The sequence below is a fragment of the Sorex fumeus genome, unplaced genomic scaffold (assembly GCF_029834395.1).
Source record: "Sorex fumeus unplaced genomic scaffold, SorFum_2.1 ptg000095l, whole genome shotgun sequence".
NCBI lineage: Eukaryota > Metazoa > Chordata > Mammalia > Eulipotyphla > Soricidae > Sorex > Sorex fumeus.
In genome coordinates, this window is record NW_026606152.1 from 14,570,104 (window position 1) to 14,624,175 (window position 54,072).

A 54,072-nucleotide genomic window follows, 5' to 3' on the forward strand; every position below is an offset into this window, starting at 1 on the left:
AGTAGAGAAGTGTAACTGAGGGGAGCCTGTGAACTTGAAAGCAGTCCTGCGAGCAGAGAGAGCCTCCAAGCCCTGCTAGCTCACCTCGTCTCCCTGGGAAGTGCTCAGGGCCGATTCTGCCAGTCCCCTGAGGCAGCCTTTGGGTTTTGGGCCCGGGGGGACCCAGGTTTCATAGACTGGAGCAAAGATCTTCTCTCCGATGGGCAAGGAAAATCAGTTTTGATCTCCAGCCAGGTTTCTCAGATCATCTGTCTACTATGATAGAAAATAATTTTAGATTAATGGCAAAGTAAATATTATTAAAAGTGGAAGCAGAGGGGCGAAGAGATACCCCAGGGATTAAGAAGCTCCCTTGCATGTGGCTGACCCCGGCTTCAACCCAGGCACCACATTTGGTCGATTTGGTATTTTTTTTTTTTGGCTTTTTTTGGGTCACACCTGACGATGCACAGGGATTACTCCTGGCTCTGCACTCAGGAATTACCTACCCCTGGTGGTGCTCAGGGAACCATATGGGATGCTGGGAATCGAACCTGGGTCGGCCGCATGCAAGGCAAACACCCTACCCACTGTGCTATTGCTCCAGCCCCACATTTGGTCAATTTGAATCCCTAGCACAGCCAAGAGTTAAGTCTTCAGCACTTAACTCGGTGTGACCCCAAAACCAAACTAAAATAAAACAAATTAAAAAGTGGAGAGTGAAAAGAAAACGTGTTCCAGAGAATGTGAGCTTCTCCAGACAAAGGAGGAAGCTTTGGGGAAGGCGGCATGGGTTTCCTCTAGATGGTGCTGACCTGGAGTTCTCTGTATTGTTGAAGGGGACGGACTGTCCCTGGTGCTGACCTTCACTCCCTTTCTTACTTTGGTTCTTTGCTCCTGCTGCAGTTTCTCCTGTGCATGGTGGTGATTGGCAGGGGCAAGGTGCAGAGTGTCCAGTGTTCTCTGGGCTGGTACTGGCACGTCATTCAGAGTCTTCTCACAACTTTTCATGCCTCTCCAGAAGGTGTCTTTCTGTGCCTGGCAAATGAGGCTGGCAACAGGGTTAAGATCTATTTTTAGATCATGGTTTTATTACTTGTAGAAACTCATTGCCAAGGACACCTACGGGCCTACCGCAGATGTGTGTGTAATGATTTTTAGGGCATGAAAGCCTTCCCTAAGAGAAGACTGCCAACCGCTGCCACCCGCTGCCCCAACTCTTCTCCAACTGTTACCGTTTAAATGAAGCTGGGCTCTCTTTTGGAATCCAGTCTAGAGCCAGTCTGAAAGAGTAGGATGCAGATGGTGATCATAATGGAGCAAGCACAGCTGTTGCACTATGATGCTTTCTTCTCAAACCTGTCACTGTCACTGCCACTGTCCCTCTCGTCTTGTTCATCAATTTGCTTGAGCGGGCACCTGTAACGTCTCCATTGTGAGACTTCTTATTACTGTTTTTGGCATATCGAATATGCCAAAATACTACTATTACTATACTACCTATACTATTACTATACTACCAAAATACTACTATTACTTCTCCTCCTCCTCTTCCTTCTTCCTTTTTTTTTTTTTTGGTTTAACCCTTACACTACTCTTGGCACTCTCCAGACCCAACTTCTTCTGAAATGAAGATGGTGGATGCCACGACTGGCAAAAGGGTGGGGGTGGGTAGGGCCCAAGTTTGATCTCCAGCAGCCGAGATGGTCTCCTGAGTACCATTGGGAATGATCCCTGAGCACAGTCAGCTGTGCCCCCAAACTAAACCAAAATACCCCCCTGAATCCAAAGCCACACTTTCTGTAACCTGCTGCACATCATCTTCTTTGCAGCCCCTCACCTGGGGCTTCTCCTCTGCCACACCCTGGTCCGAAGCACTGTCATCATCAGCTGGTGTCTCTCCTGTGCGCACTGAGAGAGTTCCTCTTATGGAGTCTCCTCAGCTGAGACAGGAATGGAGAATAAGCCAGGAGACAGGGAACAAAGTGCCACACTCAATTCCATTTCTTTCTGAAATTCTATAGCTACACATTCACCACAGGACTCAGTTTTTATCTTCTTTTTTTGTGGGGGCCACACTTAGCGGTGCTCAGGGCCTACTCCTGGCTCTGTGGTGTTTGAGAACTATAGGCAGTGTCAGGGGTGGAAGTGAAGTCGGGGTGGGGGGAATCAATTGTTTAAAAGATGTCCCTAGGGGCTGGAGCAATAGCACAGCAGGTAGGGCGTTTGCCTTGCACATGGCTGACCCGGGTTCGATTCCCAGCATCCCCTATGGTCCCCCGAGCACCACCAGGAGTAATTCCTGAGTGCAGAGCCAGGACAAACCCCTGTGCATCGCCGGGTGTGATCCAAAAAGCAAATAAATAAATAATAATAAAAAATAAAAGCTGTCCCTAAAAGAAGGCAGCAGCAATAAGTTGGCACTCTAACGTGAATGCGTTCTCAGACCCTTTCAGGGGAGACTGTGCTTGGGAGATGCAGTCGGGAGTTGAGAGAGCTGAAGAAGGCGCAGGTTGCTGCCGGAAGGGAAACGCCCGAATGTCACAGCTGTGCTAAGGCCATGCTGGAGGTGTAGCACATAAACACTATTTTCTTTAAGTAATTATTTAGTTATTAAATTTAGCCAGTATGATTTACAATAGGGTTACTTTTGTTGTTGTAGTACAACGGTTTTGTTCGAATGGTATCACGTGTTCAACAATTCTTTTTGTTTTGTTTTGTTTTGGGGTCACACCCGGTGATGCTCAAGAGTGACTCCTGGCTTTGCACTAAGAAATTACTTCTGGCAGTACTTGGGGAACAGATGTGGTATCGGGGATTAAACCCAGGTGAGCCACATGCAAGGTAAGCACTCTACCTATACCATCACTCCAGCCCCCAAACTTCCTTCCTTCCTTCCTTCCTTCCTTCCTTCCTTCCTTCCTTCCTTCCTTCCTTCCTTCCCTTCCTCCCTCCCTGCCTCCCTCCCTCCCTGCCTCCCTCCCTCCCTGCCTCCCTCCCTCCCTGCTTCCTTCCTTCCTTCCTTCCTTCCTTCCTTCCTTCCTTCCTTCCTTCCTTCCCTTCCTCCCTCCCTGCCTCCCTCCCTCCCTGCCTCCCTCCCTCCCTGCTTCCTTCCTTCCTTCCTTCCTTCCTTCCTTCCTTCCTTCCTTCCTTCCTCCCTGCCTCCCTCCCTCCTTCCCTCCTTCCCTCCTTCCTTCCTTCCTTCCTTCCTTCCTTCCTTCCTCCCTCCCTCCCTGCCTCCCTCCCTCCTTCCCTCCTTCCCTCCTTCCTTTCTTCCTTCCTTCCTTCCCTCTCTCCCTCCCTCCCTCTTTTCTTCCTTCCTTCCTTCCTTCCCTTCCTCCCTCCCTCCCTGCCTCCCTCCCTCCTTCCCTCCTTCCTTCCTTCCTTCCTTCCTTCCTTCCTTCCTTCCTTCCTTCCCTCTCTCCCTCCTTCCCTCTTTTCTTCCTTCCTTCCTTCCTTCCTTCCTTCCTTCCTTCCTTCCTTCCCTTCCTCCCTCCCTCCCTGCCTCCCTCCCTCCTTCCCTCCTTCCTACCTTCCTTCCTTCCTTCCTTCCTTTCTTCCTTCCTTCCTTCCCTCTCTCCCTCCCTCCCTCTTTCCTTCCTTCCTTCCTTCCTTCCTTCCTTCCCTTCCTCCCTCCCTCCCTGCCTCCCTCCCTCCTTCCCTCCTTCCTTCCTTCCTTCCTTCCTTCCTTCCTTCCTTCCTTCCTTCCTTTCCTCCCTCCCTCCCTCTTTCCTTCCTTCCTTCCTTCCTTCCTTCCTTCCTTCCTTCCTTCCTTCCCTTCCTCCCTCCCCCCCTGCCTCCCTTCCCCTCTCTGCCTCCCTCCCCTCCCTCCCTTGCTCCCTTCCTTCCTGCTGCACTTAGGTTTGGGGCCATACTCATCGAGTTCCCCCAGATCAGGTGTGTGCAAGCTCCTTATCCCCTGTACTATCTCTGGCCCCTGTTTGTTTCTTTACTGTGCAGCCTGGCAGAGGACTAGAGTCTGGCAGCCAGGTGGGTTGCTCTTTCTAAAACCACTCTGCAGTGCTTGGGGAGACACTGAGTGACCTCTGAAGCTTTCTGTGCATCTGCCCATCCGCAGCACCTCCGGGTCACTGATACTGTGACCCAGGAACTTCTGGAAGGTTCACACAGCACATGCTTTTTTTACTTGTCGCTCCTGTAACTAGTACTGGGCATCAAGCCTGGCCCTGAGTCCTCTGAGTTCTCTCCTGTTGCTGTCTCTGAGTGTCCGCCAGTTACACTGGTTCTTGGCCTAGTGGTCTGACTGGTGCCTGATGAATGACTTGGGCCTCTTTTAGACAATCTTAGGCTTCATGAGAGGTCCGGGGGCTGCCAGGTTGTTGGGAAGGAGATAGAACAACCTCTGTAGGCAGCACAGAGGGAGAGGGTGGAGGGCATGACACAGCCAATATCAGCGTTTCAAGAACAGTGTTACAGCATTGACCCCACCAACAGTGCTCTGCATGGCTCCACCAGTGTTTCCAGGTCAGCGCTCACCTTTCGACTATTTCCTTCTCAACAAAGACCTGCCACACTCAGAAACGAGGTCTGAGGGGGAAGATCTGGGTGTATGTGACCGATAAAACCTCAAAGTTCTTAAGAAAGAGGGCCTGGGCTGGAGCGTACAGACCAGCTGACTGGTCCAGGAGCATCCTGAGGTTGGGGAGTCATTTCTACAAATAGGAATGGTTGGAAATAATTACCCTCCACTTGCCCCTTCTGCAGACATGTTGGAAATCACACTCCCAGCGGGTGCAGAATGGCACTAGGCAAACAAGCAAACCCTGCTCCTTACTTAGCATTCAGGAGCAAGTGCTGAAGTTTTAAGTAATGAGCAGCTAGAAGGTGCTTCAACTTTTCATGGAAAAAGTCACTTTTTGGTCAACTGTAGCCTATGCTTTGAGTGGAATTTCTGCAAGGGTAGAAAGATCAGTTCGTGACCCAAGAAAAACAAATCAAGAATGGAAGATGACAAGTTTGCATCATCTTATCTGGGAAGGGAATTTATTCTTAGACACCAGCATTCCACACTCAAGCAAGTCACTGGCAAAGGTCTCTCCTTGAACAGTTCCAAGAGAAGATCAAGTTCTCTAAGGGGATCAATTGATCCCTAGGGATCAGAGGTCTCTGTGGGGAGCAAGATGCCAGCTTGTGGCTCTGTCTAACACAGACATGGTCACAGGGTTCTTGGCCCAGCTGGGGCCTCACCACCATTCTTTCTTACCAAGGCTGAGGAAGATGACTCAGGAGATTCCAGACAGGAGTTAAGTGGAATTCTCCACCAATAGGTTACCCCAGGATACTAGTTGGGAACTTTCTAGACACATGAGGAGCTGATCCAGACCTAACCAAGAAGCCCTGGAAATGCATCGCCTAGGCTCTCAAAGCTGCATTCCCTCAGTTCACAATGTAAGGGGGTCTTCAAGAAAGACAAAGAAAGATGCAGATATGTGCTTTAATATTGTAACATGTGATATACTTTCAATTCTTATTATCTACTCAAACCTTGCAAAAGACCTCTTGGGTCTCTTTTCTGAAAAAGCAAAGAACGGGGCCAGAGAGATAGTACAGGGGGAATAGGTTCTTGCCTCACACAAAGTCAGGCTGATTCAATTCTCAGCACTGCATCTGGTCCCCCAAGCACTTCAAGGAGTGACCCCTGAGCACACAGCCAGGAGTAAGCTCTGTGAGCAGCTCTGGGTAGGACTCCAAAACAAAAACCAAACCCTACAAAGATCAAGAAAGCAGAAGAGTATCAGGCATGATCTAGAAATAAAACTATGGAAGATGAAAACAACTCAGAGACCAAGAAAGTAGAAACCTAAATCTGATGAGTGTGTATGAGAGAGAGAGAGAGAGAGAGAGAGAGAGAGAGAGAGAGAGTGTCCGTGAGGGACCTGGTGTGAAGTGCTGAGGGTGAACTAACTCTAGCAGCGGCACCCTAACAATGCTTGTGTGTGTGGTTGAGAACAAGGTCAGGACTCCCCAGCTGCAAAGGGTGGGGGGGGGGGGGCGGGGAGGAAGAGCTTGGGGAAGACAAAGAAACACTAAGGAATCGTTCCCGGTTGGAGGAGACTATGATGATTCAACAAGTAAATCTAATATAGGATCCTGGAAAAACAATAACAGCTAAAGGACATTACATAAGTGGTGGAAGCCAATGTCTGTAATTTAGTTAATAGTACGTAGCAGTTAAGTTTCTGTTTTTCTTTGGTTGGGGGGGCACACCTGGTGATGCTCAGGGTTTACTCCTGGTTCTACACTCAGGAATCACTCCTGGTAGGCTCCAGGGACCATATGGAATGCCAGGGATCGAACCCGGATCGGCTGCATGTAAGGCAAGTGCCCTACCTGCTGTCTTATCTCTCCAGCCCCTAAGTTTCTAACTTTGATCATTGAACTATGACAATATAAGATAAGCATTAGGAAGGCTACAAAAAGGCATTGCATGGAACTCTGAAATGTTTTTGCAAGGTTTTCTGGAAGCCTAAATAAAATTATTCCAGAATAAAAAAGAAATTCCAGGAGAGAAATGATTGTCCACTAAGAATTTGATACCTGAACAATGATTGGTAAAGACAGAATATTGATGTCTTCAGACACACCAGGACTCATGCACTCTTTATCAGGAAGCCATTGGTACTCATACTCCCTCGAGAGAATAAAGCAAGGTCCTGGGGAGATAGTTATGGGATCAGGAGTGCATGCCTTGCCTGCATAAGATCTTGAGTTCAGTCCCTGACACTGCATGATCCCCAGTCCCTCCATCCCCATTGGGTGTGGTCTTGGTTACTTCTTCACCACAACGCCTGGACAATAGCATGAACCCTAACCAGACCTGAGTCTTGAGCTGCCCAACTTGACTGTTCAAGTCTCCCTGGAGCCACAGCTTTGAACATTTTACCCTGCTTTCTCTCAACTGGGCCTGCACAGAAACTCCAGGTTTCTGTATTGTTCTGCTCAGGGTCTGGTCACTTTGGGATGTTTGCTAGCTGGTTTTCTAGCTTGATGATTCCTCGCCTAAAAGCAAATATATATGCTGTGTATTTAACAGACCAAGTCAAAGTGAAATAAATGTGTGAACTTGTATTTGGGTAAGAGCAGCCTATTAATTCATGTGCATTCTAGCAATGGTTTGTACCCAGAACCACAATCTATTCCTATATAAAGAAACATGAGTTAAACATCTTGTCCTGCATCCCATCCCCTGGGAGGGAAGAAGTAGGTTCCAACTCAGTCCTGCTTGGTGGCAAAGCAGGGTCTGGCCAGGCCTCCCCACCTTGCTCCTGTTGGCCCTGGGAAGAGGTTAGTCATGTTTCTCTGACTTAGGAGGAAGGTGATGAGGCCTGTCCGCAGAGTCACAGGATGATTGCGAGGACCAGACAATACAACGCATAGAAAAGTGCTTTGAAGGGGGGAATACTCATGCCTGTGTGGTTTCATATCCTGTTCTTTTGCTAAGATGCATCCCCACAGGACCACTTTCTTCAGCTCATGCCACCCAATGACCAGGAAAAGAAACAGACAGGCTGAAATGAGGAGAGATGCCTGGTCTCCTGGGCTGGAGAGGGAGGATGGTGGCAGAGCACTGCCTTGCATGCAACCCACCTGGGTTCAATCCCTGAGCACCACCAAGAGTGATCCCTGAGCACCATCTGGTGAGGCTCCCTCCCCAAACAAAACAAAATAAAGCGGGGCCCCTGTACTGAGAGCCTGGAGACCTGCAGAAAGCTAGGAATGAGATCCCACAATCAAGATACTTTGGAAGAAAGGATCTCATCAACCAGGAAAAGCCTTATCCAAAAGCAGATTTTGTATCAACCTCATTATTGTACCTAAAAAATATGATTTGTATTATCTCTGTTAAAACATACTTGTGCCTTGAGGGTGTTTAAAAAAAAACACATTTATAGCTCCAGGAACTAAACACACGATCTAATACTGTTGTAAAACTGCTTTTGTTTGGGACCAGCAATAAATGATTTCTTAAGGATCTGTACATAGGGGAAAATGAATGATTTGGTTTTATAAAATGAGTAGCTTGTTTTGTTAACTAAGGCTTTTTACTTTTGTACATAGTTTGCAAAACTTTTGCCTCTTGCTATTAATATTTGCTATGTAAAAAAACCCTGATATTTATTTAACATTTACAAACAAAAAAAGAAGAAAAGAACTTATCACTGGCCTACATTCCTCCACACTCAATCTTTCTTCCATAGGCTCCATATATTAATGACTCTGGGCACCTGCTTGGGGGGTGGGGTGGGGGTGGGGGCAGTAAATCACCCTGGGCCCAGAATCCAGGTGGGTCGAATTCACTTCATTCGTCCAGGCACTAGCTGACAAAGGCTGCCCTGGAGGCGGGACTAATACTGCAGTGCTCTTAGCCACAGAGGTTAACCTGGCTTGGGGTGCTTGGACGAGAGAGAGGGGAGTAGGGTCCCAGGGAAGGATAGAGCTCTCAAATGCACCCTCCGACACAGCTGTCCTACTACTCCAGGGCCACTAGATGCCGCTGTTACAGAACATGGCGCTCTGTGGTCCGCCCGCAGGCACTGAATTTTTCTGCTAGTCAAAATAGAAAAAATGAAGTCATGAAATTTACATACAAGTGGTACTACATGGAAAGTATCATGTTGAGTGAAATGAGTCAGAAAGAGAGGGATAGACACAGAAAGATTGCATTCATCTGGGGAACATAAAGTAACAAAATAGGAGACTAACACCCAAGAGTGGCTGAGATTAGTACCAAAAGGTTTGCTCCATGGCTTGGAGGCCAGTTACACATGCTAGGGGAAAAGGCAGCTCAGATAGAGAAGGGAGCACCAAATAAAGGGTGTTGGGAGGATCCTTCCAGGATGGCAGAAGCATGCTGAAAGTAGACTATAGACCAAACACGATTGCCACTCAACGCCTCTTTTGCAAACCACAGCACCCAGAAGGGGAAGAGAACACAGAGGCAGGGTGGGATGGGGGAAGATGGGGGGTGGGAGGGATACTGCGACCCATGGTGGTGGGAAATGGGCACTGGTGGAGGGATGGGTACTTGATCATTGTATAACTGAAACCCAAGCACAAAAGTTTGTAAGTTTACAACTGTACCTCATAGTGTTTCACTAATAAAAATTAAATTAGAAAATAATCACAAAAAAGAGGTGGGGAGGAGTGCCCTTGGAGCTTCCAGCTCAGTTAATTCAATCCCATCCTGAGTTACTGAAATCAGTCCAGTTTAGAAAAGGTTACCCAGAAATGACAAAAATCTGTTCACCTATACTCAACCTATTCTACCTTGAATTAGAAAGCTGTGCCTCCTCACCACTCCCCACCCCTCACTCACCTCCCCCCCACCCGACCCAGATCCTTTGGTGGGAATAAGAAGGCAGTGGGATTTACGACAATAATTCTCAAAGTTGAAAAAATAAGGAGTCCTGGGTCTGGAGAGATAGTACAGCAGGTAGGGCATTTGCCTTGCACACGTCCGACCCGGGTTCGATTCCCAGCATCCCATATGGTCCCCTGTGCACTGTCAGGAGTAACTCCTGAGTGCAGAGCCAGGAGTAACCCTGTGCATCACCAGGTGTGACCCCCCCCCAAAAAAAGGAGTCCTGAGAAGGTATCTTTCATCTTGTCTCCCCCTGCCTAGAGAAAGCACTGCATTCCGAATTAACTACTGTCACCAGACTACTTGTCTGACCAGTGAAAAATACCAACACCCCCAATTTCAAGCTGTACTAGAAAGCACTAGTTATTAAAACAACATGGTATTGGAATAGAAACAGACTCACAGATCAATGGAGCAGAGTTGAATATTCTGATACAGCCTTTCAAGCATATGATCACTTAATCTTTGATACAAGAAATGTGAAGTGGAGCAAGGAAAGTCTCTTTAACACGTGGTGCTGGGAAAACTGAACAACTACATGTTCAAGAAGGGAGACATCCATGACATTGGCAACTATCGCCCGATCTGCCTATTGTCTGTCATCTACAAGTTGTTCACTCGAGTCATCCTGAATAGGATTGGCAGAACACTAGATGAAGGACAACCATGTGAGCAAGCAGGGTTCCGCAAAGGATTCAGCACCATCGACCATATCCACACGATAACCAAACTCATTGAGGTTTCTCGGGAGTTCAAGATGCCGCTCTGCTTAACGTTCATTGATTTAAAGAAGGCCTTTGATTCTGTTGAGACGGAAGCGGTCATTGAAGCCCTAGCCAATCAGGGCATTCAAGCCCAATACATCAGGATCCTCCGTGAGCTGTATTGCGGATTCACTACCAGGATCTCACCATTCTACAAAGAAGTGATCGTTGATGTCAAGAGAGGGGTGCAGCAGGGTGATACCATTTCACCAAAACTCTTCAGTGCCACCCTCGAGAACATCATGCGACGACTGGAATGGGAAGGAATGGGAGTGAAGATAGATGGTCGGCAACTACACCACCTCCGCTTTGCTGATGACATTGTTTTAATAACACCAAACATCAGCCAAGCGGCACAAATGCTGGCCGACTTTGACCGTGAGTGTGGAAAGGTAGGACTACAGCTGAATCTTACGAAGACAATGTTTATGAGAAACAGCCTTGTTCCTGACACCCCATTCGCTCTCAATGGAACGACCATCTCTGAATGCAACAGCTATGTGTACCTAGGTCGAGAGGTCAACATGACAAATGACCTGGCACCCGAGCTGCGCAGGAGGAAGAGAGCGGCTTGGAACGCCTTCAAGAACATCGAAGAAATAGCTAAGAGGACGAAGAACCTCCGGCTCCGGGCACATCTCTTTGATTCCACTGTTCTTCCTGCATTAACATATGCCTCAGAGACCTGGGCCCTACGCAAACAAGATGAGAACGCCATTCAGGTCTCCCAAAGAAGAATAGAAAGAGCTATGCTTGGAATATCACGTTTCACTCAAATGAGAGAACGAATCCGGAGTTCTGACATCCGTCGACGATCAAGGATCAGGGACGCTGTCTCATTTGCCAAGGTGTCGAAAATCAGATGGGCTGGTCACGTAATGAGATTTAAAGACGACCGTTGGACTAGAGCTGTTACTGATTGGATTCCACGGGATGTCAAGAGACCGCGTGGCCGCCCACCTACCAGATGGTCAGACTTCTTTGTCAAGGTCATGAACGATCGGTTTGAGGCCCTCCATGTTCCCGGAGCGAAGAGATGCCATTGGGCTACACTAGCACGCGACAGGGACAAATGGAGACGTTACTGGCGCCCGCTCGAGCAAATCGACGACTAACGGGAAGTTAAGTGATTAAGTGACATGCAAAAAATAATGAACTCAGACCTCTGTCTAAAGCCAGGCACAAAAGTCAGATCCAAATGGATTGAAGACCTCAATATCAGACCCGAGTCCATAAGGCACATGGAGGGAAAAGTAGGCAGAACCCTCCATGATATTGAAGCCAAATGCATCTTCAAGGATGAAACACCACTGATCAAGCAAGTGGAAACAAATATAAACAAATGGGATTACATTAAACTAAGAAGCTTCTGAGCCTCAAAAGAAACAGTGACCAAAATACAGAAAGAGCCCATGGAATGGGAAAAATTATTTACCCAATATCCATCAGGTAGGGGCTTAATATCCAGGATATACAACACATGGGTAGAACTTTACAAGAAATAAACCTCCAACTCCATCAAAAAATATGGAGAACAAATGAACAGAAATTTCCTCCAAAAAGAAATTCAAATGGCCAAAAGGCACATGAAAAAAAGCTCTACATAATTAATTATCAGGGAGATGCAAATAAAAACAACAATATATCATCTTACACCACAGAAAGTGGCACACATCAAAAAGAACAAGAAAAATCAGTGCTGGGGCAGATGAGGGGAGAAAGGGACTCTCATTCATTGTTGGTGGGAATGCTGACTGGTCCAGCCTTTTTGGAAAACAATATGGACATTCCTCAAAAAACTAGAAATTGAGCTCCCATTTGACCCAGCAATACCACCCCTGGGAATATATCCTGGAGATGCAAAAAAGTACAGTAGAAATGACATCTGCACTTGTATGTTTATTGCAGCACTATTTACAATAGCCAGAATGTGGAAAAAACCCGAGTGCCCGAGAATAGACGACTGGTTAAAGAAACGTTGGCACATCTACACAACAGAATACTATGCAGCTGTTAGAAGAGATAGAAAAGGAACCACCAAGTAAATGATGGTTGGCAGGCTCGCTTGGGATGGGAGATGTGTGCTGAAAGTAGACTATGGACCAAACAGGATGGCCTTTTAGTACCCGTTTTGCAAACCATAACACTCAAAAGGAGAGAGAGAGAGAGAGAGAGAGAGAGAGAGAGAGAGAGAGAGAGAGAGAGAGAGAGAGAGAGAAGGTGACTGCCACAGAGGCAGGGGATGGGGAAGGGTGTGGGCCTGGCAGGAGGGATACTGGGAACATTGGTGGAGAATGGGCATTGGTAGAGGGATGGGTGCTCGATCATTGTATGACCGAAATGTAATTGTGAAAGTTTGTAAGTCTGTAACTGTATCTCACAGTGATTCAAGTAAAAAAAAAAAAAAAGGAAGAAAAAAGAAAGAAAAGAAAAATACCAACCAGAGTGGGCGCTTGCCTTGCACATGGCTCACCTGGCTCTGGTTCCTGGCACCACAGAGGGTTTGCAGAGCCCCTCCAGGAGTGATCTCTGAGTGCAAAGCCAGGAGTAAGCCCGTGAGCACCACTGGGTGTGGTCCATAAATGGAAAGAAAGAAGAATACATACAGGACACAAATTCAAACAATGAAACTGAGAGGTGATGGAAGGAAGGCATTCTTAGATGGTCAGAAATGTGTTAGAGTTAGTGTTTAAATTTAAAAAAAAAAAGCACAGACTGGAGAGATCGCACTTCAGGCAGGGCTTGCCCTGTAGGTGATAGCCCGGATTCCATCCCTGACACTGCATGTTTTCCAAAACCAGTCACGACAGAGCCAGGAGTAACTCCTGAGCACTGAGCATCACCAGCTGTGGTCACCCCCACTCTGCCCCACAAAAAAAAAATAGTTAAAAAGAAATCATGTGGGGCTGGAGCAATAGCACAGTGGGTAGGGCGTTTGCCTTGCAGGCAGCCGACCCGAGTTTGATTCCCAGCATCCCATATGGTCCCCTGAGCACCGCCAGGGGTAATTCCTGAGTGCAGAACCAGGAGTAACCCCTGTGCATCGCTGGGTGTGACCCAAAAAGCAAAAATAAATAATAAATAAATAAATAAAAAGAAATCATGTAAAAAGCTCACAAAAATTAAATGACTTTCATAACATGTAAGGTCCAGGGGAAATGTCTAGCATTTCTGGATCAGTAAGCACACTCTTACGTAAATGGGGTCCTAAAAAGTTATGTGGCTTTGAGTGAGTGACCGACTCCTCTGTGACACAGTCCCTTATGCACTAGATCTCCCCAAGAGCTCCTAGAAGTATCTGGAAAAATAAAAAAGATTCAAGAATTCTGTGGCCTCAAGACACCTCTCAGCATTGTGCAGATAGGGGACAAAAATAACAATCCAAAGTCATCCAGAGTCTCTTGCATAACACAGATGGGGATCCAGGGGTCTAGATTCCTTCCCTGCCAACCCCATAAGACAGAGAGAAGGTTCTGGAAGGGAAAAGTTTCGGTATCTAGGACAGAATATAGGGGCATGCTTAGCACACTTGATCCCTCTCTTGAAGAGTTGGGCTGTGGCCAATCAGAGACTCTGAGATGTCATTTTGATCTATGTCACAATAAGCTTCTCAGGAACTAGTTTCCAAAAATAAATGAAGACTGCTACCCTACTAGTACATTAATTTCTCAAGAATGGCAGCACGTTCTGAAATGCTATCCACAGTTGTTTTCTCAACGTACACGTGGGGCTACTTCTCAGAAGATAAACTGACCCCAGATATAAACCAACAGCTTGAGAAGCGGCAACTAAATTTGTAATAGTGGTTCTCACTGATGATTCTTGAGTAATTATTTATTTTCCCTTCTCTTGTTTTAAATGCTAATTTTTTTCAGTCATATGATACTTTTAACATAGACATTTAAGGAGGGTAATACAATATAACCATTATTAGTTATTAACACTTTAATGTGAATTAGTGAATGTTGAAGTGGAAAGGTTTGGGTTCCTTCAGGGGCCCGAGGAAGTGGATAGAGGAGCAGGTATAGAGATTCTAGAAGGACCCTGGGAACAAAAGACTGCCCTATGAATATCTAAGATAGCAACAAGCAACCTTTTTTTTTAAAAAAAAAAAATCATGCACAGCTTCAACAAATTATTCTCTTTATAAGTTATTCTTAGATCCCAATTAATGTACAAACAGGAGCTTCAAAAACTTTAATAATAATGATAAAAAATAGGCTTGCAAAAAAAAAATAGGCTCGCTCTTCTAGCCTGTATTCTCCCTTAAACACGTGTCTTTTTTGCTTATCTCTTTGTCTTTTTGCTTTTTGTGCTCTGGAGAAGTTCTCTCTTGAACATGTATTTCCTGTCTTTCTCTACCCTCCCATCTTTCTAAGGAAGTTTCAGTAAAATCAATCTTGCTTCACACACACACATCAACCCAAGATCCAGAAAGATAGTACAGTGGGTAGGATGCTTGTCTTGCATGCAGTGAAACCTGGTTGGATCCTTAACACCCCATGCAACCCCCAGAGGTGATCCCTAAGTACAGAGCCAGGAGTAAGCCCTGAGCACTGCCAGGTGTGCCCTCCCCCCAATCATGAAATAAAAGGAAAAAAACAAAGAATTTTTCAAATATTTTGCATACTAATCTCCATCAAGCCTTTCTCTGGCTGAGTTTGGTTGCTCAGTTTTGTACTGCAATCCATATACCTACCCTGGACCTCAGAGCTAGGGCTTCAGGAGCTGCAGTGCTGAAATACAGAGAAATATCATCCTTACGTTTGATATTTGGTTGGTTGTGTTGATATTTGTCTCAGCTTTATCTGGAAACCAGGAGCTTGCAATTCACATACTATGTACTAGCGAGTTTGTATATCTTTTAGTATAAATAACACTGGAGGGAGGAAGCTGTTTTCAGGATCTACTTACCTACAATAGAGAGAATTTATAATCCAGTGCAAAACATTTTATATATTTTGTATATTCATCCAAATATGGCTCTTAGGGCTGGCTCCCAGGCAATAAACATCGGAGGAGGCAGGGGAGGGGGGAAACGAACATCAGTGACCTCTAATATCCCAGCTAAAGACAGACTTCTAAAGTAAATTCAAACTTTTACCTCCAAGTAGTTACAGATATTGAAACTTCAAGGAAACACTGAAGACACTGACAGCATCCCACTGGTCAAAATGGTTGGGTAAATAGATTAGGTGGAAATAAGTTGATTAAATAAGTTACTTATCTTTATTGTAGAACTCCTAAAGCCTTTAATGTGCTAATTTAATATCCCTCAAACTCATTTGGCCATGTTTATTAATTGCTGAATAGATTTTGTAGTCAGATATTATTCAGGTTTTGTTGTTGGTTTGTTATTTTTGTTTGGGTGTGACACTGGCTGGGATGATGGTTCACCTAGTCTGGAGATTTTTTTTTTTTGTAAGTTATACATTATTTTATTGGGTTGTATCTTTCTTTTTTTTTGTTTTTTTTATTTTTTATTTATTTTTATTAGTGAAACACCATGAGGTACAGTTGTAGATTTACAATTTTTTGTGCTTGGGTTTGATTATACAATGATCAGATACCCATCCCTCCACCAGTGCCCATTTTCCACCACCATGGATAATATCCCCCCACCCCCATCACCCCATCCCCCCCTGCCTCTGTGGCAGGGCAATCCCCTGTGTTCTCTCTCTCCTTTTGGGTGTTGTGGTCTGCAAAAGAGGCATTGAGTGGCAAACATGTTCAGTCCATAGTCCACTTTCGACATGCATCTCCCCTCCTGGGAGGGTCCTCCAAACACCCTTTATTTGGTGTTCCCTTCTCTGTCTGAGCTGCCCTTTCCTCTAGAATGCCCGACTGGCCACTAAGCTATGGAGTAATCCTCCTGGTGCTGATCTCAGCTATTCTTGGGTATTAATCTCATATTTTGTTACTTTATATCCCCCAGATGAATGCAATCTTTCTATGTCTATCCCTCTCTTTCTGACTCATTTCGCTTAGCATGATACTTTCCATGTTGTACCACTTGTATGTAAATTTCATGACTTCATCTTTTCTAAGAGCTACATAGTACTCCATTGTGTAGATGTACCAAAGTTTCTTTAACCAGTCATCTGTTCTTGGGCATTCAGGTTTCTTCCAGTTTCTGGCTATTGCAAAGAGTGCTGCAATGAACAAACAAGTGCAGATGTCACTTCGACTATACATTTTTGCCTCTCTGGGATATATTCCCAGGAGTGGTATTGCTGGGTCAAATGGGAGCTCAATTTCTAATTTTTTGAGAATCGTCCATACTGTTTTCCAGAAGGGCTGAACCAGTCGACATTCCCACCAACAGTGAAGGAGTGTCCCTTTCTCGCCACATCCGCGCCAGCATCGGTTGCTTTTGTTCTTTTGAATGTGGGCCAGTCTCTGAGGTGTGAGATGGTATCTCATTGTGGTTTTGATCTGCATCTCCCTGATGATTAATGATGTAGAGCATTTTCTCATGTGCTTTTTTGCCATTCGGATTTCTTCTTTGAGAAAGTTTCTGTTCATTTCATTGCCCCATTTTTGGATGGGGTTGGATGTTTTCTTCTTGTGGAGTTTAACCAGTATTTTGTATATCCTGGATATCAACCCCTTGTCAGATGTGTATTCGGCGAATATCCTTTCCCATTCTGTAGACTGTCTTTGTATTTTGGTCATTGTTTCTTTGGAGGTGCAGAAGCTTCTTAGTTTAAGATAGTCCCATTTATCTATCTCTGTTTTCACTTGCTCGGCCAGTGGCGTGGCATCTTTGAAGATACCATTAGCTTCAATGTCATGGAGGGTTTTGCCAACTTTGTCTTCAATGTACCTTATGGTTTCTGGTCTGATGTTGAGGTCTTTAATCCATTTTGATCTTACTTTTGTACACGGTGTTAGGCAGAGTTCTGAGCCCATTTTTTGGCATGTAGCCGTCCAGTGATGCCAGCACAATTTGTTAAAGAGACTTTCCTTACTCCACTTCACATTACTTGCACCTTTATCAAAGATTAGATGATCATATGATTGAGGGGAGATGTCAGTGTATTCAACCCTGTTCCATTGGTCTGCAGTTCTGCCTTTGTTCCAGTACCATGCTGTTTTAATTATTACTGCTTTGTAGTACAGTTTGAAGTTCGGGAGGTTGATTCCTCCCATTTTCTTTTTCCCAAGAATTGCTTTAGCTATTCGTGGGGTCTTATTGTTCCATATAAATTTCAGGAGTGTTTGCTTCATTTCTTTGAAGAATGTCGTGGGTATCCTTATAGGGATTGCATTGAATTTATACAATGCTTTCAGTAGTATTGCCATTTTGACAATGTTAAGTCTCCCGACCCATGAGCAGGGGATATCTTTCCATTTCCTCATGTCCTCTTTTATTTCCTGAAGTAGCGTTTTGTAGTTTTCTTTGTACAGGTCCTTTACTTCCTTAGTTAAGCTGATTCCTAAGTACTTGATTTTCTGGGGCACAATTGTGAACGGGATTGTTTTTTTCATGTTGCTTTCTTCTCTCTCACTGTTTGCATATAGGAATGCCATGGACTTTTGGGTATTGATTTTATAGCCTGCAACTTTACTATATGAGTCTATTGTTTCTAGGAGTTTTTTGGTGGAGGTTATTGGGTTCTCTAAGTATAGTATCATATCATCTGCGAATAGTGAGAGCTTGATTTCTTCCTTTCCTACCTGAATGCCCTTAATATCTTTTTCTTGCCTAATCGCTATTGCAAGTACTTCCAGTACTATATTGAACAGCAGTGGAAAGAGTGGGCATCCTTGTCTCGTCCCTGATCTTAGAGGGAAGGCTCTCAGTTTTTCCCCATTGAGGATGATGCTTGCTGTAGGCTTGTGGTAGATGGCTTTAATTATGTTGAGGAAGGTCCCCTCTATACCCATTTTGGCTAAGGTTTTCATCATAAAGGGGTGCTGGATCTTGTCAAATGCTTTCTCTGCATCTATTGATATAATCATATGCTTTTTATCTTTTCTTTTGTTGATATGATGGATTATGTTGATTGATTTCCGAATGTTGAACCATCCTTGCATCCCTGGGATGAATCCTACTTGGTCATGGTGTATGATCTTTTTGATGAGTAGTTGGATTCTATTTGCTAGTAGTTTGTTGAGGATCTTTGCATCTGTGTTCATCAGGGATATCGGTCTGTAATTCTCTTTCTTTGTGGTATCTCTGTCTGCTTTTGGTATCAGTGTGATATTTGCTTCGTAGAAACTGTTTGGAAGTGTTTTTGATATTTCAATTTCGTGGAAAAGCTTAAAGAGGATTGGGAGTAAGTCCTCTTTAAAGATTTGGAAGAATTCACTAGTGAATCCATCCGGACCAGGACTTTTGTGCTTGGGGAGACTTTTTATTACCATTTCAATTTCCTTGATGGTGATAGGTCTGTTCAGGTATTCCAGGTCTTCTTGGTTCAGCCTTGGGAGTCTGTAGGAGTCTAGGAATTTATCCATTTCCTTGAGGTTTTGATGTTCCGTGGCATAGTTTCTCAGAGTACTCCCTGAGGATCCTTTGAATTTCTGTAGTTTCTGTTGTAATGACCCCCTTTTCATTTCTGATTCGGTTTATTAGGGTTTTCTCTCTCCCTTTCTTTGTGAGTTTTGCTAGAGGCTTATCAATCTTGTTAATTTTCTCAAAGAACCAGCTCTTGGTTTCATTGATCTTTCGGATTGTTTTTTGGGTTTCCATCTCGTTAATCTCTGCTCTGAGTTTTATTATTTCCTTTCTCCTGTTCGGGTTGTGCTCCTTTTTTTGGTCCTTCTCCAAGCTCTTAAGCTGTGAGGTTAGGTTACTTATGTGTGCTCGCTCCTCCTTCCTGAGGAATGCTTGTAGAGCTATAAACTTTCCTCTTAACACAGCTTTTGCTGTGTCCCATAAGTTTTGGTAACTCGTGTCCTCATTTTCATTCGTTTCTAGGAATCTTTTGATTTCCTCTTTGATTTCCTGTCTAAGCCACTCGTTGTTCAGTAGAGCACTGTTTAATTTCCAGGTGTTTGATTTAGTTTTCTGTTTTTGTATGTGATTTACTTCTAATTTCAGTGCATTATGGTCTGAGAAGATTGTCGATACAATCTCTATCTTCTTAATTTTTTGGAGGCATGTTTTGTGGCTCAGCATGTGGTCTATCTTGGAGAATGTTCCATGTACGGTTGAGAAGAATGTATATTCAGCTTTTTGTGGATGAAGTGTCCTGTATATATCTACTAAGTCCCTTTCTTCCATTGTTTCCCTCAGATGAAGTATGTCCTTACTAAGCTTGAGTCTGGTTGATCTATCAAGAGGTGACAAAGCAGTGTTGAAGTCTCCCACTAGTATTGTGTTGCTGTTGATGTCTTTTTCCAAATCTATGAGTAGTTGTTTTAAGTACTTTGCTGGTCTCTCATTAGGTGCATATACATTTATTATTGTAAGTTCTTCCTGTTGTACAGATCCTTTGATCAGTAAGAAATGACCTTCACTGTCTCTTATGACCTTCCTCACTCTGAAATCGATGTGGTCTGATATTAGGATGGCTACCCCAGCTTTTTTATGGGAGCTGTTTGCCTGTAGGATTGTTTTCCAGCCTTTGACTCTGAGTCTGTGTTTGCTTTGACTATTGAGATGTGTTTCTTGCAGGCAGCAGAATGTTGGGTTCAGTTTTCTAATCCATCCTGCCACTCTATGTCTTTTAATTGGTGCGTTTAGCCCATTGACATTGAGAGAGATTATTGTTATGGGATTTTGTCCCATTGTTCTGTTGAAATTTGGTGTATTTGAGGGGCCTTTCTTGCCTTAAAGTAGCCCATTTAGTTGTTCTTGTAACCACGGTTTTGAGTCTATGAAGTTCCTGAGCTGTTGTTTGTCTGTGAAACTGTGTGTTGTTCCTTCTATTATGAATGAGAGTCTCGCGGGTAAAGTATTTTTGGGGAGGCATTTATTTCATTGAGTTTTTTCACTATGTCCCACCACTGTTTTCGGGCCATAAGGGTTTCATCAGAAAAATCAGCTGTGAATTTTAATGATGCTCCTTTGTAAGAGATTTCTTTCTTCGATCTTGCTGCTTTCAGAATTTTGTCTCTGTCTAAGGTTTTGGTCATTTTGATCAGAATGTGTCTTGGGGTATTTTTATTCGGATTTCTTCTAGCTGGTACCCTTCGGGCCTCCTGAATATGGTCACAAGTTTTCTTCAGCTCTGGAAACGTTGTAGCAATGATGTCTTTGACAGTTTCTTCTTCATCAAGGTTTTCTTCCTGTCCCTCTGGAACTCCAATAATTCTTATGTTACCCCTCTTGGCTTCATCACGATCTTCTCTTGCCATCTGTTCCCGAATTGTGAGTCTCTTTTCCATTTTCTGCTCTTTTCTGGAGAGTCTCTGAACTTCATCTTCGAGCTCACTGATTCTGTTCTCAGCAGCTGTTACTCTGCTGCTGAGGCCTTCCACTGAGTTTTTCAATTCGCCTACGAGATTTTTCAGGTCTGACATTTCTGATTGCATTTTCCTCGTTTCTGCCTTCAAATCCTCTTGTCTTCTATTGGCATTGCTTTCCATTGTTTCTTTTAGTTCCCTAAGCATCCTAAGTAGCTCCCTCCTGAATTCCTTGTCAGAGAGGTTGTCTAACACTGCAGTACTGTTGGTGTCATCTGGGCTAGACTCTTCAGTAAGAAAGTTTGGTGGGCTTTTGCGTTGCTTTACCATTGTGATAACTGTGGTTTAGTCCTTAACATTCACTGTTACTATTCTGCTTGATATGCAGTGTGAGTTAAGATAGGCTTATGAGTTATTGGCTACTGTGTTTCTAGTGACTGAGTTAAACTAGAGAAGTTTCCATCGAAGAAGGTAGCTTATGGTTCCTATGGCATATGTAGTGGGAAAATATTTCGCGGCCGCTAATGCGGCCGCGGCTCCGGAAAGAGTCCCTGGCACTGAGCGAGGAGTTGGGAACGTCGATGGAGCTAGCTGTGCATGCGCAGAGAGGGTCCCAGGCCCTTGGGGGCAGGCTGTAACTGGTTGGAATAGGAGCTGTTCGCTTGGTGGCCCAGAGCTGGGCCTCTGTGCCCGTCCCGCGCAGACCAGGGGTGAAACCGGCTTTCTAGGAGGTGGAGCTAGCTGGGCATGTGCACAGAGGGTCCCAGGCCCTTGGGGGCGGGCTGGTTGGAATATGAGCCATTCGCTTGGTTGCCCAGAGCTGGGCCTCCGTGCCCGTCCCGCGCAGACCAGGGGTGAAACTGGCTTCTAGTCTGGAGATTTGATCCAGGGTCAGTCACACGCAAAAGCCAGTGTCTTACCAACCCCCTGACACACCTGACAGCCATGCTATCACTCTGTCCAACCTTCTGGGTGTTTTAAGCAGTAGGAGAAACACCGGGAATTCGGTCTTGCAAAAATCATGGGGGCTTTTAAGAGCAAGCGTTGACTAAACCAGGAATGACCCAATAACTGACTGGACCCTCCCACAGGTCCACCACTGTCAGTCCAAAAGTTCTGTCCCTTCTGCCCCAACTGAAAACACCTCTTGTACTCATGTTGTTGAAAAGTCACTGTTTTAATGTCCAAACCCTTCACATTTTCATGATCTTACTTGTGATCATAAAACAGCAAAGAAAGTCAAGAACGGAAGGGAGAGAAAAATGGTAGTCTCCACATTTTCACCCTAAATCCCCCAACACCCCGCTCTGCCTCCACCTCCAAAAAGTGAAAACAATTTTGCATCCAGGCCCATGGATACTGTCCTGAGCAAGAAGCCTGGGGCTGGGGGGGTACAGACTGTGTTGTCTGAGTGGTGACCTTGACCACAACGGATTCTGGCCTAGTGGGGGAGGTGCGCACTGCACAGAGAATGTCCCTGAGCTTTGAACTGAGTGAAAAAGGCAGGTGCTGCTTACGTGAGTGGAACTGCTCACAACTCAGTCTTCTTTCCAAGCTAGCATTTCGAAAAACATAGTGTGCTCATGTTTCCTTCCTGCCTGGAAGATAAGGGCTATGTGTGTGCTTCACTTTTGTCCACTGTATATGTTGGTGGCACGTACTTTGCATACATTTCTTCTTATTTATTTTTGGCCACACCCAGTGGTGTCCAGTGCTTACTCCTGGCTCTGCACTCAGGGATCACTCCTGGTAAGACTTGGTGGATCACATGTGATGCCAGGATAGAATCCAGGTCAGCTGCATACAGGGAAAGTACCCTATCGCTGTACTATCACTCTACCCACCCCATCCTTTTTGGATAATGTTGTATGTATTTCTCTGTCACTGTCACTGTCCTCCCGTTGTTCATCGATCGATTTGCTCGAGCGGGCCCAGTAACATTGTGAGACTTGTTGTTACTGTGTTTGGCATATCAAATACGTCACGGGGAGCTTGCCAGGCTTTGCCGGGCTCTCCAAGAGGGGCGGAGGAATTGAACTCGGGTTGGCCATGTTGGCTGCGTGCAAGGCAAACGCCCTCCCCGCTGTGCTATTCTCTAAAGTAACTAAAAATCTCCCTCTTTGAAAAAGAACATTATAAATCAATCATCTTTTTGGACGAGACCCCAATACCCAACAATGAGGTGTTAGCTCACTCACAAATTTCTGTTACTATTGCTTTTCTTTCTTTCTTTCTTTCTTTCTTTCTTTCTTTCTTTCTTTCTTCCTTCCTTTTCTTCCTTCCTCTCTTTCTTTCCTTCTTTTTCTTTCTTTCTATTGTTGTTGGCTTCACAAATTTTATTAAGAACAATGTAAAACAGAAGTATTCACTTCATTTCTGGTTTCACTTTGGCAACTGAAAGACTCATGAAGGCATTAAAGTTGAAGCAGAATCAGATTCTTTGGAATTAAAAAAAAACACGCTTAATTGTAGTTTATAATAATTAGCCTTACTTGCGGGACAATAAATGCTTGTCCCCAAATGTAAAATTAAATGTGTTATCAGTCTAGGTTAAATTTTTTTGTTTCTGGGGCTGGAGTGATAGCACAGTAGATAAGGCATTTACCACACTCCGATGTGGGTTCCACCCTGGCAACCCACATCGTTCCCTGCGCACTGCCTGGAGTAAGTCCTGTGTACAGTCAGGTGTGGCTTCTAAACAAACAACATTTTATTTTCCTGATATTGCCATTTAATTGAATAAGCAACAATGAAAACTTGTTACCTATAAGCTACGTGAAATAGGTGGTCAAGGAATAATCATATAAAAAAGTGTAGGATAGGGCACAATGGGGATGTATGTTGAGAATTACTTTGTCAAGTGACCTTGTTTATTGTGTGAACGTCCATGTTCTTGTACAAATCCATATGGCAATGCCAACCACATGCCAAGGCCATATGGGACAGTTTATTGGAACAAGAGGCACATACATGTTCTGGGGTTGACCAGAGTGTCATACATGTCATGGCTGTGTTTATTTGGTCAAACATAACTGAGTGTAGAGCCAAGTCCTGAGCACTGTCAGTTGTGACCCCTCTCAAAAACCAAAACAGCACCAACAGAAACCACAGAGTTTTAGTTCATTCCTACTGAAAGAGTATGAAACAGTGCTTATGTTCGGGGACTCACTGAGACTTCTTCCCTGAGCCAGTCCCTTTGGGATGCATTTTTCTGAGTTCGACCCACGACTGCCACAGTAATAGTCCTGGGACCAGGACCCAAATACTATTGAAAAATATCAGGTAGACCCATAAGTAGAGCCAGTTGTTGGTTTTGAGGTTGGGGCTTCCCATGAGCCAGTCTGGAGAAAAGGTCATCCAGCAGCCGTACAATTCACACACGCACAAGGTGATCTGCACGAAATGCCTGTCAGAGAGAAAAAAACAAAAGAGGAGTGAATGTCAGCCCTGCAGCCTGGTACACTGAATCCAGACAACTCTTCTTCAGGGTTGGCACTGACTGTTCCATTTTGGCATGAAACCTCTGGGTAGTAGGATTCCAGGTTCCTATAGTATTCTTGATGGGACAAGTCAATCTAACATACATATATATATGTATATATATATATATATATATAATTTTTAGGAAAGAAGTAATCATCCTTTCTAGAATATCATTCAGAGCTAAATACAATTTCTTGAGTATACTGGCCTGTCTTGGAAGAGTTAGTGAAGGTACACCCGAACCAGCAGAGCCATAATTTTACCCACCGTAGATGGGGATGATAATTAGAGTCTTCCCCCCAATACTACTGCAGAGATTTAAGGAAATACTTAGATAAAGGGCTGAGCACTGTACCTGGAACATAGTAAATACTCAACAATAGAAGCATGACCCATTTTTTTTTTCTTTTTGGGTTACACCCGGCAATGCACAGGGGTTACTCCTGGCTCTGTACTCAGGAGTTACTCCTGGCGGTGCTCAGGGGATGATATGGGATGCTGGAAATCAAACCCGTGTCAGCCGCGTGCAAGGCTAACGCCCCACCCGCTGTGCTATCTCTCCAGCCCAGTATGGCCCATATTTGACATAACAACCAACTGGGGACATGCAGTAAACCACCATGGTCATGGAATCAAAGACACCAAGGACAAGCTGAATTTTTCCTGCCAATCATTGGTGTAAAATTGGGTGAGAAAGGTGTATTAAATGACCATTGAGGTCCCTTTCAAATCTAAAAATTTATGATGGAGCTTTAAATAAAAAAAGGCTTCTTTTCTACAAGATGGCAGGATACTGAATGCAACTGGGCTTACTTCACATTATTTTAGGGACTTGTCCCCAGGGGAGCAGTTTATTTGTCCAGAGCATGCTGTCTGTCCATAAGAAGGAAGAGGGAGGGAGGATGTCTCAGAGTCTAGGGCCAGACAGATAGAATAAGGGGTAAGGTGCTTGCCTTGCAGGTAGCCAACCCTAGCTTGTTCCCTAGCACTGCATACAGAGGAGTAATCTCTAAGCACTGCTGGGTTTGGCCTCCAAAACCAAAACCAAAACCAAAACCAAAACCAAAACAAATAAACAAAAATGTTTATCAAGTCTCAGAGTCTGGCTTATTTTCTGTAAATAAGATTTGACTAATTTTCCACATTTCTCCTTCCTCTCTCCAACCTTCTGCCTTCCTCATACAACCCACAACTTGCTGTTGAAAAGATTTTATTTATATTGCATGTCTCACTCAGCATTATATGAAAGAATTTACTTTCTGTCAAGTGGAAGAAGAGTTTTCAAGAGTGATCAGTGGGTGTAGTAGGTGGAAATATGACTTACTAGTCTCCAGAATTACGGAGTCTTAATCATTCAATACTGTGAAGCCTGTGGCTGGTTTGCATGGTGAGTAGGTTGTTACCACAATAATATTTCCTTTTCTGTTTGCCTGAGCAATCTGAAATTATCCTGGTGCCACCACAATCCTTCTCTAATCTCAAACAACTTTCACTTCTACTCTATTTTACATCTAACATGTGGTCATAACTGATTTCAAATGCCACTTGGTAGAGCTAATATTTCGCCTTTTTTCAGTAGAGCAGAATTATTACAAACCGATAATATTTCTTTTTGATGATGGCATAAATGAGGATCAAAGCCAGAGACCCATCCAGTACTACAGTTGGGATTTCCACAGACAGAATGACTGGGTCAGAATGAAGCCACCGCACATCAGCTTTGCCATATTCTTTCCCTAAAACAAAACAAAACAAAACATTGTTAGTCATTTGGCAATTTTTGTTCATTGGCGGGGTTGTATCTGGTGGTGCTTGGTGCTCACTCCTGACTCTGCACTTGACAGGAAACCAGGGATCAAACCTAGGTCAGTTGCATGCAAGGGAAGTGTTGAATCCCTGCACTATCTCTCTGGCTCTGGACAATAATTTTGATAGCAGTTGATAAAAGTGGCCTCTCTCCACTTGTGGAGGAGATCAAAAGCATCACTATGTCCTTCTCTCTCTCTCCTTCTTCCACTGCTCTTCATAATGTCTTCAAGACAAGTGCACTGACACCTGACACAAATGATGTCACCTTATATTTATAAAATATTTCATTTCCAGGGAGCTTTCACATTTGCACTCTCTTTAATTCCATGCCTTTTCACGACAAGTGGCAGGATTCTAAATGAATATTACACATTCTGAATTTACGGAGGTGATCTTTTACCTTATTAAAGGCATTGTAATTCCTTACTTCCAATTTTTTAATACGAAGTGTGTAAGATATGGGGAAATAATAAATAAAAGTTTCTTTAAAAACATATTTATTGGGGCTGGAGTGATACCACAGTGGGTAGGGCGTTTGCCTTGCACGTGGTCAACCCAGGTTCGATTCCCACCATCCCATATGGTCCCCTGAGCACTGCCAGGGTAATTCCTGAGTGCAGAGCCAGGAGTAACCCCTGTGCATTGCTGGGTGTGACCCAAAAAGCCAAAAAAAAAAACCCACCAAAATAAACCCATGTTTATTAATAATTGGAGAGAAACAGAATACTGAGGGCTGGGAACGACAGGGTGAGGATCATAGAGAGGCCCCAAGATGGGCAACAAAGTCTTTCAATGTCACCGGGTCAGATTCACTAATAACAGTCCCCACAAAAGGCTCCACTGTGCTGACACCAAGCAGGTATGTCCTAAGAAATCTGTCAAGATGGTTTCTTTTAGTGGAGCAGGGGACAGGTACAAGGGGAGCAGATAGTCGGGTGATAGGTGTGGTGTTTGAAACTATCAGTCACCATAGCATAAATCATGGTCCTTTAATTTTTTAAAAAATAATATTTTTACTTCTTTGATTTGTGTAAAATTATATGTTAAAACATTTCTAGCATTCATTAAAATAAAAATCAAAGCTGGGAAGATTTTTCATCACACACACACACACACACACACACACACACACACACACACACACACAAAGATGGTTTCTTCAAGAAAAATCCATGAGGGCAGAAATCTGTTTTCAGAACTGAACCAAGAATCTTGAACTGGTGGGGCTGGAGAGATAGCACAGCGGGTAGGGCGTTTGCCTTGCATGCAGCCGACCTGGGTTCGATTCCCAGCATCCCATATGGTCCCCTGAGCACCGCCAGGAGTAATTCCTGAGTGCAGAGCCAGGAGTAACCCCTTGCATTGCCAGGTGTGACCCAAAAAGCAAAAAAAATAAATAAATAAATAAATCTTGGACTGGCTAGTCTTTCACTCCCTTCTCCCTCCTTCTCTCTTCTCTCTCCTTCTCCTTCCCTTTCTCCCACTCCTCTGTGTATTTTCTCTGACCCTGTTTTCTCCTTCTCTTCCTTATTCTCTCCTTCCCTCTCCATCTTTCTTCCTCCTCTTTCTCTTTCTCTTATCACATTAATACATGCTAGATCTAAACCTCAAATGATGAGTTTTAAAAGAAAGGGAGAGAAACAAGGAATGAAGGAAAGGGGAAAAAGTAAGAAAAAAGAAAGGAAGGAAGCAAGCCAGCAAGTGCCAAGCAAGCACACAATCCTCCTTTTGATACTGTTTTACATTTCCCAGTAAATGTAGGAATAAGTAAAAATTAACCAATTTATCTGGCCACTCTGCGCAGCACCAAGTTCCCATCTCATAGAGGCCGTTGTTGGGCCTCTCAGGGCCGGGGACAAAGGGATGTGTCCTGAGAAAACACAGGGACTCAGGCTGAAGGAAGATTGCAGGAAAGGACATCAGCAGGCCAGGCAGAGCTCTGCACCCTTTCCTGAGTTGGCAGCCCATGGGGCATGCAGTTACAGCTGGGAGCTCCCCCTCTAAACGCAAACACACTGACACGACACAAAGCGCCATCACTGTAGCCAAAGGCTAAGAAATGACCAGAAGTGACATGACAATGCTTTAGGGACCAAATGTCCCTTTCACCATTCACAGAAACGCTGTCCCCTAGTCACTTCGCCTTAATTCAACACTCTGATCTTGGAACAAGTGGATGGTACCCTGAATCTTATGCAAAACAGAAAACCACTCAGCATACACACAGAGTCGCCTGCTGGGGGCTCACTACATCTTGGTGGGGCCAAACCATGCCACTGGAATGACGTGGTCCAATATACCTGCCCCATGCAGACAGGAGGGACAGTGGCTTGTCAGCTGGACTAGTCAGGCAGGACTGTGAGAAGCCAGTTTTGCACCATACATGACGCTAGGGATCGAACCTGGGTTGGCTGCATGCAAGGGAAGTGCCTTAATCCCTATACTATCTCCTGGGTTTTCCTTCAACTTCTTAAAAATGTAAATGTGGAGGAGATTGATAACAGTCATATTATTCATTTGCATGTCACGGTGATGAATAAAATCTAGGCCGTTCACTTTCTCTGATACCCAGTCAGTCAATCAAGTGAGAGAACAGTGACAGGGCAGGGCAACTTCCATCTCTGACTGCTTGAGCCCGTCTTAACCAAAAAAGCGCATGGCACACATCCAAAAGAATAGGAATATCAGTGCCTGTGCGGATGTGAGGAGAAAGGGACTCTCATTCACTGCAGGTGGGAATGCGACTGGACCAGCTATTCTGGAAAACAAACAATATGGACATTCCCCCAAAAAACTATGAATTGAGCTTCCATTTGATTCAGCTACTCCACTTCTTGAAATATACCCCAAAGGCCCCAAAACAAAGGCATCACCAGGTGTGACCCTGGAGAAAAGACATTGGCACCCCTACATTATTTACAGCACTGTCACAAGAGCCAAAACCTGGAAACAACCGAAGTGTCCAAGAACAGATGACTGGGTAAAAAAGTAAAAATGGTACATGTACACAGTGGAATATTTATCGGCTGTAAGAAAAGATTAAGACATGCAGCGTTCTGCTATCTGGAGGGACATGAAGAGTATCATGCTGAGTGAAGTCAGCCAGAGGGAAAGAGACTGACCACACAATGATCTTTCTCATATGTGTGATATAAAAAAAAAAAAAAGAAACCTACTGGTGGAACAACAAATACCCAAAGAAAACAGAAACAAAGAACATGGGAGCTGCTATTTAGAAGGAAACATGTCCCTTGTGGGGGCTGGGAGCATAGGCACAGGGTGTGTGGGGGAAACATCATGGCAGAGGGAAGCATTCAACTGGGAAAGGGAGGGGGTGCTGAAAGGTGGTGAAGTGTTAGGTATGAAACCTTATCAGTAACCCCAACAGTACTGTAAACCACAGTGAAGACACACGCACACACACACATGCACACAAACACACAGCTCCCCTTTATTTATTTATTTTTATTTTTGGGTCACACCCGGTGATGCTCAGGGGTTACTCCTGGCTCTGCACTCAGGAATTACCCCTGGCGGTGCTCAGAGGACCATATGGGATGCTGGGAATCGAACTCGGGTCGGCCGTGTGTAAGGCAAACGCCCTACCCACTATACTATCACTCCAGCCCCTTACAGCTCCCCTTTAGAAGCAAACTGCTGGGTGAGAGGCACATGTGGGTGTGGGGCATTGGTGGAGGGGAGCAGACACTGGTGAGGAGACGGGTGTTGAAATATTCTTGGTGCTGAAACACTGTTTGCCTGAAGCCCAAATCATGAATAACTTTGTAACTTCACCTTAAAAAAAAATTGTAAAAAAAAACAAAAAACAAAAAAAAGGTGCCCAGTGGAGTGGAAAAAGCTGGCGTCTCAGAGTGAGGGTCTCAGGCTCCCGGAGCAGCCTCTGGCCAGGACCTCAAGGCCACTGCGGATTCTGGTGGGCAGCAGTAACTGCAGTTGTTTCAGCCCTCAAGTCTCCCAACACTCAGGTGAATAGGAGACCAACCACATCCTGGCCAGAGGGGACAATTTCAGACTCATGGAAGCATGGCCAAAAGCAACTGCAGCAACACAGAATCAAGACCTGGGATATTTTCCCAGATTCTATAGTGACATCTTATTGTCTCATTCCTACCTTGGACAAACTTGCAGGCTATCGAATGTAGCCTGCCCACAGGGCAGAGTCTGGCAAACTCCCCGTGGCGTACCAAATATGCCAAATACCAGTAACAATGATGGGTCTCATTCTCCTAAAGAGCCTTGAATATAATCTCAGGGCTAGGATGAAAGAGACGTTACTGGGGCCTGCTCGAGGCAATCGACGAATAACAGGATGATGAAATGAAAAATGAAAAATCTATAGTGGAGGCAAAAAAACTTTCTGGGTGTAGAGCCCCTGTCAAAACTGATAGAAGGCATGGGTGGTTGATCATAGCCAATCCATCCAAAGCTGACAGATCTATGGTAGGGGGTATGAAGAACATGGGGAAAAACAGGTAATCTTGCTGCAGAGCAGGAAGGTTGTTCTTATTTATTTTTATTTATTTTTATGTAGGAGTACTGCTATTTATTCAGCCACTGATTAGGCTGAGGAAGGTTGTTTTTAGAATTATAAGATCACAGAGATATAAAGATGATGGGCTGGGACTGTATCTCTGTGGCACAGGGCACGATACAAATGTATGAGATCAATGGACTGGTAAGGTGTTTACCCTGAGCAAGACAGACTCCGGGTCAATCCCGGCCACCATATCTGGTCCCCTGGACACCAACCCAGAGTGGTACCTGAGCACAGTAGAAAGTCAGTAGAAAGTCAGTAGAAAGTCAGTAGAAAGTCAGTAGAAAGTCAGTAGAAAGTCAGTAGAAAGCACTGAGCACTCAGATATGGCCCCAAACCCGAAACAAAAGCAACAACAACAACAAAATGCATGTATGAGGTTCATTTCTGGCAAAACACACATACACATCTGTAAAACTGATACTAAAAGTATGAAAAACACCCAGTTTAAATACCTCACACTGGGTTGGAGCAGTAGCACAGCAGCTAAGGCATTTGTCTTGCACGCAGTTGACCTGCATCTCATATGGTTCCCTGAGCCCACAAGGAATAATTCTTGAGTGCAGAGCCAGGAGTAAGCCCTTTGGTTGGGTGTGACCCAAAAAACAAAGAAACTAACAAAAATAAGTATCCCACACTCTTCAATCTGTATGCACTACATTAAAAGACAAAAACAAAAAAACAGCCACATTAACACATAATGCACATGCATCCAAATGTTCAAATCATGTTTTGATGGGTTTCAGTTTATTTGCATATTTGGATTAAAACAGCCTAATGTTAGAACACTTCACAAATTCAGATAAAAACCTGTACCTGCTACCAGTCACTCCTTGTTCCTCCCAACACAATATGGCCTGTAATCTATAATGAGTTTCAGTAGATTTGTCTATTTTGGACATTATGTATTAATGAAATTATCTAGTAAGTGATACGGGCATAATTTAATTGACAGTCACACTTTCAAATCATTTCCTCGAACATTTCAATTAAGCGTTTAAAGTTACTTACACAATGAAGCAATCAATCCATGCGAATCTGCAATATTTCCCATAAGAGACAAATAGACAAAAGGGCCTTCCTAGAGAGGAGAAAGGAAAATGAACTTTAATTTAGTGTCAAACCACAAGGCGGCCCTACAGACACACAGCTCTTCTCTGGGATACCGGAGTGACAACCCAGTGGTACTGGTTGATGTATGCATGAAAAGTGTGATTAACAGTCTCTCAGTTTTGGTGCTTCTTGGATGCACTGAAAGTAAGTGTGTGGGACATAAAGTCATTGTAACAACAAAGGGAAGGCAAGGAGGGCAAAATGAAGACAAGTGCTTCAGGCCAGAACCTTGGATTTGAAAAATGCAGAAGCAAAGGAGCTTCTTCAAAAGGCAGGACAGGCTGCCCAGCGCGTAACACTGAGCAGGGCACTCACCCAGGGCGCTAATGTTTGCCCTCTGCTAGATTAAAAAGAGTCTGGTTGCTCCTAACTCACTAAGGGATTATATACATGTTCAATAATGAATTAATGTTTTATTTATATGGCATGTTCTTTTATATGATGTTGTGTGGCTGCAGCAGTGGCTGCGTGATTTTGAAATTCCGAAATTTTAACAATTTTAACAATCTGGAGGGATTTCTGCCAAAACCTGCTGGGTTCTGCGATTTGTTCCTGAGTCTCTTGGATCATGGCCTTAAAAAAACAGCTTGATCAGGAGCCAGAAAGGCCGTTCATGGGCGGCGACTAGAGGTCTCGTTGGGATGGGGAGGAAAGGGCCGGCTCTACTCCCATTCCGTGAGGCCCCACGTGTCTTGTCACTGCAGGCCCAAACCTGACTGTCCAATGGCCTCTGGAAGATAGTGCCCACTGAGCCGCCAAGGGGGAGCAGGCGGAGGGACAGCACCCTTTCCCCCCTGGAGTGGCCTGGTGACAGTAACCTACTGTGAGGTCTAGACACACTTCTGCCAAAAGCCGCTGGGTTTCGAGATTTGATTCTGAGTCTCTGGGATCATGGCCGTTAAGTAGCTTGATCAGGAGCCAGAGAGGCTGTTAGTGGGCGACAACTTGGGGGTCTCGTTGGGATGGGGAGGAAAGAACCAGCTCCACCCCCATCCCACGAGGCCCCACGCGTCTCATCACTGTGGGCCCAAACCTGACTGTCCAGTGGCTTCAGGAGGATGATGGCCACCGGGCCACCAGGGGAAACAGGTCAAGGCACAAAACCTATTCCCACCTTGGGTGGCCTGGCGCCAGTATCCTACTGCAGGGACTGGACTAGATGCATTTCTGTCAAAAGCCATTGGGTTTCAAGATTTATTTCTGAGTCTCTGGGATCATGGCCATTAAGGAGTTCGATCAGAGAGGCCATGCCTCCAACTATCTAGCTGAGCTGGAGGTGGTTTGTGGATATGTCTCCCACATACCTAACTTTTGGCCATTTACTTTCTTGGTAAACTATGCCCCAAGATTTTGGGGTCTGGCCAAAGGTACAGCAGCAATTTTAGCGTATCTGGAAGCCTGAAAGCGCCATCAGGCTGCTGATGCACTTGCCTCACAGGTACAGATTGACCTGCTGGTGGCACCATAGCCCCACATTTTTATACTTTTATAAGTCTATTCAGATTTTCTTCTTACAAGTTTAATTCTCCACTCTTACTAAATTTTTTACCTGTAGGATCTATGATTTCATGTAAACTTTAAACTGTATTAGCATAGAATTATCCATAATATTAGGTTTTTTTTTCGCTTTTTGGGTCACACCCGGCAATGCACAGGGGTTACTCCTGGCTTATGCACTCAGGAATTACTCCTGGCGGTGCTCAGGGGACCATATGGAATGCTGGGAATTGAACCCAGGTTGGCCGCGTGCAAGGCAAACGCCCTACCCGCTGTGCTATTGCTCCAGCCCCCCAAAAATATTAGTTTTTAAAATGTATATACCTCTAAAAAAGAAAGATGCAGTTTTTGAAAAACTTCTTAATCAATTTATTTCCAATTCTGTGGAATTTCAGAAGATTAGTTCTGTTCATCTATATGTGTGTGGGTATTATCATCTCCACAATAAAAAAAAAATAGAGAGCAATCTTTCCTATTTGTGGGATGCACAGAAACACAGGGGAGAAGAAGAAACGGCCATAAGGACTGGAGATTTGCCCAGAACTGGGCTTACGTGGAGGGAGTGTATGGGAGTGACACATGGAGGGAACTGGACTCTCTGATGGGTGTGGGTTTGGGTGATGTATGCAGGAAATAGTATTGTAAATCTAGTACCTGGATCTATATGGTTTCTTTAAAAAGAAACCTAGAAGAACATAATAGATGCCCTACAACTAGATGGAACGAGAGCCAGCAAAAACTGCTGGAAAGCTAAACTGTATCATGCCAAAGAAAATTAAGTTATGGTTGCCGCCCCCTCCCCCCCAATAAGTCTGTACCTGCTTCTGCATGCCCCGTACCTCCTCAGACCTGCGCCCCTGATCACCAGCAGAGGGGACCCGGGTCTGGGGCACTTGCCTCACTTCTGCAGTGAGCACCAGGCCAACCAGTCGCTGCCCCCCGCCCCAACAGGTCTGTGGAATAGCATCCGGACTGGCTGGAGGTGTGGCCTCCACTTTAGGGGACGTGGCCTCATCACAAGTAGACGTGGCTTTCTGTGAGGCTGGCAGCCGCTCATGCTTAGCACTCTCGACTCACATCCCAACCTATATCACCTAATTTTGTGGAAAACGTCCTGGCTGCCTCAAACACAATATGACAATAATCCACTGGCCTATTCCCATTCCAACAAAAGACCAGTGTACCCAAGAAGCTGTAGAAGCCCAATATAAAAGAGCACCTCCTCCAACACTTCACTCAATGCCATCATAAACCACAGAATAATGTCTGAGAGGAAGGACATATTCTAGAAGGGGAGAAAGGTGACCACCATCAACCGACCTTATTCAGAATCCTTTCTCGCAAGAAGAGGGAACAGTCCTAGTGAACTTGAAGGTTTTACCTCTATACAACCAAAACAGCATGAAGAAACAGTGCAAATCTCCACTACGAGGAGAGGATGAAGAAAAGAGTCCCAAATCCTCAACGGGGTTACCCACAAATACGACCTCTCCAATAAAGAATTCCGAGATGAAATGCTGAGGATGTTCAAAGGATTCAAAGAATCAATGGAACAGACATTCAGAAAATTAAAGGAAGAAATGAAAGAAACAGTGGAACAGATAGCCGAGAAAATACAGGAAGAAATGAGAGCAGAAATAATAAAGCCACAAAAAGAAATGTCACAAATAAAGGATTTGGTAGATGAAATTAAAAACTCACTGGGTGCCCTCAGCAGCAGAATGACTACAGCTGAAGACAGAATTAGTGAGTTTGAAGATTAGCAGCAGAATTAATACAGGCAACAACAAACAATGGGAAAAGACTTCAAAATAGCTCTAAGGTGAATAAGAGAATTAGGGGATGACTTCAAGAGGAACGACATTAGAATCATCGGAGAACCAGAAGGACAGGGAAGCAATTCCAATGAGAAAGCCACAGCTAAAGGAATCATTGCTGAAAAGTTCCCAGAGTTAGAGAATGCAGACATGCAGATCCAAGGAGTCAGAAGGGTGCCAGCTAAAAGAGACCCTAATAAAAATGCTCCAAGGCATATTATAGTCAGATTGATGGATGCTGTGGATAGAGACACAATACTGCAAGCAGCAAGGTCAAAGAAGGAAATCACATACAAAGAAGCACCCCTTAGATTCACAGAAGACCTATCAGAGGAAACCCTCCAAGCCCGAAGACAATGGTGGGATATAGTGAAAATAACCAATGAAATGAACACCTCACTAAGAATACTTTATCCAACTAAACTCTCACTCAACTCGATGGAACGATAGACCATTTTACAGATTAACAACAGCTCAGGAACTTCACAGACTCAAAACCAAACCTAAAAGAAGGACTAAAAGGGCTCCTGTAAATCAAGAAGGAAAACACCAATAAGCAAAACAAATCCTACAGAAAGATGGCACAAAACCACATGACAATAATCTCTCTGAGTGTCAATGGTCTAAATGTATCAATCAAGAGACAAAGAGTGGCAAAATGGATCCAGAAACTGAAACCAACATTCTGCTGCCTATAAGAAACTCATCTGAACAGACAGAGCAAACACAGACTCAAAGTTAAAGGATGGAAAAAAGTCCTGCAAGCAAACAGCTCCCTCAAAAAAGCTGGGGTGGCCATACTAGTATCCGACAACATAGATTTCAGGTTGAAAAAGACAAGAAGGGACAGCGAAGGCCATTTTCTATTTCTCAAGGGATATGTACTACAAGAAGAAATCACACTCTTAAATGTATATGCACATAATGAGGAACCATTTAAATACTTAAAACAACTGCTAACAGATTTTAAGGAGGACATTGCTAACAATACAATAGTAGTCAGAGACTTCAACATCACCTTATCACCTCTGGGTAGATCAACAAGAACAAAACTCTGCAAGGAAAGATGGGCTCTGAAGGAAGAAATAGAAGAGAGAGGGCTAACAGACCTATACGGGGCTTTGCACCACAGAAAGAAAGAATACACATTCTTTTCCAGTGCACATGGAACATTTTCTAAAATAGACCATGTGCTGGGTCACAAAATATACCTCAAAAGAATTAGGAAGATATAAATTGTATCAATTATCTTTTCAGACCACGTTGCACTGAAGATAGAAGTAAATCACACACAGACATGGAGAACCAAATCAAACACCTGGAAAGTAAACAACTCAATGTTGAACAATGAGTGGGTCAGAAAGGAAGTCAAGGAAGAAATCAAAAGATACTTGGAAAAAAATGAGAATGAAGACACGAGCTACCAAAGCCGTGTCTTTGGGACGCAGCTAAAGCCGTGTTAAGAGGAAAATTTATAGCTTTGCAAGCATTCTTCAGGAAGGAAGAAAGGGCCTACATAGATAACTTGACTTCACAGCTGAAGATCTTAGAAAAAGACCAACAAAAGGAAACCCAGCCGAAGGAAAAAATAATAAAACTTAGAGCAGAAATTAACGACATAGAAACCCAAAAAGCAATCCAGAAGGTCAATGTAACCAAGAGCTGGTTCTTTGAGAAAATAAACAAGATTGATAAACCACTAGCAAGAGTCACAAAGAAAGGGAGAGAGAGAACCCTAATACACCAAATCAGAAATGAAAAAGGGGACATCACAACAGAAACCGTTGAAATTCAAAAGATCATCAGAGACACTTTGAGAATCTGTATGTCATGAAACAAGAGAACCTAGAAGAAATGGATAAATTCCTATAATCTCCCAAGATTGAACCAAGAAGAGTTGGGATACCTGAATAGACCCATTAATATCAGGAAACTGAAACCGTAATCAAAAGTCTTCCCAAAAAAACAAAAGCCCAGGCCTAGATGGATTCACTAGCAAATTCTTCCAGACATTTAAAGAAGACCTGTTGCCAGTTCTCCTCAAGCTTTTCCAAGAAATTGAAAAAACAGGAACTCTTCCATGAGGCACATATCTCCCTAATACCAAAAGCAAACAAAGACACCACTAACAAAGAAAATTACAGGCCAATATCTCTGTTGAACATGGATACGAAGATCCTCAACAAAATATTAGCAAATAGAATTCAACAACTCATCAAAAAGATCATACACTATGACCAGGTATGATCATCGATTTGCTCGAGCGGGCCCAGTAACGTCTCCATTGGAGACTTTGTTGTTACTGTGTCTGGCATATCGAATACTCTCGGTAGCTTGCCGGGCTCTCCGAGAGGGGCGGAGGAATCAAACTCGGGTCGGCCATGTTGGCTGCGTGCAAGGCAAACGCCCTACCCGCTGTGCTATCGCTCCAGCCCAGGGAATCAAGTACCTTGGAATCAGCTTAACTAAGGAGGTAAAGGATCTCTACAAAGAAAACTACAAAACAGGAGTCAACGAAATAAAAGAGGACATGAGGAAATGAAAATATATCCCCTGCTCATGGAAAGGAAGAGTTAACATTGTCAAAATGGCAATACTCCCCAAGGCACTATATAGATTCAATGCGATCCCTATAAGGATACCCATGAAATTCTTAAAAGAAATCACTCCTAAAATTCACTTGGAACAACAAATGCTCATGAATAGCTAAAGCAATTCTTGGGGAAAAGATGATGGGAGGTATCACCCTCTCCAACCTCAAACTCTACTACAAAGTGGTAACAATTAAAAGAGCATGGTACTGGAACAAAGGCAGACCCACAGACCAATGGAACAGGGTGGAATATCCCTACACACAACCCAAATGCATGAACATCTAATCTTTGATAAGGGAGCAAGAAAGGTGAAGTGGAACAAGGAAAGACTCTTTAACAAATGGTACTGGCATAACTGGACAACCACTTATAAAAAAATGGGCTTAGACCTCAACTTACAACCATGCACAAAAGTCAGATCAAAATGGATTAAAGACCTCAACATCAGACCAGAATCCATAAGGTACACTAAAGACAAGGACGGCAAAACCCTCCAGAATATTGAGGCTAACGGTATCTTCAAGATGACACACCACTGACCAACCAAATGGAAACAGAGATAAACAAATGGGACTATCTTAAACTAAGAAGCTTCTGCACTGCAAAAGATAGAGTGACCAAAATACAAAGACTGTCTATAAATGGTAAAGGATATCCACCCAATATCCATTCGATAAGGGGTTGATATCAAGGATATACAAAGTACTGGTTGAACTCCACAGAAGAAAACATCCAACCCCATAAAAAAATGGGGTGATGAAATGAACAGAAACTTTGTCAGAGAAGAAATCCGAATGGCTAATAGGCACATGAGAAAAGGCTGTACATCACCAAACATCAGGGAGATGCAGATCAAAACAACAATGAGATATCATCTCACACCACAGAGACTGGCCCACATCCAAAAGAACAAAAGAAACGGGTGTTGGCGCGGATGTGGGGAGAAAGGGACTCTCCTTCTCTGCTGGTGGGAATACCGACTGGTTCAGCCCTTTTGGAAAACAGTATGGACGATTCTGAAAAAATTAGATTGAGCTCCCATTTGATCCAGCAATACCACTCTTGGAAATATACCCCAGAGAAGAAAAAAAGTATAGTCAGAATGACATCTGCACTTGTATGTTCATTGTTGCACTGTTCACAATAGTCAAAATCTGGGATAAATCTGAGTGCCTGAGAATAGATGACTGGTTAAAGAAAGTTTGGTACATACACAAGGGAATACTATGCAGCAGTTAGAAAAGATGAAGTCATGAAATTTGCATACAAGTGGTTCTACATGGAAGGTATCAAGCTAAGTGAAATGAGTTAGAAAGAGAGGGACAGACGTAGAAAGTCTGCACTCATCTGGGATTATAAAGTAACAGAAGGGAAGATGAACATCCAAGAATAGTTGACATAAGTACCAGCAGGTCTGGTGCACAGCTTAGAAGCTGGCAGCAGATGCTGGGGGAAAAGACAGCTCAGAGAGAGAAGGGAACACCAAGTAAAGGGTGTTTGGAGGACTTGCTTGGGATGCGAGATGCGTGCTGAAAGTAAACTATAGACCGAACATGATGGCCACTCAATACCTCTATTGCAAACCACAAAACCCTAAAGAAAAGAGAGAGCAAAAGGAAATGTCCAGCCACAGAGGTGGGGAGAGGGATGGGGTGGGGTTAAGGAGGTCTCCTGGGTTCAGTGGTGGTGGAGACTGGGCACTGGTGAAGGGATGGGTACTTGATCATTGTATAACTGAAACCCAAGCACAAAAGTTTGTCAGTCTACAACTACCTCATGGTATTTCACTAATAAAAAAAATTTTTAAAAAAAGAAAGAAAATTAAGTTATAAGAGCCAGTCTCATTTTCCAGTCTCATTTTTTTAGACTTGATATGTTATAATGTATTAGTGTATGACAGAAGTTAAGACAGCTACAAGTCAAAGCTCAGATATTTTTGTTTGTTGTTTGTTTTTGGACAACACCAGGCTGTGCTCAGGACTTACTCCTGGCTATGTGCTCAAGGATCACTCCTGATGGTGTTCTGGGAGACCAGACATGATGCTTGAAATGGCACCTGGCCCAACCATGCACAGGGCAAGCACACTGTCCTCTGCACTACCTTTCTGTCCTCAAAGCTCAGATTATTTTCAAAAGGTTACCGCTCTCTGCAATTCAAGCATTATTTTGTCGAGAATGCTCAGCTTCCTCTTTTCAACCCTGATATTCCTTCTTTTCAACACTTACCAAAATATTTAGCAGAAAAGATTTTACAGAAAAAAAAGAGAAAAGAACACGTTTCTTTTTTTCTGCAATCTCTGTGTGTATTTTTAATGGGTGAGCTTGTATTTGAATATACATTTATATTTTATTATGTATGAACTAAGAGTCAGAGAAAACAGAGCAACATTTGTTATTAAGCGTGGGATAATAGAGTAAGAATAGAATCAGCACCCAAATCTTGTGGAAATGTATTAGCATTCTCCAGTCTGACTCATAAGGTCTCAGCAAAGTCAGACTTGATTTCTGTCATGTCAAGGCAACAGCCCCCATTACTGCATTGAAAGAGCAGCTGCTGCAACCACCTCCAGCTCTTCCATGCCAAGGCTGTGGTGACATCATGAGCAAGCGCTGCCCAGCTGTCTTCTTGATGAGATGACAACTTCCTTTTGAGGGAACATGCCCCAGCAGATGGGCCGTGGTCTGAACTAACAGTGGATCATGCTGTCCTTTTCAGGACTTTGGGATCAACCCAACCACACAGGTTCTTTAATTCTTCCAACATGGTAGCCCAGAGTTTGATGGAATATATCCTGATTCCAGATCACGGCAGTGGTGGCAGAGCTGGACCACAGCTCTGAGGATGAGGAGGATGAGGAAGAAGAGAAAGAGCAGTTGGTTCTTGTGGAATTGTCAGGAATTACTGATTTGTATTTTCTTTCAAAATGTAAAAACAAATGCACAAGCCTGGTGAGTCTTCTATTTGAAGATGGGTGCAAAATTTAATGTAAGACTGGATGGGGCACCTTTGACACTATGTAAGCTCTTTCACTGGTCATGATCTAGAGACTCAGAAATAAATCTTGAAAGAGATCTACAAGTAGCAGAATTCTCTGAATCCTGCACAAGGCTTAGTCATCCAGGGGAACCCAGACCGGGGTGCATGAGCCCCCGCAGCTGAAAACCTTCACACTCCACAGTTGCTGTGATGCTCCTTTCTGCACCCCAATGATTGGACAAGCCTCATCCAGATATTAATTTATTGAAAATCTCAGGTATGCAGTTTTGTGATTGAAGCCTCCAGCTTCCATGGAGTTGGGGATGGGCTACCTCCCCCCATCTCCCTGTACTTCCAGAAGCTTGGCAGTCATGCACCCATCCCAAAGCCATCAATCTGTTAAGAACTAACTCCAGCTATATTATCTCATTAGAAATTTTGGATGTCCTGGAGTGTGCAACCATGATTTCGGCCATGCAACACCTCAAACTCTATAACACCGATAAACAAGGAGCAGCACACCAGATTGGATGGGATGCAATGTAGAAGATGACCAATTTCAATTAACAAAATATAAACACAGAAGGCTTAACTTGTAACAACTATTTAGTAATTTCTTATATAAGTGTTTAAGGGCTCCATGGTCAGATAAAACAATCTTCACTAACTTTCTTCTAAGGAAACATTTTTTGATCATCCCTTTAGCAAATTATTTATAACAAGCAGTGTAAAATAAATTACCGAGGGCCTGCTATAGGGTGGTGGGGATAAATGGAAATAATGGTGGTGGGACTGGTGTGGGAATATTGAATGTCTGTAACTAAACTGATGATTTAATAAAGTTATTAAAAAAATAAATTAAAAAAATAATATACCCAAAAAGAGGGGGGAGAGAAAGTGGGAGGAGAGAGAGAAAGAGGGAGGGAGAGAGAGAGGGTGGGGGAGAAAAAGGGAGACAGAGAGAGAGATGGAGAGAGAGGGGAGAGAGGAAGGGTGGGAGGGAGGGAGAGAGAGAGAGAGAGAGAGAGAAGGAAAGAGTCTGCCATAGAGACAGGCTGGGTGGGGATGAAGTGGCTGGCGGAGGGAAACTGGGGATATTAGTGGTGGGGAATGTGCACTGGTGGAGGGATGGTGTTAGAATACTGTATGACTGAAACATGAACAGCTTTGTAACTGTGTATCTCACAGAGATTCAATAAAATAAAGCACTATACTGCACTGTCCTCTCATTGTTCATCTATTTGCTCAGTGGGCCCAGTAACATCTCCATTGTGAGACTTGTTGTTACTGTATTTGGCATATCAAATACGCCCTGGATAGCTTGCCAGGCTTTGCAGTGAGGGCAAAATACTCTCGGTAGCTCCGAGAAGGGCAGAGGAATTGAACTTAAGTTGGCTGCATCGGCCGCATGCAAGGCAAATGCCCTACCCGATCGATGTGCTATTGCCCCAGCAATAACAAAAAGAATATATCCTTTTCAGGGCCAGAGAGGAAGTACAGTGGATAAGGTGCTTGCTTTGCATGCAGCCGACCTGAGTTTGAGCCCTGGCATCCCATATGGTCCCCCAAGTCCCACCAGGAATGATCCCTAGCACAGACCCAGGAATAAGCCCTGAGCACTGCCGAAGTCACCCAAAACAAAATAAAATAAAATTAATATATCCTTCTTTACAGATATATCATTACTTGATTTAAAAGGTGCTTTGCAAGCCTTAATTGGACATGTGCAATATCACTTCATTACACAGGATGAAATGAAAATAAAAGATTAATCCAGATATGGTAGAAAATGATCAAGAAATGAATAGAGGAGAAAAAAATTAAACTTTGCCAAACTCTACTAGATGCCAGATACTGGGCTGGTGTTTCTCATCCCAGCTATTTCAGTGAAACCCACGAACCATATAGTAGGCTGTCACTCTTTTTTTTTTTCTTTTTGGGTCACATTCGGTGATGCTCAGGGGTTACTCCTGGTTTTGCACTCAGGAATAACTCCTGGTGGTTCTCAGGGCACCATATGGGATGCTGGGAATTGAACCTGGGTCGGCTGCATGCAAGGCAAATGCCTATCCACTGTACTATCGCTCCAGCCCCAGAACCATATAGTAGGCATCTCCCGGGATCGTTTATAAACACAAATTCTCCAGGGAACTCCCCCAGACCCATGGCATCAAAACACACACTGGAGAGACCTCCACCTCCAACCCCCCCCAACACCCCCAGGCAGCTCCTGTCTGTGGTCAAGTTCGAGATTCCCAGTGCTAAGTTACAAAGTATTATTTCATTGTCATAACAACCTCCTGAAGAAAGGGACATTCCATATTTTATGGAGAAGTGCTATAATCTGACTGTGAGCCACATGAATTTTTGCTTCAACTTCTACCCCAAGCCCCCACCTCATCTCTAAGGATAATGGTATCAGATGGTGGGACCTCTGGGACCTTAAAAGCCTGTGGGGAAGTCACCAGGAGTGGAACGCATGTTTTCTAAGAGATTCTGGAGCCTCAGCCTCTGCTAGTCCTTGTGTCTTCAAGGACAATGCAAGAAGATGCCTGATGTAAAGCCTGGGATAGATACTCATCTGTCACAGTGGCTCCTGACCTCAGGAGCTGAGAAACCTGTGGGTTTACGTGTTAACACCTGCTGTGTTTGACTACAGGAACCCAGATGGACTAAGGCACAACATGCTGGCGCAGATGTGAAGAGAACAGACCACAACGCGACTGTCACTGCTGGCCTGGAGGATAGGTAGGTAGTTCCTGCATTAATGAAGAATCCCACTCCCCTACACCTGCCCACGCAAAGACATCAAAGCCGATACACCCAGTAGCAGTATTTTTTTTTTTATAATCTCTTTTTTTAATTTCTGGGTCACATCCAGCGATGTTCAGGGGTCACTCCTGGCTCATGCACTCAGGAATCACTCCTGGCGGTGCCTGGGGGACCATATGGAATGCTGGGAATCGAACCTGGGTCGGCCATGTTGGCTGCGTGCAAGGCAAATGCCCTACCCGCTGTGCTATCGCTCCAGCCCCAGTAGCAGTATTAAACAGACGAAAACTAGAAATCAAATGTTTCGTTTATCAACTGGCATATGGGATGCATCAGCACATAATACAGTATGAAAGATTATAAGCTCCACAATCTCATTTAGATGAACTCCCCCAAAACAGTAAAACCTCCAAGACAAGAAAGCAAATCACTGTGTCAGGGGCTGGAAGCCAGCAAAAGGTCAGGAGAAACCTTTCATAGGGTGATGTTTTACAGAAAGCTTCTATAGAACCAGGAGGAATCACATGTCTAGCAGATGTGAGATCCTGAGTTTGAATCCCACCAGGATTTAAACCAGAATTCTAGCACTGGGGGCCCCAAGCATAGTCACCAAGAGCACTGAATCATCAGGCCCATACCTCCAGGCAGAGCATTTCTGGGATTGCCAACAAGGGAGCCCAGCAATTGACTACAGCCAGAAATGTGAACGTCCCCCACTTGAAAAGTCAAATTTAGGAGGGCCAGAAAGATAGTACAGTGGGTAGGGTGCTTGCCTTGCACATGGATAACCCGTGCTTTGGTATCCCATATGGCTCCCCAAGCACTGCCAGGAGTAATTCCTAAGTGCAGAGCTAGGAGCAAGCCCTGAGCATAGCTGGGTTTGGCACAAACAACCAAGCAAAAATAAGTGAAATTTAGAGGGGCAAGAAGAGACAGTCCAGGGTCCATGTGAACAAGTTGTTTGTGGTTTCAGTTCTCCATGAAGGTTTACATTCCTCATCCTGTATTTTTAGGTGTTCTTGCAATAGACTCTAACCAAAGGTAATGTGGGCATGTTTTCTTGCAGGCATTGTGCAACTCAACCCCTATTGCTCTCTAACTTGTGTGTGCAAAGGTTCTGGTTGAAGTATGTAATAGCAATATAAAAACATACACATTGATAGGAACAGGCTAAATGATCATATTTCATCATCAATTGCAAGATAGCCTCCACTTCAGAGACATAGAGATTTGGATAAAATGGTCTCCAGTAGTTGGTCTCCACTGATTGTTTTAATAATAATAATAATAATAAAAAGGAAAAAAAAATCCCAAACCAAACCAAACCAAAGCCAATGCATCTCAGAACTGAATAATTAAGACATGGTGCATTCAAACAGTGAAATATTTTGTAGCTTGAACAGAGAAGGGGTACAAGATGGGGCTCCAGCCAAGACATTTCCTTCAGAACAGTGAGAGAAGAGCCCGGGAATCAGGTATACCCCAAGGTGTCACAAATGGAGTATATAGCAGTTTTTGAACAGTCTGTGCTTGAAATGAAAGTTTCATTCTAAGCTGGGTGGCAACGATACGGGTATATATTTTTAGCAATTTATTTTGTGTGTGTGCGTCTCAACATGCTGGAATACATTTTACTTTATGCAAGCCTACTAGGACCTTCTAGCTCTCTTTATAGCATACATGGTACCAGGGGTGGAACCAGGGCCAGCTGCACACAAAGAAAATGCTGTTCCTGCTTCTTTTCAATGCTCCTGCTCTTTGGGATACTTGGTATTAAGTGATAGTTTAAAATGATATAGTTTAAAATAGTAGTAATAATAGTTTAAAATAGTATAAATGAAGTTGAGGAAAACATCCACATGTTGGCTATTATTTCTAATTCTTTCAAAAGAATTTCATTATTCCAATAACCTGTATATGCACATACTAAAATGATGAACATCTACAGGTCTAAATGATTATTAAAAACTTTTCTCTTTTTGGAAGCTGGAGTGATAGCACAACAAGTAGGGCGTTTGCTTTGCACGCGGTGGACCCGGGTTCAATTCCCAGAATCCCATATGGTCCTCTGAGCACCGCCAGGAGTAATTCCTGAGTGTATGAGCCAGGAGTAACCCCTGTGCACTGCCGGTGTGACCCAAAAAGAAAAAAAATTTTTTTCTCTTTTTCTTGATATCTTATCCATTGACATTTACATTAGTCACAGATTTGTCTAGATTTAGATAAGGTCAAATTTACAAAGTGGGTATTTAATCCAGAAATGCAAGAATGATTCTAGATATATAAATCAACCAATGTAATATATGACATCAACAAAAGGACAGATGAAAATAAAAATCATGACTTCAATAGAGCAGTGAAGACTTTTGGTGGGATTTTATATCCATTTATGATTATTAAAAAATAAAATCTCAACAAAATAGATATATTGCCTATTTTAAGAACTATACCTCAACAGTAAAGATCAACTCTGACAAACTCACAAATAATATACTCAATGGTGGAAAGGAAAAGATTTTAAAGATAAGGCCCAAGACAAGATTGCCCACTCTCATCACTATTATTCAATATAATATAAAGAGTTCTAGTCAGATCACTCGGGTAAGAAAAGAAAGTAAGAGAGACCTAAATTGGTAAGAGAGACCATTTCCAGATAAAATAATATTATACACAGAATCCTAAATTTGACTAAAAAACTAGTGTAAGCAATAAATTAAAAATGACCATCTTACTCAAAGAATTTTATGTAGTCAGTGAAATCTTAACCAAATTTTCAAGGCATTCTTCAAAGACAAGAATAAATGTTACTGAAATTCCTATGGAAACCAGAGACCCAACACAGCCAAAGCAATCCTGAGACGAGAACAATGGGGGTAGCACTTTCCCCACTTCAAACCACATCAAAACTACAGTATTAAGAAAAAGGCTACTATTAGAGCAAAAATGAACACAAATCAGAGGAATATATTTGAGAGCCCGTAACTAAATCCTAACATATCTGGACAATTGTAATATGGAATATAATGAAGAAAATTCTCTTGAATAAATGATGATGGGAAAACTGGATAGTCACTGCCAAAGAATGAAATTGGATCACAATTTCACACCAAGCACAAAATTTAACTCAGAATAAAGACTTGGGTAATGGACTAAACCCTTAAAATCTATTGAAGGAAAGAAATAGCAAAATATATCAAGATAACTGGCTTCAGTAATATCTTTAGGAATCCAATTCCAAAGGCAAGAGGAACAAAAGCAAATATACAAATGAGATTCCATCACACTAAAAAGTTTTTGCCTAAAAGAAACTATTTTGAAAAGTTCAAACTAAGTTGAAAAGGCATCTACCTAAAAGAAAATATTCACACCTCATATATCTTAACAACAACAAAAAAATCAAGATACAAAAGGAACTCATGAAAGTCAACAACAAAATAATAAGCTACTCTATAAAAAATTGGAGAAGAGCTGAACAGACACCTCTGCCCCAGATGTCTAGAGATTTCTCAAGATATTTAAAGTAGATTCAGCAATTCCGTAGCTAGGTATCAGCCAAGGAACACAAAGATATATGCACAACTGTGCTCATTGCTGTGCTATTCACAATAGTCAAGATTTGGAAACGGGGCTGGAGTGATACCACAGCGGGTAGGGCATGTGCCTTGCATGCAGCCGACGGGGGTTTGATTCCCAGCATCCCATATGGTCCGCCAAGGACCATCAGGAGTAATTTCTGAGTGCATGAGGCAGAAGTAACCCCTGCACATTGCCGGGTATGACCCAAAAAGAAAAAAAAAATTGGAAACAATCCAAGGGCTCTAACAACAGGCACGTATTTAAATGTGATGTATTAACACAATGGAATACACTGCTATTAAGAAAAGATAAAAACTTGCCTTTTGCTACAACATGTAAGGAGGTGAAAGGGATTCTGTGGTGTTATGTTCCTGAAATACCACTTGCATGAGGCTTACAGAGAAACAGAGCCAGGGCACCAAGTCAAAGAAAACAAACCCTAAAACTGCAGAGGCAGAACCAGTAGAGCTGATAGGAGACGCTCCAGGGGAGAAAGTCCAGTGGAGATGGGGGAAGATACTAGTCTGTGAGTACCAGGTATGGTGTGGTCACATCACATTTCTACTTTTTGTTTTTTGGAGGACCATGCCCAGTAGTGCCCAGGTGCTCCTTCCCAACACAGTGCCTCTGCTGGTACCAGGGATCATACCCTGGGGTATGGCAGCATGTGCCCAAGCCCCTGGGGCCATTTCCCCTGCCAGCACAGCAGTTAGGACAGAGAAGGGACTAGCTGGAAAAGATCATTTTGAACAGGAACTGAGTGTTGAAAATAAGTAAACGGTAATACTTGATAACCTTTCACTTTTCATTAACTATATTGCAAAATATAAGGGTCAAGGGAAGAGAGAAAGGGGAAAAGGGGGGGGGGGAGAGAGAGAGAGAGAGAGAGAGAGAGAGAGAGAGAGAGAGAGAGAGAGAGAGAGTGCCTGCCACATAGGCAGGCTGATGGGGTGGGGGAGAGAAACAGAGAACATTGGTGGTGGGAAATGTACACTGGTGAAGGGATGGGTGTTGGAACATTAGTATGACTGAAACCCAACCATGAACAACTTTGTCACAGGGTATATCACTGTAATTCAATTTTAAAAAAGAATGCAGTCTTGTAAACCACTGTTACTGGAAACAAACAAAAAGAAAAAAAATAGGGGATGGTGGGGGGAGCCAAATCCACACAAAAAATTTTTGGCATTGTTTAAATAAAAACCTGCTACTTGGAAAATCTGCTGAATTTGAGGACAAATTCCCTAAACCTGGCATGACATGACAAGCAAAGTTTTGGAAAGAAGTAACTCAGAATTGTCCTAGTGGTGGAAAGTGCCTCATTTTCTCCTCGTTTTACAGAAGCTGCTCTCTCCTGTGCCCAGTGGGGAAATAATAACTAATTTATGGGGCTATGTAAAAATCAAACATCTTATTTATGACTTTATTAATGATTTTAAAGTTCGGGCCACACTCAGCGATGCTCCAGGGCTTGCTTCAAGTGTTGGGGGACCAGAAGGTGCCAGGAATCAAAGCAGGGTGTCCCCAAGGAAAGCAGCGTTCAAACTCCTCAAACTCTCCGCCCAAGGTCAGACTTTTCAAGGATGCCTCACGCAGCGTGGTCACCCAATAAAAGGTGATGGCTCTAAAGACTTGATAGGGTCCTGCACACTTCATCACTTTTCCCAGTTACCACTCGGCCTTGGACCAACTCCTTTCTTTCCAGTTAGGCTCAGATTACCAAATCAAGTGAGCCAAGGCCTTTGAGCATCTTACAACCAAACTAATCTACACGGTTCTTTTCTGTCCGGTTGATTAAATCTGCGATCGCTTTGTAGAATCGGGAACTCGGAGAGGTGCAGAGCCCGGCCCCAAGAGTCGGGCACTCAGGAGGCTCCGGGATTCCGGCACTCCCGAGCCTTGCAGATTTCCTGCCACAGAGGGTGGAGGGGCCACGGATCGCGCGGTCTTTCCCAGGACCTGGACTAGGAGAAACGCGGCCCCCGGCGCCGACTACTCACCAAAACGAAGTGCACCAGGGCATCATAGCAAAGCCAGGCGAGCGCCCCGCGGTCCGCCGCCCCCCGCCCGCGGCCCAGGAGCAGACCCAGCGCGGAGCCCGCGGCCAGCAGCGCGGTGGCCAGCAGCAGCGAGCTGCCCACCGAGGCCTCTTGCTCCAGGCCTGTGACCATGCTTCCAGCTCGCAGCAGGCACGCCGCACCCGAGCCCGACCCGGAGAGAGGTGGGCGGGGCTTCCGGGAGGGGCGGGGCCTGCGGGAGGGGCGGGGCCGAGTGCCGTCCAGTTCTCCCAGCCTCTCTCCTGCGGGGTGTTCCCTAGAGGCGGGACGATGCTCCTGACTCCGGCTACCTGGATCCAGCTTGAACCCAGAGCAAGCCTAGAGGACTCGTTTTGGGGCAAGGTTCAAAACCTTAAGCCTCAAAGGAAAGTTCAGAAGGAAATTTTTGCTGATGGATAGACAAAAGGTTCTTGCAGAAAACACGGGGTTTCAGACCCCCACTAGTCTTTTATTTGGTGATGGTGATCGCAGGGACGGAGTGCGCTCCGGGGGCCAGTTAATGACTCTGAGAATACTCGGATATTCAGCGAACTGGGCAGAGGACTCAATGTTGGGCCCCAAGATGTAGTGCCCTACCTGTGGTGCCAGGGGCCACCCGGGACGCTGGGGACTTAGGGGCGCATGTGATGAGGGTGTACACATAAGCCTCTGGCTGCTGAACTTCTTCCCAGTGCCCCTATCGTTACCCCATCCCTCAACTACCACACACACACACACACACACGCACACACACACACACACACACACACACCCTTGCTTCTTGCTTGCTTTTTATTTTTATTTATAAAGTCCAGTGTCTTGCTCTGATACTTTCCCCCGCTTAAACCCAGTAAAGAAACAGAAACTTGGGGAAAAGGGAGAATGAATGGGTCCTATCAGATTGGAACTGGAAGTTTTACCTACCTTGTTTTATCTTCACCAAGACTTTGTGTAAGAACATGGTGTTGTCCTATTATATAAACATGAAAACAGGCTCAGAGATATTAAAGAACTTGCCTGAGGATTTTCAGTGACTAGGGAAGGCCAGAAACCTTGATTAGTGTTTTTTGCTTTTGCATATTGCACTTTTAAAGTTTTATCCTACATTATCCCAGTCACTTTCTTTACATGTTGCCATAATCTGTGTTTGCTTTTTACACTCCTCTCCTCTCCAGTTGAAGATTTATATTCTAAGAAGAGAAAGTAGAGTAAGAAAGACAAGAGACTCGTACTGAACAAACCTTAGGTTTTCAATTTTGGTGAAATATAGGGTGCTCAGGTTAAATTTCAGATTAAAAGGATTATTTCTTTAGGTATACACTTACACTGAAATGTCAGTAGTGCACACATAGTAGAGGGGTAAAGGCACTTGCCTTGCATGAAGCTGATCTGGCACTACTGGGTGTGGTCCAAAATCAACAACAACAAAATTGTTTCCTGATCACATTGTTGATGTAAAAAATGGCATATTTTCCAACTGTAAAAAGGAAGGAAATTATCACATGCTACATACATCACAGATGAACTATGAGGAAATCATGAGGCTATTGTGTGGAATACACCTGTCATTAAAAAAAAAAGAACAACAACAACAAAAAAAAAACTGTGAACTCACTTCCATGAAGAATCTCAGGTAGTCAAATTCGTAGAGACAGAAAATACTGGCTATCAAGAGCTGGGGGATGAAGTAAGGGGAAGCTGTTTAATGGGAATTGTCTGGATTTTGTGAGATGAAAAAAGTCCCAGGGAGTGTTCCACAACAATGTTAATATTCTTATGCCACTGAGTTCTATATTAAAAGATGGTAGGTTTTTTTTTTTTTTTGGAGGGAGGTGGGGAAGCTGAGTCACACCTGATTGCTCTGGATTACCAGGGCTGTGCTTGAGGGACCATATGTGATGCTGGGGATCAAACTTGGGTCAGTTATGAGCAAGAAAGTGCCTTACTCACTGTACTCTTGTTGGACTGTACCCTAAGACAGTAAACTGGGGGGGTACACCTGATAGTGCTTAGGATTTAATCCTGGCTCAGTGCTCAGAATCACTCTTGGTGGTACTCAGGAGATCATATGTGATGCTGGGGATTGAACCCAGGTAAGCCATATGCAAGGCAAATGCTTTACCCTCTGTACTTTGTCTCTGACCCCTAAGAATACACATTTTGTTGTAGTCCGTTTTGTTTTGGCTCCTGAGTGAGCCACAGGCTACTCCTGGCTCAGTGCTTGGTTTCTTTGGGGCTCCTGCTTACAATATATGTACTTCAGTCTGCTGAGTGATCCCTGGATCCTATTATGTATTTATAATTTAAAAATCAGGGGAGGGGTATTAAACACAGATTTAAAAAATTCACCTTAGGGGCTGGAGCGATAGCACAGCAGGTAGGGCATTTGCCATGCATGCGGCCAGCCCAGGTTCAATTCCCAGCATCCCATATGGCCCTATGAGCACCGCCAGGAGTAATTCCTGAGTGCAGAGCCAGGAGTAAACCTTGTGCATTGTCAGGTGTGACACCCCCCCCAAAAAAAATTCACCTTACTCCCTATTATCTTTTAAAGATAGCAGTTAAACTAGATGAAATTACTTATGTATTGCTAATTTCTCTGGTTAGAATATATGCTCCACAAGGTCAGATGTCCAGCTTGTAGCCACATTCCCTGAGTTAGTTTGGCGTCTAACCACTTGCTCAGTTAAAAACTGCTAAAGGCTGGTATCGAGCTCAAGCTTTATAGGCTGGAGACCCAGGTTCGATTCCTGGCACCTGATGGTCCCCTTACCCCAAGGATCTCTAAGAGCAACCGAGTTTGGCTGTGAGATAGTCCTTAAGCACTAATAGGTGTGGCTCTTCAAAACACAACAAAAACCCCACTGCAAAAACCCTGCTGACTTAAGTATGGTCAGTCCTGCCTCTTGCATTCTGGATTCTTCCTGTATCTTAAAACACAACCCCTCTTCTATATTTGTCTTTCTCAGCTGGATTTTTCCACATCGCTTTTTATTATCTTCCTCCCTCCTTACCTTCAGAGCAAAATAAAATTCCACTTAAAATTTTTCATTTTACTGTGTTCATATTCTTTCCACTCTTCAGTCCTTCCTACGCTGCTTTCTACCCCATTACCACAGAGCCCTAATTCTCATTAAGGTGACTTGACCAGTAACCTCTGCATCATCATACTACAGGATAGTCCCATCCTCAACCTCTCAGCAGCAACTGCTGGGCACTGAAATCTTCCCTTCGATCGAGTCATTTCCTTGTTTCCTTTGCAAGCTCTTCTTCCCCTAAGTCACCGCTGAATACTGGGATTCCACAAACTCAGTCTCAGTAGGTGCTTTCATGCCAATTGTTGGATGTAGGGGGCTGGAGTGATAGCACAGCGGTAGGGCGTTTGCTTTGCACACGGCTGACCTGGGTTCGATTCCCAGCATTCCATATGGTTGCCTGAGTACTGGCAGGAGTAACTCCTGAGTGCAGAGCCAGGAGTAACCCCTGAGCATCGCTAGGTGTGATCCAAAAAGCAATAAAAATTTAAAAACCCCAGATGTTGGATGGAGGCAGTTTCGACCTTACTCTTAAGCTAATGAGCACCCAAAACAGAGGACTCCCGTTTCTAGCCGAGGCCTTTCATCCAAGCACCCAGGCCAGCACTTCCAACTCCTCTGTCAGCTACATGGATGTCTCCACACCTCCACACAATTAATCCTTAATGATTATTTCGCGCTGCTCTCTGAACAGAATCATTTATGTAACCTAATCAGGTGGGGTGTGGTCCCTACCGTATCCTCTGGTTTCTCTTTCACCATCTTTGCTCTATCTACCTACACAATAGGATTTTGAATTATGTGATTTATCTCAATGTTAGTGGCTAATTTTTCATCTTACCTCATTGAAAGGGGTAGAGCAACAGCACAGTGGGTAGGGCGTTTGCCTTGCACGCGGCTGACCCAGGTTCAATTCCTCCTTCCCTCTTGGAGAGCCCGTCAAGCTACTGAGAATATCTCGTCCAGACGGCAGAGCTTGGCAAGCTCTCTGTGGTGTATTCGATATGCCAAAAACAGTAACAAGTCTCACAATGAAGACATTATTGGTGCCCACTTGAGCATATCGATCAACGGGAGGATAGTGCTATAGTGCTACCTCATTGAAGAAAAAAAACATCGAACAGTTTTGCACTGAAATGACGTTGTTCAAAGACTTGCTTGTTAGATTGCTTCAGTCTTTATTTCCAAGAAACTTGATTGCATTAAGTTAGAAATTACTATACTTAAATGTTTATTTCATTGAATTTCCCATTTACCTTTATATGTACTGCTTTCCTGCTAGGAAGCTTTCCCAGGGGATTTGCCCATTAAACTTCTGCTTTTCCTTCATCATAATCAGCTGTGGAACTCTGGGAACACAGCTTTCTGCTTGATGAGATTCTTCACTTAGTACTTCTAAAGGGCTCATTCTAATAGCTGGCATGTGCAGACCTATTATCACCTTCCTAATGAGGTCAATTTCCTCCGTTATATAAAACATAGTTTTTCTGATATTTGTCATATCCTTACTTTTATTCCTATTACTACATGTGTGTTTGCTTAAGAATCTCGTGGGCTAACATAGTACCTAGCACGGGATATGGTATTTTAATAAAAATTCTTATTTATGCAAAACTGCAGAACTACAAGGCATCAAAAGGACACATACATATCACAGAATCTAACACTATGATAGTCTTGGCTGTCATATCAAAAAACTTTTGGTTTTTGGGCCATATCCAGCTGTGCTCAGGGCTTCCTCCTAGCTCTGCACTCAGGATTCACTCTTGATGGTGCTCCGGGGGACCACACGGGATGTGGGGGATTAAATTCGGGTTGGCTGGATGCAAGGCAGGACCTTGCCTGCTATAGTTTCTGGCCCCCAAATTCTTAAATTTAGGTTTAAAAAGTATGAATGCCTAAATACAGGGTCAAAAAGTTGATATCAAAGAAAGCTAAAGGGAGGCTGGAGCAAAAGCACAGCAGGTAGGGCGTTTGTCTTGCACACGGCCAATCCAGGTTCGATTCCCAGCATCCCATATGGTCCCCTGAGCACCGCCAGGACTAATTCCTGAATGCATGAGCCAGGAGTGACCCCTGTGCATCGCCAAGTGTGACCCAAAAAGAAAAAAAAAAGCAAGCTGAAGGGGCTGTTACTTTATCACAAATTAGGAAGCTGGTAAAATATCCACATACTTATTGCACTGGGTCCAGATGAAGGAATATTCGCATTCACTGTTAATCTGGAGACGAGTCACAACCACACTCGTATTCTCTGGGTCTTGGGACTGCCTGAAGCTGACTGGAACTAGGTCTAGGAATAACCTGATAAGCAGGAAGGCGGAAAT

The 54,072-nt window shown here is 43.9% G+C and overlaps 1 protein-coding gene across 1 annotated transcript; it reads right to left on the minus strand.

Moving 5' to 3' along the window:
• Nucleotides 1-23,339: 23,339 nt before the first annotated feature.
• Nucleotides 23,340-48,870, minus strand: EBPL (EBP like). Its single transcript, XM_056132759.1, has 4 exons — nt 48,675-48,870; nt 31,340-31,409; nt 25,562-25,700; nt 23,340-23,887 (listed from the first exon to the last, which is right to left on the minus strand). The coding sequence occupies exons 1-4, from the start codon at nt 48,843-48,845 to the stop codon at nt 23,647-23,649; spliced, it is 621 nt and encodes a 206-aa protein (XP_055988734.1). The 5' UTR covers nt 48,846-48,870; the 3' UTR covers nt 23,340-23,646.
• Between the last annotated feature and the right edge of the window lie 5,202 nt (nt 48,871-54,072).

Excerpts from the sequence above, each read along its gene's own strand:
- EBPL (XM_056132759.1), bottom strand. The coding sequence starts at position 48,845 with ATGGTCACAGGCCTGGAGCAAGAGGCCTCGGTGGGCAGCTCGCTGCTG. Across the intron at positions 25,701-31,339 it reads TGGATTGATTGCTTCATTGT|GGAAAGAATATGGCAAAGCT; the intron begins GTAAGTAACTTT and ends GTTTTGTTTTAG. Across the intron at positions 23,888-25,561 it reads ATCAAAAAGAAATATTATCG|GCATTTCGTGCAGATCACCT; the intron begins GTTTGTAATAAT and ends TCTCTCTGACAG.